Source organism: Vicia villosa, linkage group LG2 (genome assembly GCF_029867415.1).
Source record: "Vicia villosa cultivar HV-30 ecotype Madison, WI linkage group LG2, Vvil1.0, whole genome shotgun sequence".
NCBI classification, from domain to species: Eukaryota; Viridiplantae; Streptophyta; class Magnoliopsida; order Fabales; family Fabaceae; genus Vicia; species Vicia villosa.
Genome location: NC_081181.1, coordinates 129085182 through 129141502, shown reverse-complemented (window position 1 = coordinate 129141502; position 56321 = coordinate 129085182). Strand labels below are relative to the sequence as shown.

The following is a 56321-nucleotide window of genomic DNA, read 5'->3' as shown; positions in this document are numbered from 1 at the left end:
CTAAAACTAATTTTAAAAGAAATTTTTATTTATCCACCAATTTCTTAACATCCAAAATTCAACAAAAAAAATAAAATCATTACAAATTTTTTTAATTCACCATATGAGTGCGGTATAAGCTGAGCTAACAAAATTCCTTAGATAGATCCTATAGACCCATTAAGACAAGTCACACATTTATTGATTAACTTCACATATATTTGTGGAGAGGAGTCGAGTTGATGAGACGCATAAGCCACATTTTTATTCTTAAACTTTCAACCTCATTCGGAGTTTAGGGAAATTTCTTGCCCTGTTTTATACTATCCTATGTATAATAATATTGTAATAAAATGGTCTATTTCTACAAATAAGCATAAATCTCCAGGATTAAACGGTACATAATTGAGATATTATTCAAAACAAAGTTGAGAAGGATATACTATGAAAACTATAAATATATTGTTCTACAACATAAGTTTACTAGTAATTAATTAGGTCAATAAAAGGCTCATAAGTTAACACTCTTCGAACATTATCCATATAGGTAATCTGAGATATTTAAATGGAACAAATCAAACCTTATAGCTCAAGAAGCGCTCCTCCATAGCTAAAAATCCATGATTCATATCAAACCTTAGTGCACAATTTCCTTTTATTTTTTATATAGCATTAAGAGCGTGTATTGTTGCATTTTTTATTTTTAGAACTTTTCATCGATTGTTTTATGTTTTGGGATATGAGTATATTATGAAGGGCAAACTTAAGTGTATGCGTTGAAATTTATTTTTGCTTAAGTAATTATAATTTCCTATTATGAATTATATATATATATATATATATATATATATATATATATATATATATATATATATATATATATATATATATATATATATATATATATATATATATATATATATATATATATATATATATGTATGTATGTGTTTTAGATAACATTTAGATTTGTTTTTGGTGCGTCTAATTTTGGAAGATTCCATAACTTTCTATCTAACTAATCAAGTTTTGAACGTAAAAAAATAGTATATTTATACATGTTTGATTGTAATTTTTTGTCTTGTTTAGTTTTGTATGGTTGTGGTTTATAGAAGTTGACCCCTTGCAACTAACATTTTAGGGACCAATTAATTTGAAGATATGAAGTGAAAATAGCGCGAGATTGCATAAGGTTGCGAGGATCAAATTAGGTTTATACTGAATTCATTTGCTTTACTCTAAGTCATGTATAATTCCAAATTTAAAATCCGTCTTAAAATGAAGCACTTCTTGGAATTCTTAGTCAAAGAAATAATTTTGTTAACAACTACGACTCTATTTACCTATTTCCTATATATATATATATATATATATATATATATATATATATATATATATATATATATATATATGTTTGATGAAATCTTATTGGTTAGAAGAGATTATCTTATACATAAAGGACATCAACCTACATGTTAAAACCTTTACTACAAGCTTATACAAGCATCCTAGGAGAGATATAGGTCTAAAATCTCCTAGATGGATAGATGAATCAACTTTTAGGATAATAGTAGAAAATAAGAGGAAATTTTTTATAGTAACTTCACATTGATGAAGAACTAATCAAACATAATTGTAATTTTCCCCCTTAAAACGACCAAAAACACTTTATGAAAGTTAGGTTAAACAGATTTGGGTCCGAGATCTTTCTCCAACACAATCATTTACTGTTATATTTAACTCGAAAAGCAAAAATAAAACCGACATGAAAAACATGTCCTCTTGAGAAATAATAGAGAAACAAGACCATCCAAAGTAAACCGAACTTAAGTAGCTTCAGAGAAGTGATAAGAAAAATAGTCAACTACCTTAGTTCCAACATCCACTACTTCTTTGAGCGTTATATTATTCACTTTTGGTATCAAAATATTGTTCATCTTATCCCATTCTTAACACATAAATGAAAGTAGTCAGTATTGACGTCTCCGTCGTTAAGCCACATTTGCCGCGACTTCTAAATGTTTTTTCTATTCTTTAAACCCGAGGAGAGCCAAGATATCACTAAGAGCTTTGCTCCTGACACAATCTCTTCTTGACTGATAGAGTTGTTTTCCTCTTTTAGATCTAACACCTTAATCTCTTCAACAAGAATCTTGATCTTCTTCTCCAAATTTCCAAACACCTCCTTACTCCCACTCCTAAGATTACCCTTAAATACTTTGAGATTTTCTTTTAAGATGAAGGTCATCCATCCTAAAAAAATAGAAAAATTCAGATATGAATCACTATGTTAAAGAGACTTTTGTGATCCACCCTAAAATTATTTAACCTAAAATATTTTAGACCCAAATGTAGCAAAGAGTGTCTCAGTACAAAGGACGATGATAAGAGACATCTCGAGATCAGACCCTATTAGGAAGATCCTAAAGTCCCACATTAGCTAGAGATAGAGCTTTCAAAGAATTTATATATAGAGGGACACTCCTCACCTTACCAACCGGTTTTGTAAGGATGAGTTAGGTCAAACTCTAATATGGTATCAGAGCCTATCGATCGGACCATGGGCCGCCCACCATTAATATCCACGCACCAAGCCCAAAAAGAGTGCTGGGCGCGAGGGGGTGTATTAGGAAGATCCTAAAGTCCCACATTGGCTAGAGATAGAGCTTTCAAATAATTTATATATAGAGGGACACTCCTCACCTTACCAACCGGTTTTGTAAGGATGAGTTAGGTCAAACTCTAATAGACCCGCTGAGTAGCCACACCCTAACCGTCCCATCACTTTTGAGACGCTAGAGTGAAGTCTAATCGGCTCATAACACAATTATTTAGGTGGAACCAAATAAAAATTTAATGTAACGAACATGTCAATTTGGTCGATCTTTCAGAGGCCCCCCTCTCCTCATCCACCACAAGCATCAAATTAAAATCAAAGTTACACTACATTTTACTTTCAAACATTATTAAATTTAAGATGTTGATCACATATCGGGATTTAAGTGTAGGGAGAGTAAAGGAAAATGACATGAGGGAGAGTAAATGAAAATGACATGAAAAACAAACCACTACATAAAGATTTTAATATTTAAATTTAAATAGATAATTAAAATTTAAAACCAGTGCCTAATCCGCCAAACAATGCCTATACTAAATGATGTGAAAGGCTGAAAGCAGATCAAATTTTATTCTAAGTATATGTTACTCAAAAATCCAACAACTTCAAGTAGTTCACATGTTACCATCAACTTAATAAAAGTCAATGAATTCTTAGAAGTGACGAATTTGTGACATACTACAATATTGAACCAATGACCATTGACTAAGGACATTTATGTCCACCTAGGAATGATGCTGTCCTACAAATAGCACACTCAATCCCTTTATTCTCCACAACCACACCCACAATCAAGTTAATCACAAACTCACAAGTGCTTTCAATTTCTACTTCAAACTTTTAATCTTTAGTCAGGATCATGGCACAGAAGAGCAAAATCCTAGTCCTAGGAGGAACAGGTTACATAGGAAAATTCATAGTTGAGGCAAGTGCAAAAGCAGGACACCCCACGTTTGCTTTAGTTAGAGAGACCACAGTTTCTCATCCTGAAAAATCAAAGCTTATTGAAAGCTTCAAAAGCTCTGGAGTTACTTTGGTTTATGTATGTCTCTTTCAATTTTAACACCTATTAATTTCTTTTTCATATATATGTTTACATAATTATTTCAAAATTCAAGTAAATATTCTGATGTTTATTTCTGTTTTTGATTCTATAGGGTGATCTAGCTGATCATGAAAGTCTTGTTAAGGCAGTTAAGCAAGTTGATGTTGTTATTTCTACACTTGGTGGAGCACAAATCAATGATCAAGTGAAGCTCATAGCAGCCATAAAAGAAGCACGAAACATCAAGGTAAATATATATATAAGACTTGAGTTATGGTTCTCTGACACACTATTTTGATATAAATACTCACACCAAACACTGATCACCGTATAATCAGAGGTTTTACCCATCTGAATTCGGATTGGACGTTGATCGTCACCACGCCGTTGAGCCTGTGATCAGCTTCTTTGACCAAAAAGTGAAAATCCGAAGAGCCGTTGAAGCCTCCGGAATTCCTTACACATACATCAGCTCGAACGCCTTTGCCGGATACTTTCTCCCGACACTAGTACAACAAAATGTCACAGCTCCTCCCAGGGACAAAGTGGTCATTCTTGGAGACGGAAACGTCGCAGGTAAACATGATCTTTAATTAGTCTAAATTTGATTACACGTTTGCAACAGCCAGAATTGATTCTGAAAATATAATTGGCTCATGTTGTACAGGTGTATATGTGAAGGAGGAAGATATTGCAACTTTTACCATTAAAACAGTGGATGATCCAAGAACATTGAACAAAACTGTATACTTCAGACCTCGTGACAATGTTTTGACTTTCAATGAGCTTGTTTCCATATGGGAGAATAAGATTAAGAGTACCCTTGAGAAAATCTATGTTCCAGAAGATCAAATTCTTAAGAGTATTCAAGGTTTGTATCAATATTTATTTTCAATAAATTATTTAAGCTAGTATTATTTTAAATAATTCAGATACCAAAAACACGACACCAACACTCTGTCTAACCGAGACCAATAATAATTTTTAAAAATAAATAAATTAAACATAATCACAACTGTCGGGATGTCAGTTCAGACATTGATACGATTACACATTTTTTCAGAGGTGTTCATCCTACACTACAGATATAACCTAACATGAATGTTTGTTTTTTATGTGCAGAGTCTCCTTTTCCTGCGAATTTGATGTTGGCTTTAGGTCATTCATTGCTAGTAAAGGGTGATAGTACAAACTTTGAGATTGAATCTTCTTTTGGAGTGGAAGTTACTGAGCTTTATCCTGAGGTGAAATATACTACTGTCGACGAGTATTTGAATGCATTTGTTTGAGGTATAACAAACATGGTTTGCGAAAGTCAATAAAACGGAACATGTTTAGTACTGGTCAAATTTTCGTATTATGTTTTTGTGTTCGTTACTACTTGTGTTGTTTATGTTATCATCAAGAGAATCATTTCAGATTTTACTTTGTAATGTTGGTTTTGTCGTGTATTGAATGAATAATGAAGATCTGTTACAACGTGGTTAGCACTATGAAATTGTCGTGTATATTTGTGATTTTAGTTAGGTGAACACTCCGGTACCCTTGAGTTTAGATGGGTACCGGTACCCTCGACCAATCAAATGCTATAATTTTATGCCATGTCATTTATTTATTTTAATTTATTTTAAAATAAATTAATATTTAATAATAGTTTACACTAAAGGTACCGGTACCCAATTTAAATACATGGGTACCAAAGAATTTACCTTTTAGTTATTTGTTTTTTTTGTTAAATGTGTAAGTGGGCAACTTGTGCCTTTTCACTACCAAAAAAAAAAAAATCTCATGAAAATAGGTGTTGTTGAATTCCCTAAAAAAAAACACATTATAAGTTTCAGAGTAACGAGTTTTATGATTGTAAAGAAAATTAAAAGTTAGGGGTATGTATACTTACTCAAGAAATGGTTTAACTTCAACGCAGATGATTAAGACATGAACATGGGCAGATTGCATTTCTTGTTGGGTCAACTAATGCACACCCTTTTTTTCCAGATGGACGGCCTGGAAGCCCGAAGACCGATAAAGTGAATTGACTCCTTTCACTAACATTGACAGGATTTCGAATGATTCTTGGAGTTAACAACAAATGCTTGAAATAGTGACTGCAAAAATGTGATGTTTCTCGATGCAAGTAATGTGCACATATCGATCCTTCAACTCTAGCCTTATTTTTCACTGATCGTTTTGAATCACTGGCATACCCCAAAATTTGCCCATACTATTTCTCCTATTCAAATTCAAATCAAAGTACAAAGCTCAAAGACACCCTCTCCTAAATAAGGCTCAAAGATTTAGGGTTTGTTGTTCTGAAAGAAAATCAATGAACCAAAGGCTCCGAAGCATCCCATATGGGCTAAGATACTCCACATGATCTCCATGACAAATTTCAGGTCTCAATTCAAAAGATTGGTCGCTCAATTGCTCAGAAGATTCAGTAATCGACTGGTCGACCTAAAAAGTCAACTGTGGTCGAAATACAATTAAAACTTCTGATTTTTGGGTCAATATCAATATTTCGGTGTTAGACGCATCATTTGATCAAAGGTTGATCATGATCCATCAAGAAAATATCAGAAATCCACAAAAGGACAAGTCGACTCAAATTTTGAAAAAATACACAAATGTCAATTCAAAGAATTTAGAGATTATTCACTAATGGGCCTACCATTTGAATACTAAATTGACCCATGATCTTAAAGAAGGCCCATAACCCAAATATTATTTTTCTTGATTTTATTTCATTTTTATTTGCTTTTATTAATTTAAATGCAAATTAAATCAAATAATATCATAAATTGATAATACAGTTCATATATTTTATTTGATTGGTTAAGATTTAAATCAATTAAAAAATATATACAAATAAATCAATGGGAAGGAGCAGCAAAACGTGGGAAAAGAATTTTGGACCAAAATAGAAGAATTTCATATGGAAAATTTCAATCAAATAATTCATCATCAAAATATAGGATTTGATTGGATTTTCTTGAGATTATTAACCTAAGTGTGAATCATTATATATAGAAAATTTTTTCAGACTTCAAGGGAGGAGAACAAGGATTCGCAGACTAGGGGACCAACTCAAGAATTCCAAAAGTTCCATAAAATCTTGAAATCGGTTGGAGAGGTTGGGGAAGATTCAAGGCATTCTGAGGCCTCAAACGCGTTTCTTGGACGATCCTGGTGCTATACCAATCATCATACTCGGCCAGCAAGCCAAGAACAGACCCTATAACTCACGGTTTGCATCTCACTTCTTTCCAAATCGATTTTAATCCTTCACTCATGATAAATCTGTTTTGATTCCATATTTGTGTTAGTATTGACGTTTGCAACATGTCCGTATGTTTCGATTTGAGTTTTAACGCGAACATGGCAAGATGCCATTGTTAGGTTTCATAAGCTTGGAATTAGGGATTTCAGTTAGGGCAGGAATTGAGTAAAATTACGGCTACCGTTGGATTCAGGGTCGAATTTCGGTTCGACCTATGTCTTTAATATTGGTTTATGTTTAGAATTGGTAGAGTCTTGATGTTGCAGGTAGTAGCCACGATGAGGATTCGTAGCGTAATTGTAGCTAAGCCGCAGGTAAAAAACGCAGGCTCCTCACGAAGAAGATGAGCCAGCGCGCGTTTTAAAATGTTCAAATTGCTAGTTCCTTTATATATGTTGCAGCGTATTACAATGACAGCAAAGCACCACTGGCCTAGTGGTAAGAGTGAGCGGAGTTGATCTCCTTGGACAAAGGCGCAGGTTCGATCCTCACGCCAGACACTATATTTTTCATAAAATGCATGTCATGGCCTGCCAACGGATTCAGTGCATCTCTCCCACGCGCGTGCATGATGCGCCCTCTGTCCATTGGTTGTGGATCACCCCATCTTTCAATCCAACGTTTCTGGAAACGCTGGCACACCATGGAACTTCAAGACGCTCCCACACTGGATCAACAGCTAAGCATTCCCTATTTTTTTTATATATATATTTATTTATTCAAATGCCATTTTCTCATTGTTTATTTATTTGTTTTAATTCTTTTAAAATATCCTTTTTAATTCAAATTTCTTCTAAATTTTCTTTTTAAAAAAAAAAAACCTTTCTTTATTTTTAAAAAAAATATTTATTTTGTAATTAAATTGATAAATTAATATAATTGGTAATAACCAATAATTAAGTTAATTTATTGGTTTAATTGTTTAATTAATTTGGTTCAAAATATTAGGTTTAAGTAATTTAATCAAAACTTTATTTTTTTGCCGATTTAATTAATTAGATTGAAAGCCAATAATTAATTAATTTTGTTTTATTTATTCCATTAACCATGGTTAACTTGTGCCCTAATCAAGGTTTACAAAGATCATGCCCTACACTGAATATTTTCTTCTTATGCCTTTTCAGGTCTACTCTTCAAAGATCCTCCGATTATGCGCACGATCCAAAACGCGAAGTTAAGTATTTTATTTATTCTAAGTTAAATTTTATTTGTTTTCCTTTTAAAAATTAGGGTTGCTTTCGCCTTCATCTTTTTTTTTTTTTTTGCCTTTGCTCTTTTCAGGGTTAGCAACATGATTCCTCCCGATCACGCGCCTTCAAAAAACCGAAGCTACGTATTCGACTCTAAAAATTAAAAATCTATTTTATTTCCTGTTTTTAGGGTTTGTCTTTTTAAATAAACATTGCCTACACTCAATTTTTTTGCCTTCGCCTTGCCTCTTTTCAACTTTAACCTTAAAGCGTCCTCTGGCTACTAACCCTATCAGATCAAATGCGAAGCTAAGTCTTTATTCGTATTTTATTTCTTTTTGCCATTTTTCTTAAGTTAGGTTAACTCTAATTGTCAATGAATTAGCCATACACTCACTCTATTTTTGTTTGTCTGCCTTTTCAGGGTTCGTTGATCGCCAAAGCTACGAGTTTGGTAACCCTAAAACTTAACTTTAATATTTTATGCTTTAATTATTATTACTTATGTCAAACCCTATTAAGGGAGCCGCTGGTTACAATTTCCCTCCCCATATCTGTTTGATTATATTATTTAAATGCGTGGTTAGTAATCCTAGGGAGTGCAACCTTTGAATTGAACATAGAATCACTAAATTTACAAGATAATATATTTGAATATAATCACATGATTGGTGCACACACGCACACTTTTGGGTAACCTCTCTATTGCCTTGTTGCCTGTTCCTGTTGCCTTGTTGCCTTGTATTTTTTGCAGAATAGCCAGTCCCTCGAATACGAGGATACCTCAGCCATGTTGCCTCGATTAAAGGTTATGGTCCCTAATGATGCTGCCTTCGATACACTAACATGACCTTGACCCTCGAAAGTTGCCTACGGAAAAGGCTGAGGTATCTTCTGGTTTCCTACGAAAGGCTATTCTGGTCCTTCCCCTTAGACTACCTGCCTCTCTATGGCATGGGTCAGTCTCATGGCGAAGGATATTTCGATGACCCTTCTACCTCCAAACGAAAGGCTTCCTGCCCTCTTATGGCAAGGATAGACCCTTTCATTCTGAAAGGCTAAAAAGAGACCTATCATCTGAGTTTAAGGTAATTGCTCCTAATTGCCTTGCCATGCTCTATTTTCTATATTCTTTCTCAAAATTCTTCAAAAAACTGGCTACGCTCATTTACGAGCTAAAGTCCATTTTTCCTCTTTCATCTACATTTTCTGAAAACGAGCAAGCAAAGCAATTAAGAGCCCATGGCAAACCATGGATGCAAAGGGTGCCTTACACATTCCCTTTGCATAAATTACCCCCCGAACTTAGATTTCTTTAAAAGGTTTTTTTCTGTTTCTTTTAGCCTTTCTGAATTTGTTTGGATAAAATAAAAGTCGGTGGCGACTCATGCTTAACCGCGACATTTCGATCGATAAAAAGTCAGTTCACCGTATTACAATCACCCATGAACCTTTCAAACGGATACATCCACCTATATTGAACAGGTCCTCCAAGGTAAGCTTCATAGGCGAGATGCACAGGTAGATGTTCCATGGAGTCAAAAAAAACCAGGCGAAAATACTTGTTCCAACTTGCATAGAATGACTGGAATATTTCGATCCAACTTAATGACGTCATCTACTTTTAAAGCTGAAGCACAAATATCTCTGAAAAATTGACTAATTTCAGTCAGTGGATTAAGCACATGTTTAGGCAGAGAACCAAACGCAATTGGTAGCAATTGTTCCATAAAAACATGGCAATCATGACTTTTCATACCATGCAACTTCCCAATGTTGGCGTCAGCACACCTTGCTAAATTTGAAGAATAGCCGTCGGGCATTCTCAATTCTTTTAACCATCGACAAACCGCTTTACCTTCTTGGGAGGTCAGACTGAAACAAGCCTTGGGTTTCAATAATTTCCCATTTGGTTGAGGCTTCAACTCCAACTCTTTTCTATTGCACCATTTTTCCATGTCATGTCTAGCCTTCTCATTATCTTTCGTCTTGTCTTTAACATCCATCACGGTGTTAAATACATTATCAAAAAAATTCTTCTCAATATGCATAACATCTAGATTATGGCACAACAAATTATCTTTCCAATATGGAAGGTATCAAAATATACTTCTCTTTGTCCAATTGTGATCGACCCCATATCCTTCAATTTTACATGCCTTTCCAGTATCTGTAATTTTTGGTAGCCCACAAACTTTGTCCCATACAGCACCTGGGGACAATCGGGGCGGAGGCATATCTGTTACCTGTTTGTCTTTTATGAAATTTGTCTAGTTCTTTCTATACAGATGATTTTTTGGTAGAAATCTGCGGTGACAGTCAAACCACGAGCTTTTCCCCCCTTTATCCAACGTAAACGCCTTGGTCTCTTTCATACAATGCGGACAACCCATTCTGCCATGTGTACCCCAACCAGACAACATGCCATATCCTGGAAAGTCGTTGATGGTCCACATCAAGGCAGCTCGCATAGTAAAATTTTGTTTACGTGATATATCATAAGTCCATTCTCCCCCAATCCACAACCTCTTCAAATCATCAATTAAAGGTTGTAAATACACATCAATTCCGGCTTTTGGACTCGAAGGTCCTGGAATGACGCACGTCAAAAACATATATGGTTTTGTCATGCACATCTCGGGAGGGAGGTTGTAAGGGGTTACAATAACTGGCCAACAAGAATACGCACTTCCCGGCGCTTGAACATAAGGAGCAAAACCATCTGAGCATAATCCAAGCCTGACATTTCCAGGTTCTGCGGCAAAATCAGGATGTATTCGATCAAAGTGTTTCCATGCCTCGCCATCAGATGGATGCCGCATAGTGCCTGGACTTGTTTTGTTTGTATGATGCCATGTCATTTGACTTGTACTGTGCATTGAAGCAAACATTCTTTTTAACCTTGGAATTATCGGAAGATAAAACATGGACTTTTCTGCTACACGGTCTTGATTAGTGTTAATGGCTCTACTGCGAACTTTATATCTTGGACTCATACAAAATTTGCATTCCTCCAACAATCCATCTTGAGTACCAAACTCATTGTCATACAACAACATACAACCATTAATGCAACAATCAATCTTTCTTACTCTTAAGCCCAACTTCGACACCAACTTCTTTGCTTCATAAAATGTTGTAGGTAAGTTGTCTTTTATTGCAGTTGAGTCCAACATCATTTTTACAAAGAATTCCAAACACTGATCAGGAACATTCCGATTGACTTGGCGGACAATAATCTCACAGACATTGATAACTTGGAGTCAGACGAACCGTCAAACAACGGCGTATTCATCTCATTCAACAACTGATAAAATCTCTCCGCTTCTTCGCTCGACATCTCTTCCCTATCACAATCTTCAAGTTGATCATAGGTCACGTTCACACCAAAAGCATCCTCAACCATGTCACCGATCTGATTAAAGTTTTCCTCATATTCAATAGGCGGTCTTTCCTCATATTCCATTGACGGACGACTACTTGAAGCATGCGTACTGCTAGTCTCTGGTACGTTACTCGGCAATTTTTCACCATTAAACGTCCAAACCCAATAATTTTCCATGAAACCCCTTCTATACAAATGCCTGACCACTTCATCTGGGTCACTAATTATAGGTCTACATTCACATTTATGACAGGGACACCTAACTCCTCTTTCGCTTCGACAACATTCTTGAGCAAACGCCCACGTGATAAACCCGTTAACGCCTTCTATAAAATTGGGTTTAAGTGCACGTCTTCCTGATTCCACTCTATCGTACATCCAACTACGATAATACAAATAATATTCCATACTGCACATATATCCAATCATTCTCTTTTTAGTAACAATAATTAAACATTTACTTATATCAACTATAAGTAAATAATTAAACATTTACTTGTATAAACTATAAACAAAATATTATTATATTATTTTTTAAAACAAAATAATATACTTCACACTATAATAAATATTTTTAAAACAAAATAATATATTATTTTTTAATAACTATGTAGTAACCTTCTTTTAAAATGTTGTTTAAAAAATACTAATTCTATTTTGTTCTTAACAAACTTATTATTCGTTTTAAGAAATATAAAATATAATTCTACTCCATTGTATTTTATTTTAAATATATACCTAATATATTTCATTTCTAATAACATTTCATTTCTATTTTGTTCATCAATTTTTATGATCTCTAATCATCAAAATTCAATTATACCAAATATACAAACTTATTATACCTAATATATTTCATCAATTTTTCATCATCTCTAATCATCAAATTAAATTCAATATTCAATCTATTTTAACAATCTACTTTCAACTCTAATCATCAATTTTTTTACTCTAATTTACAATCTAATTTCTAACTCTAATTTTCTACAAACCTAATTTACTACAAAACTAACATTCATCAATTTTAACTTTCAATCTAATTTTCTACAAACCTAATTTTCTACAATCTAATTCATCAATAAAAAAAAACCTAAAAAAAATAAAATGCAAAAATTACCTCTATCTTCCTCTATCAATCTTCAAATGTCTTCTTGAAATGCTCCTTCAATCACAAATATTACACCTAAAAAAAATTTATAACACAAACAAATAAATTATACAAAATCAAAACGAAAATAATAAATAAAATACAGAAAATTAAAAATGATTTGATACATACCTTGAATATTTTGCAATTGGAAGGAATAGAATGAATTTTGAGAGAATGGGTGAAGAAAAATTTGGGAGAAAATGGGGAAGAAGAAGGGTTGAGAGGAAGAAGAGATGGGGAAAGAAGAAGAAAATATTCTTCTGGAACGAGAGAGAGAGGAAGAAGCGTTTTGGGAAAAGTTAATAAGACTTTAGCGACGTGATTTTCACATCGCCACGTTGCGAAATGAAATTCACGTCGCAACCAACGCACATTCCCAACCCACGTGCTCCTTGTCAGTCAACTCTGCCATTAAAGTTTTTGGGTTTTGTAATTTTTAGTTGCGACGTGATTTACACGTCACAACTGAATTTTTAAAAAATTCAAACTTCCCCCATGTGCATTTCTGACTCCAATTGGTTTTCAATTTTTTTATTTTAAGTTGCGACGTGATTTACACGTCACAACATTTTTTTTATAAACTTTCTGACTCTCCCCCTTGATTAACGTTACTTTTTATTTTTAAATATTATAAATATGTTGCGACGTGATTTTCACGTCACAACTGGTGTATTTTACACACGTGAAAATCACGTCACTATTTCACGTGGCTAGAAAGCACATTTTTTATAGTGCTTTATTTTATTTTATACTAAAAACTCAGTTGTCTTTTTATCAATGCTAAATACAACAACCTCCTATCATAGGATATATCAACAAACAAGAACTGACACAACCAAATCCAAAACATCTAAAAAGTTGTTATAGTATTGTCTTTTTAACAAGAACAATCAGAAATCGAATTCGGTATTTTTCAATTATCGTCCTTTGCAGAGACTCGTTTGTCACTCAAGTGTGCTTGGTTATTTTGTTCTCATCCTATTCTTTAAGGAAATGATCTTTTTTAACAATTTTATTAATGTGAAGTGTTCATCAATTTTATTAATCTCTTTTAAAAGAATTAGTTGACTATTTTTTGTAGAATCATTCATCCCAACCGTGTTTTTTTATTTACAAAATTCAACTACATGACATTGCATAAGGGAAGGAGTCAATATCCAATTAAATCACAATTTTTTTTAAATAAATTTCACAATTGAAAACGATGGGGATTGAAATTTATACGGTATTAGTTTCATTAAAAAAATTCGGACAAATAACTCAATTTTTTTTTTTAACAATATAGCATATACAGTATTTATTTTTGATCGAATAAGCATATACATGTAGTAGGATATGACGATAAAAATTAAGAGAACTGCATGTATTATTTTTCATTTGAATATATTTACGTAAAATTTAGTTGAACAAATTATTTTAATATAAAAACTATTTTTAAACATATAAGTTACAAATTTTAAGTTTGTTTATTATAAAATAAATTTTATATTATTAAAAATATTACATAATTCTTTAAAAAAAATTCAAAAAAAATTGATTGAAATAGTTAAAATTTTTAAATAGATGTTAAATATCTCAAAAATTAACTTTATAAAACTATAAAATAGTTTTTAATTTAATATTTTAAAAATGTCATAGCAAAATGTTAAAATATTTATAAATTTTTTTAATGAGTATTTTAATATTTTACTATGACATTTTAAAGATATTTAAATTTAAAACTATTTTATATAATTTTTAGGCTTAATTGTAATTTTGGTCCTCCTATTTTATCTTTTTTTCGATTTTAGTCTCCCATTTTTAAAACGTCGATTTTGGTCCCTTTTAAGTTTTCTATTGAAAAATGGACAAAAATAGGGACTAATTTTGTCGAAAAAAGCAAAATAGGAGGACGAAAATTGCACAGAAAATTTAAAAAGGGGACTAAAATAATAATTTTTAAAATAGAGGAACCAAAATCAAGGAAAAGACAAAATATGAGGACTAAAGTTGCAATTAAGCCTAGTTTTTATAAAATTTATTTTTGAGATATTAAATATCTATTTAAAAAGTAGGTAATTTTAATAATGTTAAAAAATTAATAATAAATATTTAAATTATTAAATATTAACAACATTAAATATTAAAAATATTTTTTAATTTATAAAATTAAATTTTAATATTTAGGATTTTTTTAATTCTTATACTTTAGTGGTCAGAATAAATAAGTAGGTTGTTGCAATCAAACATATCAATATTAATTTTCCTTCCTAAAAAAAACTAATTTTATACACCTATCTAAAATTAATTACTATAAATGTTCCAAAGATAAAATCAAACATAAACTTTCTATGCCAGGTCTTTGTCAGAGCCCATGAATGCTTCCATTTCCATTTTCCAATACCATGACGCATGAGCTTTTACTTTTCTTTGCTTTCTTTTTTCCTTCAAAAGAGCCATTTTCATGCACCAAAAACAAGGCACTTCTTGAAAGTCATAGTATTATACACTTTTCTCCAGATTCAATGCATCGCTATTTGATTTTTCTATGTTTTTATTATGATAGGATTGGACCACTCACATTATTTATCAAATAATATAAGAAGTACTAGACTTAAATATATATAAAAACTATGTACAGGGTCCAAATGTAGACCAAGATACAATTATTATTAGCCAATAACAATTACAATATACAATCAAGACAAACTAAACTAACATAAAACAACTAAACAAATCTGGAGAAAGTGACACAAAGCGATGCAATCACAATAACAAACACAAATCAAGCAACACCACAATAGCTCAAACACAAGAGTGATCTCATCACCCACGCATAAAGTATAAAAGAGGGATGCAAGGTTGTATGTACAAACTAATTTTTAAAACCAACTTCTTATCATCCAAATTCAACTACAAAAATAAAATCATTACGAAATTTTTAAATAGATTATATAAGTGTGTGTAAGCCAAACTAACAAAATAAATTTTATTACGACTATACACATAACACAAAGTGTCCTCAATCCTTAGCTGAGTCATATAGATCCCATTAAGACAAGTCACGATTTTATTAATTAACTTCACCTATATTTATCGAGAGGAGTTGAGTTGATGAGACGCATAAGCCCGTTTTTATTCTTAAACTTTAAGACCTCATACCACCGAGCTTAGGAATTTTCTTGTCCCATTTTATATTATCCTATAAAAAATAATATTGCAGTAAGATGATTTGTTTATACAAATAAGCATAAATTTTTAGAATCAAACAATAGATAATCGAGATACTATTTACGACATAGTTGAGAAGGACAACTATAATACAAAAACTATAAATATATTGTTTTACAAAACAAGTCTACTAGTAATTAGGTCAATAAGAGACTCATAAGTTAACACCATCTGAGCATTACCCCCTATAGGTAATCCAAGGTACTTAAATGGAACGAATCAAACCTTTTAGTTCAAGAAGCTCTCCTTCATAGCTAAAAATCTATTGTTCACAATGACCCTGTAGACTATTTTTAGAAAAGTTAACTTGAAGGCCAAAGACATACTCGAACAAACGAAGGATGATCTTAATAGTAAAAAATGTTTTCCACATTCACTTCTCTTATGAAGAGAGTATCATTCCCATTTTTCAGACATGAGATCGCAAACTCGGAGTTCCCATATAGAATCTCAAGAAAACATTCATAGATTCAACATGTTTAACCAAAACACTCACGCACAATGATAAATAAGAAGGGAGTTAAAGGATCACCTTGTTTACACCCTTTTGATCTTAACCTCTCTAAAGTGAAACACACGTTAACAAGGACAAAAGAAATTCTTAAGAAAAATACACAAACACATATCCAAAACTTTCACCTGTTGTGAGAGTTAAACATCCCCGTCATATAATCCAAAAAAACGCCACTGGTGGAGTTATATGCCTTCTCAAAAGTCGCCATAAAATGAAGCACTTTTTCTTAGAAGTTTTAGTCAAAGAAATGATTTTGTTAACATTTACAACTATATTTACCTATTTTCTATGTATATTTGATGAAATCATATATGTCGGGGGAGATTATCGTATACATGAAGGACATCAACCTACACATTAGAATTTATATTACAAGCTTATAGAAGCATCCTAGGAGAGATATAGGTCTAAAATCTCCTATCTGGAGAGAAGAATCAACTTGTAGGATAAAGGTAGACAATAAGAAGAAAATCTTTGCAGTAACTTCACATTATTGAATAACTCATCAAACATAGTTGTAACTTTTTCCCTTAAAACGACCAAAAACACTTAATGAAAGTCAGGTTAAACACATTTGGGTCCAAGATCTTTCTCCAACAAAATCATTTACTGTTACATTTAACTCAGAAAGCAAGAATAAAGCCGACATGAAAGACATATCTCCTTGATAACTAATATGGAAAACAAGACCATTTAAAGTAAGTCAGACTTAAGTAGCTTCAGAGAAGTGATCAAAAAAATAGCCAACTACCTTAGTTCCAACTTCCACTACTTCTTTGAGCGATATATCATTCACTCTTAGTATCAAAATATTGTTCATCTCATCTCATTCTTAACACATGAGAGAAAGTAGTCAGTATTGACGTCTCCTTCGTTAAGCCACCTTTGCGGCGACCTCTAGATTTTTTCTATTCTTTAAACTCGAGGGCACCAAGATATCAATGAGAGCTTTGCTCCTAACACAAATCTCCTCTTGACAGATGGAGTTTTCTTCGCTTTTTATATCTAACACCTTACTCTCTTCAACAAGAACCTCGATTTTCTGCTCCAAATTTCCAAACACCTCCTTACTCAAACTCTTGAGTACCCTTAAATACTTTGAGATTTTCCTTTAAGATGAAGGTCATCCATCTTAGAAAACAAAAAACTCCCAACTATAAATCACCACGTTAAAGAGACCTTTATGGTTCACCGTAAAACTATTTAACCTAAAACATTTTAGACTCAAATGTAACTAAGATTGTCTTAGTATAAAAAACAATGGTTAGAGACATTTTGAGATCGGGTCCATTGAGTAACCACACTCCAATTGTCCCACCATTTTTGAGACGCTAGGGTGTGGTTTAATCGACTCATAACACAATTATTTAGTTGGTACAAAATAAAAGTTTAATCTAATTAGGACATGCCAAATTGGTCGATTTGAAACAAAAATATCAAACTTTTGAATCTCATTGATCTCTCCATTTCCACGATTTTCAGAAGCCCTCTCTCCTCCTCCACCTCCACTGCAAGCATCAAATTAAAATCATGTAGGTTACACTACATTTTACCCCCAAACATCAAATTAAATTTTAGATGTTCATGTTTTTATTTTTTTTTATTTTTTTTTTATATTTAAGAGGGATAGTAAATTAAAATGGCATGACTACACGAGGGAGAGTGAATGCAAATGACATGAAATACAAACCACTACATATTGATATTCATATTTAAATAGATAATTTAAATTTTAAACCAATGCCTCATCCCTCAAACAATGCCTATACTAAAGGATGAGAAATGCTGAAAGCAGATCAAATTTTATTCAAGTATATGTTACTCAAAAACCCAACTACTTCAAGGACTTCACATGTTACATACCATCAACTTAATAAAAGTCAACGAATTCTTAGAAGTGACAAATTTGTGGCATAAAATATTGAACCAATGACCATTGACTAAGAACATTATGTCCACTTAGGAATGATGCTGTCCTACAAATAGCACACACAATCCCTTTGTTCTCCACAGCCACAGCCACATCCACAATCAAGTTAATTACAAACTCACAAGTTCTTTCAATTTCTATTTCAAACTTTTAATCTTTAATCAGGATCATGGCACAGAAGAGCAAAATCCTAGTCCTAGGAGGAACAGGTTACATAGGAAAATTCATAGTTGAAGCAAGTGCAAAAGCAGGACACCCCACTTTTGCTTTAGTTAGAGAGACCACAGTTTCTCATCCTGAAAAATCAAAGCTCATTGAGAGCTTCAAAAGCTCTGGAGTTACTTTGGTCTATGTATGTCTCTTTCAATTTCAGTCCCTATTAATTTTTTTCCATATATGTTTACAAACCTATTTCAAAATTCAAGAAAATATTCTTATGACTATTTCTGTTTTTGATTCTATAGGGTGATCTAGCTGATCATGAAAGTCTTGTTAAGGCAATTAAGCAAGTTGATGTTGTTATTTCTGCACTTGGTGGAGCACAAATAAATGATCAAGTTAAGCTCATAGCAGCCATAAAAGAAGCAGGAAACATCAAGGTACAACGGGACTTGGAAGATAACAAACTTTCGTAACTAATTTGTAACTAATTTATAATTAAGATATTACAGAAATAGCAGATAAACAGACAATAAACTATAAGCTACATGTTTTCTAAATTAATAACTAACTTTTGCCTAATGTAACTAATTTGTAACTAACTTGCAACTAATTTATAACTGACTTAATATCTCTAACAAATTCATCTTGATTTTACCATAGAGGTTTTTCCCATCTGAATTTGGGATCGACGTTGATCGTCACCACGCCGTTGAGCCTGTAACTAGCTTCTTTGACCAAAAGGTGAAAATCCGAAGAGCCGTTGAAGCAGCCGGAATTCCTTACACTTATGTCGTTTCGAACGCCTTCGCCGGATACTTCCTCCCAACATTAGCACAACAAAATGTCACCGCTATTCCCAGAGACAAAGTGATCATTCTTGGGGACGGAAACGTCGCAGGTAATCATAATCTTTAGTCTATGTTTGATTACACGTTTGTAGCATCCAAAATTGATTCTGAATATATAATTGGCTGATGTTGTACAGGAGTGTATGTGAAAGAGGAAGACATTGCAACTTTTACCATTAAAACAGTGGATGATCCAAGAACTTTGAACAAAAATGTATACTTTAGACCTCGCGGTAACGTTGTGACTTTCAACGAACTTGTCTCCATATGGGAGAATAAGATTAAGAGTACCCTTGAGAAAATCTATGTTCCAGAAGATCAAATTCTTAAGAATATTCAAGGTTTGTATGAATTTCCATTTTCAATAAATTATTTAAGCTAAGTATTGTTTTAAACAAGCCGGACACCGAAAACATGACATCCACAAAAACAGATTGACACCAGTAATAATTTGAAAAAATGAATGAATTAAAAGTCAGAAGTGTTGATGTCAACTTCGGACATACACACGGACATACATACATGCATAACATGAATGTTTATTCTTTGTGCAGAATCTCCTTTTCCTGCAAATTTGATGTTGGCTTTAGGTCATTCGAAGCTAGTAAAGGGTGATTGTACAAATTTTGAGATTGAATCTTCTTTTGGAGTGGAAGTTACTGAGCTTTATCCTGAGGTGAAATATACTACTGTCGACGAGTATTTGAATGCATTTGTTTGAGGTATAACAAACATGGTTTTTGCCAAAGTCAATAAAACCAGAACATGTTTAGTACTGGTTAAAATTTGGTATTATGCTTGTATTGTTTATGTTATTATCTATTACAACCTATATAGTATTTGGGGTTTAAATTTTTTTGTCAAATGTGTTAATGGGGACTTGCACCTTTTTATTTTATTTTATACTAAAAACTCAATTGTCTCTTTTACAAAGTTAAATAAATGTGTATTTCACTCAACAACTTACTTCTCTTAGTTAAAGATTATTGTATTAGTTGTATAGTTAGTTAAAGATTACTTCTCTAAGTTGGTTATATAGGTGTATTTTCTAACTTTAATAATATAAAGTTCATTTTAAGATGGCCATTTATTAACATATTTGTAGATCAAATAACAACTTTTCACATACTTCATCTCCCTTACATACACTTTTATCTTTTATCGTCTCACCACAAAATACCTCTACCAATGTCAATCCAGCAAATCCCATCGTAACTAGATATATGTTTGAAGAACAAATTAACGTTTCGTGGCGGAACCTTAATTTGCCAAGAAACCTAGAATCAAATTTCAACAGTATGAGATTGCTGCAATACTATGGTCATGGCATCGATGACTAACTCCATTGATGCGGAAATCATTGAAAGTGTTCTTTGGATGGACAATCCTCTTGAAATTGAGGTTCCTCTACCGCCAAGGAGACATCTTCCACATCTTTGACCTTTAAGAAAAAATCTATTTCCTAAAACAAGGCACTAATCCATCACTCAATTCTACACCTATCTCAAGAAATTATGCCAAGCGTTAAATAATTTTCGCCCCATTCTTATATGATCTTGTGTTGAAAAATGCTCTTGCACTTAAATGTTTGAACGGAAAATACACACCTGTTCGTTCACAAATTATTCATATATATGAACCCTCTACCCCACATCAATAAAAGAAATTCTACATTAATCAAGCAAGAACGAAAATACATCATCCATATTGAAGAGAGGATAAACTAATTGTCAATCTTAATAAACCCTTCAACCACGGTTGTCCCAATTATTACACTGCTAGGGAAAATTCTAATGGTTGTGACAAAAACATCAAGATTTGAAGTTATTGCCACAAACAAGGAAGCACAATTGAGGTGTTTCAAGAAACACAACCTTTTCCCTTATCTCGAAAAGACCGTTCTTGCTTATTTCTCCGATCCCAAATATATGGGTGAAAAATTCAACGTGAAAATAATTTATCACATGCATGAATATACTAGTACATATTTGATCACATATTCACATATATGAAAATACTAGTACATATTTTTAAATAACATTGAAAATAAATTAATCATACAATAATTTATTTAAAATTTATTTACCCCACATGTCAATATTTCTAATTTCATCATTGGATTTGGAGTTATATCCTACAATTCTTCGGACTATCAGCTTATATCCCAATGCATCAATGTTATGCATACTCTTTAATTTTATAGAGTTGTTTTTTAGAAGGAAATTCGGATGTTTTCCAATCCTCTAATGGACATAGGGAGAGAGATCTATCTGCCACCTCTAAAATTAAACACGTCACCCTCAAAGTTATGCTTTTACCATTATACCCTTATTTAAAGTCATTAATTTTTCAAAAAAAAAAACATTTTATCGGAAATTTCAAAAAAATACCGGATTTTTTAAAATTTTCTGTGAATTTTTACCGGAAATTTTGAAAAAATTAGTAGATTTTTTGAAATTTCCGATATTTAAAAAAAAAAATTGTGATACCATAAATTTGAAATTTCAGTTATATCAGAAATTTCAAATTAACTAAAATTTCCGGTATGATGTACCGGAAATTTTCTTATAACTGAAATTTTTGATATTTTTTGTAAAAAAAAACTGTGATACAATAAATTTAAAATTTTCAGTATACCAAAAATTCTTTGTATTTCAATATTTTTGAACAAAAGGTAAAATTAGATTAAAAAAAAAAGAAGAGGTGTCCGGTATAAAAAAGAGGGTGGCAGGTAGATTTGCTATGTGAGTTACTCGAAAGAAAATCAATTTGCATACTTTTGGTGACAAAGAGTCAAGGCCTTTATAGTTACTAGGTTGATAAGTTTAAAATTCTTTTTTTTATAATTGTGGCCGAAGGTAAAAAATCCATGTGTTCTTTTCAGGGTCGGCCCTGGCCAGGGCAAACAGGCCCACAGCCCAGGGCCTCAAGAAAATGTGGCCTCAATTTAGGAGGTATATATAAAAAACTATAATACAGAAGTAAAAAATTAATATATTTATTACCGAAATTGACAAACAAATCAGGAATTGTGGTCCAGCGGTTGTTCTTTTGAATCCCAGCAGATATTCATTTGTATTGAATGCTCTCTGTCAAAATAAGTGGAGGTAACCTAATTAGATAGATTCTCAAATTTTAATTATAGTTATTCTTATACAATCAATTAAAATTGATATTTTAATCAAATTTTATTTTCAAATATTTATTATAAACCTTATAATTTTATTTCAATTTATTTTAGTATAAATTTATTTATATGTTATGATTAAATATTTAAAAGTTTATAATATAATTAACTTATTTTTTTTTATGATGAAATCAAATTCCCTATTATTTATTTATGCTTTGATTTATTATTTTTATGACCATAAAAATAATTTTTTTACTAGTCAGGTAAACCTACGTATTATGATCAAGACGTTGTTTAGACTTACTCCTATATTTCTTTAGTCATATGACGGTTTTTCGCAACTGAAGTAAGAGAAAACAATACATTCATTCCTTTGAGACGATGTTTGTTGCCTAGAAATTAGAGCAATTAAGGTCCTTAAAAGATTTTTATTCTTAATTCAGTTAATCATATTGCGATTTTGAATTCTTTAACAATTTGCAGATGATTTTCTTGTCCGTATTGAATTTCTTTTTCATATTTTTGATCTTATCTTCGAGATTCTTTTTCATTTCGAAGGCGAGTAAAAAATTAATTTTTTATCAAGGGTCCATTTTTTTGTTTGCCCTGGGCCTCTAAAAACTCGGGACCGGCCCTGTTTCTTTTAAGTTGCGTTTGATTGGTTAAAAAAACAAGGTAAAGGATATGAGAATTTTCTTTATCCTATTTAATACAAAAAATAATCGTGACTAAATCATGTGATAATTTTTATCTCAAACACAAATTATAAAAAAAAAAAAATCAATTATCATTTTTACTTTCTGTTTCTTAATATTTAATATCTTAATTCATAAATATAATATAATATTAATATTTTATATATCAATAAAAAATACTACAATAAAAATTAGATTATTTTGTTTACATAAAAATATTAAAAAAGAGTAGAGCAAAATATCTATTTCTTCATCTTTTTTCCTCCTTATTATTTAATATTTTGATTCATAAATAATAATATTTTATATACCAATCATGGTTTTAAATTGCGGTCCGCAACCGCAATTGCAGCCGCAATATTGCTGATGTGGTAGCCTCCTCCGCATCCGCATCAGGCCGCAATTGCGGTGTGATTTGTAATCACACGTCCCACAACACTATAATTCACATCAAACACCTTCAACCTTATTTCTTCACATATTTTCATCGTAACTAACATTTGAGAACCCACAAACTCAATTTACATGTGATTTGTAATGTAAAATATTGATTTTAAGAGTTTTATAATGATGTTTTTCAAATATCTCGGGTTCAAAATTCACGCCGCAACGGCCGCAAAACGCATCGAAGCAACCGCATTGCCCGCAATCGCGATTTAAAACCATGATACCAATTAAAAGTATATTATTTTGTTGGGATAAATAACTGTTACTCCCCTGCCATTTAGGCGAGTTTTGGATTTCCCCCCTATTAAAATTTTTTTAAAGCTTGCCCCCTTATAAAACTCAGATTACAAACCCAGTAACCCCTACACTCATGTTACGCTGACTTGGCCAAGTATGATCCTTGTTGGCATTTTATTATTTGCTGACATGGAAATAATTTGTATAACTTTGTTGCCAAGTCATACAGAAATCAAATTTTCCAATATACATTCACATTTCCCCCCGTGAATGTTAGGGTTACTATTTAGGGTTCCTATTTCGTGGAAGAAGGCGATTTGGGGCGGCGGCGATTTGGGTTCCGGTTAGCTGAATACGAAGAGGAAGACGATGCAGAAGAAGACGAAGACAATGTAGAAGAAGACGTAGACAATGCAGAAGAAGACGAAGACGACGCAGAAGAAGAAAATGAAGTCATCTTAGAAGACGGAAGTGAAGACGACGGTTGAGAACGGCGGTGACGATGAGGAACACAGTCAGGTTAGTTTCAATTTCTTGTTATACTGGATATTGATTATTTTTGCATGTACAATATTTAGTAGTTGCGCATTTTATTTTAGAATTTGCCAATGTTTAACGTTGTATTCCACCATGGAGGAGAGTTTGTAAGAATGAGTGATGGTGAAATCGTATACAGGGGTGGTTCCTCGACAACAGTTTATAGGCAAGACATGGAAACGTGGAACATGAGTCAAATTCGTAATCTGGTTAATGGGTTGGGATACTTAGATGGGTCCTACAAGTTGTGGACTAGAATCACTGCTATTGATAAAGATTTTTTTCAAATCAAGAGTGACGATGATGCCTATGATTTGTCTGTTTATTGGATAAATATTGATAAAGATTTATTGGATACTGAAGTGGCTATGAGCGGGCATTGGTTACCTACTTGGGCTATGGATGAAAAATTTCAAGTCACACACTCCTATAACAAACAACAATTTATTGTAGATATAGCTAGAAAGTCTTGTACTTGTAATTTCTGGGAGTTAGTAGGCATACCTTGTAGGCATGTTGTTGCAGCACTAAGCTTTAGACAACAGAATCCAGAATTGTTTGTAGATGAATGCTACTCCAGGGATAAATATGCTCAATGTTATGGAGTTATACAAATTATTTCCATGTCAGCAAATAATAAAATGCCAACAGGGAACATACTTGGCCAAGTCAGCGTAACATGAGTATAGGGGTTAGTGGATTTGTAATATGAGTTTTATAAGGGGGCAAGCTTTAAAAAAAATTTAATAGGGGGGAAACCCAAAACTCGTCCAAATGGCAGGGGGTGACAGTTATTTATCCCTATTTTGTTTGGTGCATAGACATATCAAGCAAAATTGTAAAAACAAAATTAATGCATTAATCATCAAACATCATACAATACAAAAAAAAAAAATTGTACTGTATTGTCTAATACTGTTCTGTCCTTCTTATTTGAGAAATCAAACACACCCATAGCCTCTTGTTGGACTTAGTCAACCACTAATAATAAAGTATTTCATTGTTTAAATAAGTTTTCTTATGTTTGTTTTCCTTTGTCTGTGACCTTAATGAACTTATATTTTAAGGTATAGTTTGGTGACTCAGTAATAAAGATAAAGAGTGAGGTAATATTTCCTTTTCAAACTCAAAAAAAAAAATTGAAATAATAGAAATAGTATCGTGTTGAATTCTCCTTTCCAACAGATAATAATACATTAACATTCTTAATACATCAACAAGGGCTTGTCACTAATTCCACAAAAAATGAATATTCAATTTGATCACTAAACATATTGAGACTTAAGTAGTAGTTAGAGTGAAGTTGGTGACAATTCAATTAGTCCTATAAATAACCAAACAAAATATTGATATTCAACACACACTTGTTGTTTTTTTACTATAATTTATTTTTTCCAATGGCCTCAGAAAACAAAATCCTGATCCTTGGACCAACAGGAGCTATTGGAAGACACATAGTTTGGGCAAGTATTAAAGCTGGAAATCCAACATATGCTTTGGTTAGGAAAACATCTGTCAATGTTAACAAACCAAAACTACTCACAGCTGCTAATCCTGAAACCAAGGAAGAGCTTCTTCAAAATTTTCATGCTTCTGGAGTTATTCTACTTGAAGTAACTCACTTCAATTCAATTTTGGAAATAAGCTTATGTTTTACTAATTAATAAACTATTCTAACCTATATGTTAATGTGTTTGACTTTGCAGGGTGATATAAATGATCATGAAACTCTTGTTAACGCAATCAAGCAAGTTGATACTGTGATATGTGCTGCTGGTAGACAACAAATTGAAGATCAAGTTAAGATTATTAAAGCAATTAAAGAAGCCGGAAACGTAAAGGTGAACAAATAATTTGCTTGATGCTTGAATTTGGACTAGTTATATTAAGTGTTTGATCACAATTTCTTGTTTCAACAGAGATTCTTCCCATCTGAGTTTGGACTAGATGTGGATCGTCAGCATGCGGTTGAGCCCGTGAGACAAGTTTTTGAAGAAAAAGCGAGTATAAGAAGAGTAATCGAATCTGAAGGAGTTCCTTACACTTATCTTTGTTGTCATGCCTTTACCGGTTACTTCTTACGTAACTTGGCTCAACTCGACGCCATTATTCCTCCTCGCGATAAAGTTGTCATTCTAGGAGACGGAAACGTGAAAGGTAGAAACCTAGTTCGCTAGTCATAAAATAGTTAATTGAATGTAAATGTATCAGACACTTAACACGTTTTCAATATGAAATATCGGTGCTATAGAGTTCAACACTAGTATTGAACAAAAACATGTGCAATTCAGTTGTTTAGATTTTTCCTTACTCATTTCAGGAGCATATGTGACTGAGGCTGATGTTGGGACATATACCATCAGAGCAGCAAATGATCCCAACACATTGAACAAAGCTGTCCACATAAGACTCCCTAACAATTATTTGACAACAAATGAGGTCATTGCTCTATGGGAGAAAAAAATCGGAAAAACTCTTGAGAAAACATATGTTTCAGAGGAGCAAGTTCTTAAAGACATTCAAGGTTAGTAAGTAAAATAAACACTTACACAAATATCGTTAAGGATTTCTCAGTGTAAAGATATTAAACATGTTGCTTGTTTTGTTGCAGAATCTCCATTCCCTAATAACTATTTTTTGGCATTGAACCATTCACAACAAATAAAGGGAGATGCAGTGTATGAGATTGACCCTGCCAAAGATATTGAAGCTTATGATGCTTATCCTGATGTGAAATACACTACTGCTGATGAATATTTGAACCAATTTGTCTGAGGAATCTTCAATGAGACAGAAAGAATAGTTTCACAGGCTTTGTGCCATATCCATTGTACTATGCTACTTGTGTTTGTTTTGTCTTGTTCTCAATATTGTATTTTGTTCTATTGTTTGCAAAAGACAACAATTGAATAAAACGTTCATAACTAAGCTTGTTTTTGCATACTTTAGCAGCATAATACGTTAATAACAAGTTGGAAGTTTCGTCACGAAATGCTGTCATCTTACAAGATGATTCAAAATTCCTATGTAATCCACACTGTCCGGAATCAGAAAGGAAAAGGACAATAACATATACTAATGCCAGAATATGAATGAACAAAAGACACATTTTTTTCATCATCCATTGTTGTTTTTATTATCATCACCAATGTATCTCTTTTCGATAGCATCGCGTGTCTTTTCTTGACATCCTCTTTTTATTTAGCATTGTCACAAACTCAGTTTTTTTCTCAGTAACAATGTTACTACCTCTCTGCTGAAAAATCATTCTCAAAACAACTCTCTCTATTTCGTGCTGCGACAAAGGTTAATGGAGAAGACACGACTAGATGAATTATTTCCTCTGACTCCAAGTTCAATATTCTCGACCAAGAAGGGACGCAGTGGATACGAACCATCAGACACAGAGACGGAGTGGCAAGACACTCCACGTCACGAACGAGGTAGAAAGAACATGACCTTAGTCTCGTCGTCACCTTCGATAGCAGGTTCGGTTCTTAACCAACCAAGAAGACGATATCTCAGCAAATCACCCTATAAGCTACGCATAGCACGCGAGGAGGGTAATGATGATGAAGACGCTTCGTTATCATACATGTCTGGTTTGAACTCAAGTAGAAATATTAGTCCTTTGCCAAGACCCGACTTTGGAAGAACTGTGTCTCCTTATAGCAGAAATCATCTGCAAAAAACACCTTCTAATGAAAACAGAAAAGCGAATTCAGGACTTCTGGAAGTGGATAGAGCGAGTACGAAACCAAACTACAGGAGAGCAGTAACTGCTCCAAGATTGAGAGACCAACAGCAAACACTGCAAAACACAGCGAGAATTCTGAAACAAAGGGAAAAATCTCCCTTCAAAACAGGTTCAATTAGAGAAAGAGAAGTCAATGAAACGAAAGCACAAGTGAAGCTATCGAAAAATAATCCTACGGATGATTATTCATCAGCACTGGAAAGTACAGACTCAATTCAACCTGGTGACCTTTTCTTTTCCCGCGAATGCAATGCCTTGCAAGCGAAGAATCCTTCATTGCCTAAAAAAGTTGAACAATACGGTTATTTTAGTCCAAGACCGGTGATCACCACCATTAACAACGCACCTGAAAGTGGTAAATTCAATACGAATATGAATAAGCCGAGAACCTCTTCCAGTAATACGTTGCTGTCTCGAACAACGATGGGACCATCAATCAGAAAGGGAAGTGGAAGTGGAAACTCGAGCACTAAATCTAGCGTAAAAAGTGACGCTAGCACAAAGACAACCGAAAGCATGAGGAAATTCACATCCAACAGAAAAAAGAACCAGAAAGATGCATGGTTTTCCTGCATGATGAGAACAGGGAACTGTAGAACTTCAAGAAAATCACCTGAACGTAGACCAATCGACGAAGCTTCCTTGATCGAGAGGACAACAATTGTGGAAAGCATTCCACAACTTTGGGCCGATAAACATCAACCAGCTTCACTCAATGGCTTCATTTGCAACAAACAAGAAGCTCAACTTCTCAAGGAACTAGTAGTATGTTTGGCAAAGTTTTCTCAAATTTAAGGCAAATTTAGTATTAATCCTAAATTTTTTACCTTGTTTTTCAGGTGTCACGGAGCTCTTGTCCTCACATTTTGCTCAAAGGACCCTCTGGCTCCGGGAAAAGAGATCTAGCAATGGCTTTTCTTAGAGAAGCATACGGCGATTCATGTTGTAAAGTATGTTTCTTCTCATAATTTTCCTTCTTCACGTGTTCGCTATTCTTAAGCTGGCCTTATTAAACTTTTTTTGCAGCTGTCACATGATCTAAGACATTTCCCTATTCAGGTAAAGATTTCCTGTTTTCTTATAGTTGCATCTCCAATCCATTGCCAAATATTATAGTATTTATTTTCCTACAATGGCAGGACAAAAGGACTGTGAAAGTATCGGTTCCAATCACGTCAAGTCCTCATCACATGGAGCTCAATGCAAATTCAGAACCAAATGCTAAATATGCTTTGATGGGACTAATCAAAGAAATCAGCAATATATATGCAATTGCCCCTGAAGTAAGCAATGTGAATTTCAAGTCAGATTATAAAGGTTAGCTTTCTAAACACATTTTTTATCTTTTCGAACAGATTTATCCTTTCATGTGAGCCTATTTAATGCGGTTGGATTCCCTTGATTTCAGTAATAATTCTTTACGAGGTCGACAAAGCGGTAGAGAACATTCAACACTTGATCAAATGGATCATAGACCGTTATTCAGATATATGCAAATTAGTTCTATGCTGTGAAGATGATGAAAATATTATTGCACCCGTGAAAAACCGGTTCAAAGTTATCAATGTTGATGCACCTCAAACTCATGAAGTAAGCATAAATAGTTTTCTAATAACTAATTAACACTTCCACACAGAAAAAAAAAAGGTTATTAACTCACATCAACCCTCTACTCTCCAGATTATTGAGGCTCTTACGCAGATAGCGAATAAAGAGGAAATTGATCTATCCATGAGTTTTGCCATGAAGATTGCTACAAAATCTAAGCAGAACCTCAGGGAAGCAATACTGGCCCTTGAAGCCTGCAAAGCACATAAGTAAGAATTCTTAAAACAAGTAAACATTTATCTTTTTGACGCGTCTATAAAGACTAACTCATGCATTATATGATGAACAGCTATCCATTTTCAGAAGAGCAACCAATTCCAGTTGGATGGGAGAAGATTGTAATAGAACTTGCTGTAGAGATCCTAACTGATCCATCATTTTCGCGGCAAGAAACTTCTCTTCCTATCTTATTTTCTATAAAGAGATATTACTGGTGTTCTTTTAGAACTGGCTTTTTTTCAAAACTTGTATAATAAGTAACATCATTTTGTAGCTTGGAAATTGTCAATTGCCAATATGATTGTGTTTTCATTTTAAATATTCTTATGGTTTTATCAGCTTGCTCTCAATAAGAGGGAAATTTCAAATGCTTCTCCTGGATTTTGTCCACCCGAAATTGATTCTCCTGGTAATAAATCAGTGCATGTTTCAAAGAAACCATGAATAGATATTTTATTCAACTTATCCAACACTTTTCTCTAATCGAGTTTTGTTCAAACATTCAGAAACTTGTGGAAGAGCTCTTAAGAAGAGTTGAGACCGGCTTAAAACGGGAGCTCTACTACTGGCATGCTTATTATGTGAGTAACGAGTAATGACTTCCCTTTCTACAACTTTCCTTAAGGTGATGGTAAGTTATAAAAGAGAAATTTTTCTGATAAATTAGTAACTAATTGCGCTATGCTTAACAGGATAGAAGACTTCCACCAGGAACAACAGCTTTACTAAAATTAGAAGGTAAGACACCAACCATAAGAATTACGTTTAAACTAACGAATTTTTCTGATTTTGACACGATATTGACTAATAGGTTCTTGTATGCAGAATTTGTGGCCAAGTTCATGAGCATGTGCAGAAAAAGCTCAGGCAGTAGACAATATGTGTAGAATAACATGGATGTTATGTCTCTATAAAATGTTGATATCATGGGAGCAATACTAATTGATGATTCTGTGGAAGAACATGATTTCGTATCCTCCTATCTAAAGGAAGAATAATTTAATAGAAATTATCAGAAAGAGAAGTACTGAAATCAGTTTCTTCTTCTTCTTATAAGATACTTGTGTAGGTAATAATATATGTAAGTTGCACCAAGCGTCTTTGTGTGTAAAATGGATCATAGAATATGTAATATGTTGAATGGAAGCATCAATATTGTCTTATTGTAGATTGTGCCCTTTCACAAGGAGTCTGATTTTAACCCTAAAACGCTCTCTTCTCTTTCCTCTTAAGAAAATTTTCCATCGCCCTTACACTCTTCCTCTCTCAAAAATTCAAAGTTTCTGCTTCATCATGTGGCTAAATTGCTTGGTGGTGTGATGTCTCTTCTCCGCACCACCATTTTAACCTTGGGGCTGTTCTGTCGACGTGGTTTCTCGGGCCTTTTCTCCGGCATTTTCCGGTGACAGTTGATTTGAATTTATTGGCGATTGGTCTCTTAAATTGCAGTCTGACATCTTCTTCTCCGGGTTGCATCAGGGGTCTTTAGAAACTCCCCTATGTTCTGACGGATTGGTCCTCTGTTTCCGGCAGTTGGGTTCCGGCAGTTTGGTTTTGGTGCCTCTATATATCTCTCTTAACCACCATTCTCTCTGTTACTCGTCATCTTCAAATATACACTAAAGCTACGAAGGGATGAAAGTGAACCGAACCCACATAAAACACATAAAATACAACAATAACATTGAAATTTTTCATCAATTTTTCTACAACTTAAATATATTTATGGATACTTTTGTAATTTCAGGTCTAAGCGGATGTGATTTTGGATTTCACGTGTGAGTTTCACACTACTCAAATTCTGGCACCCGAATCCGAACTCAAACCCTGTCAACTCGAGTTTTCATCCGTTGACTCAGGTTCGGGTGTGGATGAACCCCGCGGATTTAGGTCTCTCTACCATCCCTAGTCACCAAATAGTAAAAGTAGCAAATTCATTTCTGTTTCGGCTTATGTTCACCGCAAACATATTGGCTTGCGTCGATTAAGGACTTGCTTGGTCTTTCTCTGATACTTTCTATTTTTTCTAATAAGTTTTTATTTTCTATTTCAAGGAAAGAAATAGTCGTTTTAGAGATAGAGGCAAGACATTTTAATTTACTTGATTCTTTGTTTAATTTTTACATATGTGAATTAAGTCATTATACGAGAAGTATGAAGTTACCTCGTATTTTTAATTATTTGACATGAGCCGAGATGCTTTCTTCTTCCCCGTTTTAGGATTGCATGTCATTGTCATCCCGAACGATGTAGGCTTTCTTAACTTCTTTTTGAGGTTTCTTGAACTTTCTTTGATTCTAACTTTGGTTTCTTCCTTGGTTCTGGTTCTGGAGAAAGTTTGATTTTATGTATCATTTATTTCCACATAGATATCATGTAGGAAAAAAAAAGTATATTCAAACTTTGTTGTGATCTTCTTGTTGTCTTTCATGATTCATAAATATTTTGAAGTTTTGAACAATCAACATTATTTCTTCATCAGAGTGGGAATCTTTTTCTTTATCGAACTTGAGAGCTAGACTTTTTCTCTTCTTCTCACCTTCTTCATCTTCATCTAGTCTTTCCAGCTTTGTCTCATGATTATGCAATTTACTAAATAAAGTAGTCAAATTCATAGATGACAAGTCCCTAGATTTAGAAATTACAGCGACTTTAGGTTGCAAACTATGGTTTAAGCAACTAAGAACTTTTACAACCAAATCCTAATTTAAAAAAAAAAAAATCCTTATAGTTCTCGTGTGAATCACAATGTGAGTGAATCGTTTTTGCATATCATAAATCTTTTCTGCAAGTTTCATTATAAGAGTTCGTACTCAAGGGTTATTGTGTTTATTCAAGTCCTTTTTACCTCAGATGTTCCTTCATGGGTAATTTGAAGGGTGTCCCACATTTTTTTGTTGTCTCATGATTAGAAACATGCAAGACTCATCAAAACCAAGAGTGATAGTGATGATAGTTTTAACTTTCAAACTGCAATGTATTTTTTCTTTTCCTTCTTTGGTCCAATAATTTGTATCTTTGTTTACCATTTCACCATTAACTTAATGTGTAAGAACAAACAAGCCACTTTTACAGCTTTCTAAATATCATAATTCATCCCATCTATGAAAAATATCATATTCTCTTTCAATAAAGCATACCTTTTTTTTTTGGGTGATTAGTCTTATAACATGAGTTAGACTCTGATGCCACTTTTTGATCAAGTGACTTCAAATACAAAAAAGGAGTGAGAGTGAATTGTGATACTTAAAACTCATGATTAATTTCTAAAATTGTTTAACTTTTTTAAATTTTTATGTTAGAGTTTAAGAATAAGATAGAAGAGTGAAATAAATGAAAAGAAAAACACAACACAAATAAAATAATTAATAGAAATTAAAGAAAACAGAGTTTAGAAATAGTGCACCAAAGATTTATACAACTTTAACCTAACTACTTGTCATACTGCTATTCTTAAATGTGTCTTTTTTAGAGTTCCACTAAGATCATATTTGAGCTTTTGTAAGATCATTCCTCAAATCTTCAACAATCAAACAAAGCTTTTAACATAGGCTGAGCTCAAGAACTTTCACTTAAGATTTTTTTCAAGGTTAGATTGGGACCATTAAGCCTTTTAAAAATACAATTCATAAGAGAACCACACTGTTGAATAAAGCTAATAAAGCACAACACCGATTGCAACAAAATTCTCACAAGAGCTTTTCGGTATTTCGACGCCGCGACAATCTTCATGGAAATCAAATATAAACTAGAGTGAGTAGAAGAAAGATAACATGTTTTCTAATCAGAACTCATGGTAAAATTAAATGAGGAGAAGCCTCCTTTATATAGAAACAAAATTTGGCTCAAAATATAAATAATCCATGGGCCAATTTAATGACTTAATTGATTAACCCTAGCTAGTAATCGATTAAGGGCTTTCAAAATAGGACAACCCTAATACAAAAAGGAAACCCTAAAAAACCTAGATAATTTAATCAATTAAAAGCTTTTCTAATTAATTAAAAGGTCATTTACCTTGCTCTAGTACCAACGTGTGAAAACTTTGATAGATTTTCAAGAAGTTTTATGAAATAGGATAGGCTTTAAAAAAATTTATGCGTGTGCATGTGTGATTGCCTCAGTACTTCAAGAATTACTCCTTAACGTTTACATTTTAAGTCATCACTTTAAGAAGCAAATTGTAGGATCAAACGAGCTTTCACACATTCACAACTTTAGATATCAAAGTTCCCTTGATTATTACAACAACGACTAAAACTTCAATTGAAACTTGAATCTTTTGACTAATGTGGCTTGAGATATCTTCTTGAATTGGTATCATAATCAAAAGCTTTATTTTGACAATTGAAATTAACTCCTCCTGTGACAACTAACTAATAACATCCAAAAGTCGATTGACTTATGGAGTTGTTATCTTCAAAATTGCTTCACTAGTAATCATCATCAAAACCAACTAATGGTCAGACATGCAAGCATGTAGATCTACAACTTAATCTTGATGATGAACTTGTCAGTTATAATCAAGCTAGAACTCAAGAATGTTGGGTTCAGACAATAAATTCGAAGCTTCAAGCCTTGCAACAGAACAAAACATGGATTTGTGTAAACACTCCTTAATATATTAAACCTATAGGAATCATGTGGGTATATAAGTTGAAGGGTGAAGCAGATGACACAATTGAGAGGTATAAGGCAAGATTAGTTGCAAAGAGGTACAATTAAGTTAAGTAGGAGAAATCTATTTCTTTGAGATTTTTTCACATATTTTCAAAATCACTACTATAAGATTTCTTCTTGCATTGGCAGCCATAAAGGCTTAGTATTTCCATCAATTAGATGTAAACAGTGCCTTATTACATGGTGACTTGCAATAGAAGGTTTTTATGACAGTCCCACAAGATGTCACTAGCCCTAAGACTAATGAAGTATGCAAGCTACCTAAGTTTCTATGTGGTTTAGGCTATAAACAAGTAATCAAAAAATGGTATGAAAAGTTGACAAGTTTCTTACGTGATCAAGGCTATAAACAACCTACATCATATCCCTCTCATTTCACCCTCCATAAAAACTCATCATTCCTAGTCTTCCTTGTCTATGTGGATGATGTGAATCTGCTACGACCTCATTCATTCATAAGAAAGGACTAGGATAAATCACTCTTAATGGGTCAGACGAGAAGGTTGGCCCAAGATTGAATGTAACTCATTTCAAATGAGTACACATTGTACTTGCATACAACATTTAAGCCATTGAATAATTTTAAAAAGCCAGTCTCAGACAAGGGAATAAAAGACTTAATTCCATTTGTTGCTTAGCTAGGCAAGAAGACATGTATCACATGACAAATAAATCATCATAATTTCATAAAAGACTCGTTGGTAAGAGGATGAGTTACTTGTTTATATGAAAGACATTTGGATAGTGTGACTCCAATTAACCAACATTTGTAGTGTTACCAATTAAGGTACTCAACATGTACACAAAATTTATAATGAATTTTTTTAAAAATACAAATTGTATTTTTTTATTGTAAATAATCTTGTAAACAAAGTTAAAATTAATACTATAATTCTACAAAGTCTTTTAAATTTTTTAATATTTTAAAAGAAATAACTACTTAAAATATTCATACAAAACACTTCTTTAAATTAGAAAAATTCAAAACAAAAAAAAAGGAAAAAATATATATTTTGGGATGGACACGGAATAAAATGGAGAAAGAAATTTTTTTACTCCATACCTTATTATTTATTTTCTTATTTCTACATTAACTTTTTATTAAAATGCTCTCAATATAAATAATTTATTAATTAAAAATTTTCACTTTTTTTCACTGTTTTAATTCAAAAAAATTATTTTTTATTCAAAACTCTTTTGCAATTCACAAAATAAAAGTTAAAAAATATTTTAAAATTAATTACCAATATTTTTTGCAAAATCTTTCGGTACACAAAATAAAAATTAAAAAATATTAAAAAACTGACTATTGCTTACAAAGTTTTTTCGCTACAAAAAATATAAGTAAAAAAATGTTAAAAAACTGACTATCTGAAATCTTTTCTTGAAGTCTTCCGATACATAAAATAAAAGTTAAAAAATTTTAAAAAAACTTACTACTGAAACTCTTTAAAGTCTTCGAGTACACAAAATAAAAGTTAAAAAATCTTAAAAACTGACTACCAAAACTCTTTTTTTGAAGTCTTTCGTTACACAAAGAAATGACCACCGAAAATCTTACACAGTGTTCCGAAATACAACAAAATTCATATTAGAAAATATTTTTGATGTGTTTCGATACATTAAAAGTTTAAATCTATATGAGAACTCTTTTTTCAACTTCAAAAAAATATACACCGAAATTCATTTTGAATGTTATCCGATACACATAGGAATACAAATTTTTGAAAATTTTAAATAAATAGTAAAATGTAAAATAATAAATTAATTAAAAATAAAGATAAAGTTGATATTTTTTATAAAATGTAAGTGTCCTGGACTGGGCATAGAACTGACCCATCATCGACAGAGCCCAATCCCCGTGTGAACGTGGAAATCTTGACAGTCATCTATTGTAGGTTTGGACTTTCAATTTATAATAGAGACCATTGGCTTACGCTTAGGACTTACTATAAACATTCACACTTTCCAACCCTAATTCTTATGGCTCTACAACCAATTCTAATTTTGACATTTGAGTGTTTGGAGGTACATCCTCCTTCTTTATCGATTGCACCAAGTCCACACATATGCCGACCCCATAAATGTAAAGATATGAGATAAAATTTTGAGAAAAAAAACAAAACACTCTTCCATATCTGAAAGAGAGAGAAAATTAAAATAAAAAGGGGCAATGAATGAAGACTGTGCAATTCAAGTTTTTTTATTGGGAAAAGGTGCTATTAATTTTGCCTCATAGGTTAGACGTAGATAAGCATCGCTAGTTTTTTTTCTGTATGACTAAATTTTATTATTCTCAAAACTAAATTAATATAGACCTAACATGTCACTAAAGCGGCATAAATTAGCGCAATATTTAATTTCTAGTGGAAGTCAGACGACATTTGTCCGATATATCCGAATATTTGGTATACCTACAAATCCATCCCATCTCCATTCCCAACCGTCCGATATTCAAATCACACGACTCATATTCAATTCAACCTTTCGCCGCTAACTTAAAAACTTTTTTGACACCCAACCAACCCCAGTCTTTGTTTCTTCTTCCCAAACTCCCCTATCACCCTCTCTCATTCACTACCTTTCTGTAAGTCATTTCCTCACTCATGCTTTTCATCATTGGAATTATCGCACTTCAATTTTAACTGATTCTGGTTTTTTTTTCCTCTTTCATTCTCTCGATTTATTTCTACTTTGTTAGTTACGCCTCAACGAAATCGCATTATTTTTTATATTATCATTTCTGAATTGAATTAATTATTATCTTGCCCTTTGTTGTTCATGTTCGGATGTTCCTGATTTTACTTTATTTATATGACGATCTGTGGTGTGTATCTCAAAGTTGTTACTAATTCTACCGCTAATTAAACCATATGCATCGTACTGGCAGATTCATTGCTTTCCGAATTAGTTATTCAAAGAAAATAAAATTAAGTGGATTCTTCTGACTGTTATTGTTTTAACTGCAGTAAATCCGTGTGATTTTTATTGTTTGCGAAGCTAATATGGCTAACCATGAAGAGGCAAAGTCTCACCCTAAGCTCAATGAAAGAATACTTTCTTCCATGTCCAGGAGAACTGTTGCTGCTCACCCCTGGCATGATGTAGAGATAGGTACAAAACTAGCCTTCTGGATTTTTTTGGGTCACTTTTAGTTATAATGAATTCGTGTCGTTTTGGTGAAAACTCATAAATGGATTTATAAATGCAGGACCAGGAGCTCCTGCAGTTTTCAATTGTGTAAGTTTTTGTTTGCTGTTTTATAACTTGTATTCAGAAAGGTTAAAAAATTTCCAGCTATAAAAGTGATTAAGCTTGTGTGGACCCTAAACATGGCCATCCCTCTAGCAATTCGGAATTTCAGATCTTACGTTTTGCCTAGTTAGATTGTTCCAATGAACTTGTGTTTCGTATTCATGTTTTGTTAGTGAAGTAAATGTATTTCCATGGCAGGTGATTGAAATTGGCAAAGGTGGTAAGGTTAAGTATGAGCTGGACAAGAAAAGTGGACTTATAAAGGTTTCATTCCCTATTCTCTATTTCAATTTGCTTTATTCCATTCCGTTAGCTTGATTTAATAGCAAGATGTGTAGTTCTTTCTTGCAAAGGGATATTATTGTCAATTTGATTTTCTTTGCTTACTCTTTTTCAACTTTGAAGCTGAAATGTGTAAAACTTCCACATGTTCCTTACAAAAAATCGCCTTACTATGAAGGGTCAATTGCCTTTGCAGGCTCCACGACTTAACATGTTGAGATTCTTAGGAGTGAGCTTTTTTTATAATAACTGTTAGTTTTGGCCTATTGGGAAAATTCCAAGTTCCACATTGGCTAGAGATAAGAGTCCGAGATAGAGTTTATAGAACTTATGTAATCCATATCTAACCTACCTGTTTTGTGGAGTTGTGTTAGGTACACAACCTTAGTTGATAAATATAAAAACCTATCTCTGATCCGTTGTTCAACCAGTACCATTGCATTGTCCCTGCACAAGCCCAATAGTTAGACGCAATTTGGAATTTTCGATTTTATATTCAAGTAGAATCACACATGATCCAACCCTAGTTAGTGGGATAAGGCTTAGTTGTTGTAGCTGTAGAATCACACATGGTAGGCGACAATTCAAACTTCAAAATGCATTTCAGGTGATGAGTGTCATAATTGTTTCCAAATAAGTGTTATTTAGTATTGGACGCTTTTAACTGTAGCATCCTTGAATATTGGATGATAGATTATATTGCATGTTATTGTACTGAAGGATTTAATTTGAATAATTTTCTGTCTGGTTATACATAGATAATAATCCAATGGTTTCTAGTTGAGTCTTTTATGTGTATTTGAAATATAACTAACTCAAGCTAAATACCCTAGGTTGATCGTGTTCTTTACTCATCTGTTGTCTACCCACACAACTATGGTTTCATCCCACGAACCATCTGTGAAGACAGTGATCCTTTGGATGTTCTGGTTCTGATGCAGGTAGCAACACTTAAAACTTATTATCTGTGATATTTAGCCGAATTGCGTGTCTACACTTTTAGTCAAAATTTTAATTTAATTAAAAATCAAAATATTATGTTCTGAGCAGGAACCTGTGCTACCTGGTACCTTCCTCCGTGCTCGTGCTATTGGATTAATGCCCATGATTGACCAGGTAGAAGTTGCTTCCTCCCTCCCTGCCTTTGGTTTTTATTCTGTCTGGGAAAATGAAAAAGAACTCTGTATGAGGTTGTTTGGGAATTGGTGAGGTGTGAGGCTACCCCTTAACCTTTTTAATCATTTATTGAATTGAAAATCAAGGCTAAGTGGTTGTCCCATGACTGAAATGACAAAACATTGCTCTACATGGTGAAATTTATCACCATTAACTTTTCCGACCATAGTTATATTTTCACTGGGGTGGTGTTATGAATATGAATGACTAAGTGTTCATTTTCTTGGAGCAACAAAATGAAAATTGAAGGGCTCAAGGAAAATTATTATGTATGCTCTAACACCATTAGAAGGATCACATAATACTATCATCAGGACTGTAACTTTTTCTCCTTTTATTACTTGTTATTTGGTTTTCGACATGGTACAACTTGGTAGTCAGAGTAAACATATAGAAGAAAACTATTTATAATGAATTATGGTGCAGGGTGAGAAGGATGACAAGATCATAGCAGTTTGTGCTGATGACCCAGAGTTCCGCCATTACACAGACATCAAAGAGCTTCCTCCACATCGACTGGCTGAAATAAGAAGATTCTTTGAGGACTGTATCCTGCTATTTTGCATTTAGTTTATGGATCCTGCTAAGAAATGTTTGGTTAAATTTAAAGAAAAATAAATTGTTTATTTAAAACATGGCATTTTTTATTGATTATTTAAAAAGTTACATGTAGTACAAAAAATAATTATTTTTGAAATTTTAATCAATGCCTTTTGCCACGAGGGAACCAGTTAACATCTGGCTTAGTACATATACATATATGCATGCCAGAACATTGTTGTTGACAATTTTATTCGTAAGTGATTAGTTTTTAAGATTTCGAACAGTCATGTCTCCTCTATGTTTTAATGACAATTTTAATATTTGTTTTATAATATGACTTTCAAATACTTGAAACTTTTTTCTTGTCAATGCTCTCATTACCAGAACCCCTAGTTGATGCACATATCCTTAGCCAGCCAATCTAGACAAGAAGAATGAGAACAAAAAAGTTGATGTTGATGATTTTCTACCAGCTGAGTCTGCCATTGATTCCATCAAGTACTCCATGTAAGCTATTTTTCTTTGACGTCATCTCCACCTTTTTCATAATCTGAATCTAGTTTTGGATTATCGGCCCTAATTGTCAATGATTTTACTCTCCCCTTGGGGATGGAATGATTTTAGTATTATTTTTCTTACATGAATATTTTCTTTTGCAGGGACCTCTATGCTTCTTACATAGTTGAGAGCTTAAGGAAGTAACTTTAGATTATCCAATTGCAATGATCTCTAAATTTTCATACAAATATTAATAAAATTCCATACTCAATGTCATTTCTGTGTCATTGTGTCGTGGCAATTGTGCTGCTCTGCCTCTGGCACAAGCACAACCATAACAATCAGTAGAAAATCTTCTGGTTAGAAGTTGCAGTTAACTGCCATTGAATACTGAGCTCGTTTCTAGTATTTTGAAGCACTGATTTATAAAAGTCATAATTATGTTCTTGTTGGTACTATTATTGCTATTAGATCAATGATATTCTCACACTTTCCCAGTTAATCTTTCTTTTCTTTCTCTATCTTTTCTCGTGAGTAAACGTAGCTGCTGGTTTGACAGTGCATGTTTATGGCAAGACTATTGAAGGCTTTACAACAAATTCTACCTAGGTGACCATAACATCACACACATGCAGCACATATTAAGTGGAGTTTCTTGCTGTTAAAATTTGTTAAGCAATTGAAATGGATAAGATGAGAGAAATATTCATAGTATTTCTTGATTAGAGTGATACAGGAAACTTGCTATATAAAGGCAAGCAAAAGGTAAGCAAATACTGACAAAGGTACTAACAGCTAGGGCCAGCTCAGCAGTAGTAGTGGAACATGTCCTCCACTACTTTGCCCACTATTCTATTGACACACATAATAGAACATTATGTAACCACTACTCTATTAGTCCCCCTTAGAAGCTGCAGGGGGTTGCTTTAAAGTGATTTTATCTAACACACATAACTTAGAACGAAGAGGTACAAACTTAGCAGCAGATAAGGGCTTGGTAAGGATGTCAGCCCACTGGTCTTGAGCTGGAACATGAGCAACAGAAAGATGTTTACTGAGAACTTTCTCCCTTAGAAAAAATATATCTAGCTCCATATGTTTGGTTCTGTTGTGGAGAATGGGGTTATGAGCAAGTGTGACTGTGCTCAAGTTGTCACATAGAATCTTAGGCACCTGAATAGGACAGTGAAGTTTCTGAAGTAGAGACTGTATCCAAATAAGTTCAGCAGCCAATTGAGCCATACTGCGGTATTCTGCTTCAGCACTAGACCTGGCAACAAGCTGCTGCTTCTTGGACCACCATGATACAACATTAGGACCAAGATAGATGCATGCCCCTGAAGTAGACCTTCTGTCATCAGGATCTGATGCCCAATCTGCATCACAAAATCCTAAAAGCTGCATAGGCTGATGAACAGGGGCAGGCTGAATGAGTAAGCCATGACACAGTGTACCACTCAAATACCTTAAAATCCTTTTGACTGCCTTCCAGTGATCTTCTAAGGGATTTGATAAAAACTGACACACCTTGTTAACAGAGAAGGAAATTTCAGGTCTAGTTATGGTTGCATATTGCAATGCATCAACAACAGATCTAAAATGAGTGGGATCTTCAACATTTGCTGAGCCAACTTTAGATAGTTTGCTGCTGGAAATCATGGGAGTGGGCATTCCATTGGCATTGAGCATGTTCAGTTTGGTTAGGAGGTCAGAAATGTACTTGGTTTGGGACAGAAGTAAAGAACCATTTTAAAGATGGGAGACTTCAATACCAAGGAAATAGTCAAGCTGTCCCAATTGTTTTAAAGAGAATTTATTGTTAAGATGGTTGATGAGAGAGTTGATGAAGGGAGCAGAGCTGCCTGTGATGATGATGTCATCAACATAGACCAAGATCATGACTTGAAGCTTGCCTTGATGCAATAGAAAGAGACTAGGGTCACACTTGCTTGCTTGAAAACCAAGATGAACAAGAGCACTCTTCAGTTTGTCAAACCAGGCCCTTGGGGCCTGTTTTAAACCATAAATGGCCTTGTTTAGTTTACACACTAGGGACTTGTCAGCAGCTTCAAAGCCAGGAGGCTGCTGCATAAACACCTCTTCCTCAAGTGTGCCATTGAGGAAAGCATTATTAATATCTATCTGCTGGATAGGCCACTTGTTGCTAACAGCAATGGTTAAAACAATTCTAACAGTCACAGGTTTGATAACAGGGGAGAAAGTCTCCTGAAAATCACTGCCAGCTCTTTGATGAAACCCCTTTGCCACCAATCTGGCCTTGTATTTATTGATAGATCCATCAGGGTTTTCCTTGGTTCTGAAAACCCACTTACAGCCAATAGGTCTCCTGGAAATAGGAGCCTTTACCAATGTCCAGGTCTGATTTCTTATCAGTGCCTTGTATTCTTCTTGCATTGCCTGAAACCAATGAGGAGATGACAAAGCTTGACTAACAGAACTTGGTTCCATGTGGGTTAAAAGGAGAGTAAGATGTAATCTAGGTTGAATGATACCTCTTTTGGCTCTGGTTTGCATAGGATGGATATTGTCAGGGTGAATGAAAGGTAAAGGTGAACCAGGAGGGCTGGGATTTGAGTGTGAGCTAGACTGTTCAGAAGGATCATTGGAGGAAGTAGGGGAAATGGTGCTAGTTTCAGCAGGATCATGGAGGATAAGAGCAGGAGAGATAGAGGGAGAGGAGGTAGGTATAGCAGTGAGAGGCTGTGGGATAGAATGTGACACCTGCTGACTTGCAGAAGTGGAAAGTTCAGGGGAGGGAACAACCATATGAGGGGAAGAGGAAGAACTAGAAGGAGAGCTGTGAATGGCATCAGGATTATAGGAAGAGAGAGAGGGAGCATTGGATGGAGAGAGAGGAGGTGAAAACTGGCTAGCAGTAGCAGGAAAGGGAGGAATAGAAGAAGGGCAAGGAGGAATTGGTGAGGGAACAGAAGAGGTAGAAGAGACTGAAAATAAAGAGGAATAGGGAAACAGAGATTCATGAAAAATAACATCCTTAAAGATGTAGATATGACCATTGGAAGCTAAACATTTATAACCTTTATGAGAAGATGAATATCCTAGAAAAATACATTGTTGAGATCTATAATCAAGCTTATGGGAATTGTAGGGACGCAGGAAAGGATAGCAAGCACAACCAAAAACTTTGAGAGTGGAATAGTCAGGAGGTTTGTTGAGTAGTTTAAAGTAGGGAGAGTTATTGTTAAGGGTAGGGCTGGGAATTCTGTTGATAAGGTAGGCTGCAGTAACAAAAGCATGGTCCCAATATTTTAAGGGAAGAGTGGACTGAGCTAAGAGAGTGAGACCAGTCTCAACAATGTGTCTATGTTTGCGTTCAACAAGACCATTTTGATGATGTGTATGAGGACATGTGAATCTATGACCAATTCCTAAATCTGTTAGATATTTGGTGAGGGGTCTAAATTCCCCTCCTCCATCAGTTTGAACACACTTGATGGAACAATTAAACTGCAGCTTAACCATTTTCTTAAATTGAATAAACTGAAGCATAGTGTCAGACTTCAGTTTGAGAGGAAAGACCCAAACAAACCTAGAGAAAGCATCCACACATGTAAGAAAATAGGTGTAGCCACTTGAGGATATCATAGGAGCTGGACCCTAGAGATCACAAACAACCAGTTCAAAGGGATGAGTATAGACAGTGGTGGATAAAGAGGAAGGCAATCTGTGAGATTTGTCAACACAGCAGGCATGACACATATCTGTAGGAGGTTTTGAAGGGACAGTAAGATTGCAAAGTTTCAGGATTTGAACAAGGGCATGATGATTAGGATGACCTAATCTGGTATGCCACAGAACATAAGGATTTGTTGCTATAGCAGTAGGACTATTAGAATGAGATAAAGATAAATTAGTGCTAGCATTGGCAGAATTAAGAGAAGAGTTGAAAAAGAGACTTGTAGTTTTATTAATAGAAGGATCATTACAAAGAAGTGTAGCATTAGGCATATACTTTGAAGGATTACAACTGCTTATAGCAGGAGAGCACATAAACCTATTGCTAGTACTACAAGAGTGAAGACTAGGACAAGGCTTTGACACTGGAGATGCAGCAGGATTAGGAAACTTATAGAGGCCATCATCTCCAACATGACCACTGAGCAGAACTTCAGAAGTAGCCTGAGATTTAACAACACAGAATTTAGAATGAAATTCAAAAAATACATTATTGTCTTGAGCAAATTTGCTCACACTCATGAGATTTTTGGTAATCTGTGGTACATGTAAGAGGTTCCTAAGGGTGAGAGACAAGTGAGGTTTGTGTGGTAGAGGAAAAGACATGGAACCAACAGAATTGATAGACAAACCTTGGCCATTTCCTATGAAGACTTGCTCGGATCTAGGCACAGAAGAAGAATCAGACACATTTGAGGCTTCAGGAGTAACATGGTGAGAGGCCCCTGAGTCAGGATACCACCACTGATTGCTGTTGCTTGCTTCAGTACCTGCAAAGAAAGCCTGTGGTGCTGTGGATCTAGGAGAAGCAGCTCTGAGAGAACCATGAGCAAATTGAGCAGGAAGCATAGCACGGGAAGCCACATGAAATGGATTGAATGGAGCTCTTTGCTGAGGATAACCAGCACCACTTGAGTAACGATAATAACATACTGAAGCATCATGTCCAGACCTGTGACAAATTTGACAAGATTGTTTGGCAAAACGTCCTCCACCACGACCAAAACGCCCACTGCTGCGACCAAAACGACCTCCACGAGAGCTATAGTTGTGATTATCAACATTGGCAGTGACGTGACTCGTTCCCTGAGGAAAACCTTCAGTAGAAGTTTGACCAGTAGTAACAGGTGAAGGAGACGACGTTGATTGAGTGAGATTCACAGTCACTGGCTCCGCAACAGCAGCTTTGCGATGTTTCTCAAGTCGCGACTCATGAGCAAGTAAAGACGACTCAAGTTCATCCAAGGAACTTAGCTCATCCTTACTGTTGATGGCGGCGACAATGGAGTCGTATTCCTCAGGAAGGGAATCAAGAACTATTTCGATTAGGTTACGAAGAGGGACAGGATCCCCAATCGAAACAAGAGACTCGCTAATCTCACGAGTACGCTTCAGAAGCTCCTCAATCGTGAGCGAACCTTTGGTGAGGCGACGAAGCTCAGAACGCAGCTGACGAGCTCTGGTGGAAAGAAGGGTGTCAAAGTAGCGGTGCACCTCTGTCCAGACTTGCCACGCGTGTTTACACTCAACAAGTTTAGGAAGAAGAGAATCAGAGATGGTGGAAAGAAGCCAGGTGCATATGAGAGCATCCTGTTGTTCCCACTCCAGAAATGCACTATGAGATGCGGGATCTGAAGGAGAGGGAGAAGGAATCACCGGAACAGTGACGAACCTTTGGAGACGATGACCACGAACAACTCCATCAATTTGTTGTTTCCATTGTTTGAAGTTTTTGTCATCAAGTTTGACAGATATAAGGTGAGAAAGTTTCACCTGAGAGGAAAGAAAAATGGACTCCATGGATCGAAAAGAAGCTCTGATACCATGTTAGAATTTGTTAAGCAATTGAAATGGATAAGATGAGAGAAATATTCATAGTATTTCATGATTAGAGTGATACAGGAAACTTGCTATATAAAGGCAAGCAAAAGGTAAACAAATACTGACAAAGGTACTAACAGCTAGGGCCAGCTCAGCAGTAGTAGTGGAACATGTCCTCCACTACTCTGCCCACTATTCTATTGACACACATAGTAGAACATTATGTAACCACTACTCTATTACTTGCCTCCATCAAGCCATTCCTTTTCTACCACTTGTTGAGTCATAACAAATGCCAACTCTTGCCAATCGTCATTGTCCATCATTTAGGGTATTAGGGTACTTTGATCTGTCATAACTTGCCTAGCCTCACCGCGTAGGTAACTGTAACGATAACGAAAAGGAAACTTTCATCATGGTTTGCTATGTGCTACCGAGAAGGAAACTTTTGTCGTAGTTTTCTAGGTGCAGTCTAAGTTTACAGTTAGTGTATGATCTACTTTAGCATATTAGCTAGGAGATACAAACTCTTGACTTCACTTTCTAAGTGCTTAGTAATGATAAAATATCATCTAGAGACATCGGCAATATCTCTGTGTCTTGGGGTTGATTGAACTTTACCAAGTAAAAGCAATAGTCTACATCCATAACACAAAACCCTCCAACTAGGATCCATATTTCTGAGCCTTTCCTTCATAGCATTATAACTAAATGTTATTCTCAATCAGAGCCGATTGAACTAATATTTTGATAGAAGCGATGTTACCGGTCCAGGAACTTTAATGAATAAAGTGTTAGAAAATGAAGGCAGTAAGTAAAAGACAAAAGAATTGTCGTGGTTCCTTTGCTAACTTAAATGTACATTTAGTCCCCCTATCTCTTTAGAGGAATTTTCACTATGAACAAATGCTCTTTATAAGTTTCACACCAAACACTTTAAAGAGTATCTATCTCTCAGTTAAGAAAGTACACCACTTCCTTGTTTACACAATAAATACTAAACACAATGGTAAACTCTGAATCACCCACACTAAAAGAATTTTTTCACAATCAAAAACTATGATGATCTTCATAAAACCAGAAAGTAAACAACTTTCTATTTACAAACACTTTTTACAAACATTATGCTGAAAAATAGAAACACTCAAACTTTGTTAATTAATGAAGATAGAGTGTTGAATGTCAAATCAAATCATAAGATTATAGACTTTATTTTCTCAATATCACAATTTTAAGTATATCACTTAATTGTTCATAATCTGTTTTACTCTGAAAAATAGAAACACTCAAACTTTGTTAATTAATGAAGATAGAGTGTTGAATGTCAAATCAAATCATAAGATTATAGATTTTATTTTCTCAATATCACAATTTTAAGTATATCACTTAATTGTTCATAATCTGTTTTACTTTTGAAAATTTTCTAGTTTATGAAAGTTTACAAAGTTTCGAACCATTTTGAAAAATGAAGCACACTTGATAAATGATATTGTGTAAATCTGAATCTTAAAATTGATAATTCGTTTTTAGACTTAAAATAGTTTATATAAACTCATAGAAGCCTTTGTGACTGAAGGCAACACTTTAAAAAGGTTCCATCTAGCATTGTCATGGCTTACAAAAATATTGTTTGGTTAAAAGCTGCATTTTACATTTAGTTATCGGTTGTCATGGGTGTGTAATTGATTACCACCAAGGTAAATAGAGAAATTTTGAAAATTTTAAACTTGTAATTTTAAACTCGTAACGAAAATGGATTCAGTGACTTTCCGGCGGGAAAGTCATGGTAACTTTAGCACAAATTTTACTGTTTTTGGCAACAAAAAAAATTAATAATATATAAAATAAATAAAAAAGTAAATTAAGAGATAAAATGGGGTAAAGTCATGGTGACTTTACTATTCCAAAGTCACTGAAACCATAACCAATTACTATTCCTTTTCTTTTGAAAAATATCTCTTTTGACAGCTTTGCTTCAATTGGTTTCTTTGATCAATTATTGCAAATATTTAAGGAGTTTGAGTGAAATTTTATAATCTTTTAGGTGATATAAGAGATGAATCATGATATTTTAAAGATCAAGATATTTAACATAAATTTTGAAGATCTTTGTTAATTGTTTTTTTATTAGTCATTGTCTTCATCTTTATGTTTGTTTTTGTCATTGTTGTCATTATTTATTTCTTCTTTTGTTGATGTATTTGTCTTCATCAGAATCTTAGCCAAGGTCAAGGAAATTTTTTTTCTTCACAATCTCCCACTTTTTGATGAAAAAACCCTCATTTAAAATTTTCTTATTCATGAACGAATTGTTTTAATATTTATGAATCTTGCAATTTGCACAACAACTAAAAACTCCCCTAACTTGTATTTGTCCCCTTGTCTTTTACAATTTAAGACTTTCCTCCCTTATAAAAATCATGAACATAACAAGAACAATACCATATCATTTCTCTCCCTTTGGAAATAATGAAAAAGAAGAAAAAGTAGAATAACCAAGAGAATATAATGGAAAGAAAAATAATACAATCCATAAAATTTAATCCAAGAGTAAAGTACACACTTTGTTGAATAGCGACTAAGGATATGACAATCAAACAGATATATTTTGAATCATAAACTCTTCTCCATAATGTTGATTGAAAGTATCAAATATTTTAATTTATCTTTAACATATATGAATACATAGGCGGATAATATATAAAAAAAATCAAAAAAATTGAATCCGTAATTGATTATCACTCGGGTGTGATCGATTATCAAATGGTTGTATACAAAAATTTAACGAACTGTTGAAAATTTTGCATGGGTAATCGATTACCATGCCTGTGTTATTGGTTGCCACCTTAAAGATTTTGGAAAATATTTCATTTTACCACAAATTCAAGTAGGAGCGGCAAAACGGGGCGTGGCCGGTCCGCGCACCTGCCAAAATTCGCCGTCCGTTAAAGCTCGCACCTCCAAAGCCCGCCTCCTGCCAAAATCCGCCTCACCTATTCATTCTTTCCGTCTCACCTTAAGTCTGCCTTTTTTTAGTTAATTCTAGTAATTTTAATTCTGATGATTTTATTTTATACATTAGTTTGTAAATATATGTAATATTTTTAAAAGTAAAATTTGTTAAAAAGATGCTCTTAAAAAATAAGTGAAGAATTTAATTAAAAGACAAAAAAAACTATTAATCTATTAAAAAAATGAAAATCATATAAATAAAAAATAGGCGGGTAAGCCCGCCGCCCGCCATCTTGACGGGGCGGACATGATTTTTATGCCTATTTCACTTGGCGGATTTGCCCTCCTCGTTTTTTTTTACGGGCTTAAAGCGGGACAGGCGCGTCGCGTGGGAGGGGAAGGGGAGTCTATTTTGCGACCCTTAAATTCAAGTAGTTGTTAGGAGTGAATTAGTAGTATTTTCATGTGTTAAATTAACTACCTTTTGATCTGAAGTTAAACATATCTTATGATTTTTAAGGATTTTATGGTTAGAATTGAACTCTAGAGGTTCGATGCTAATTGTAGAGCGACTTGCATCACTTTGGGTGTTATTTATGCAGATTTTAAAGTTGAAACGTAAAGACGAAGAAACACAAAGGCATGGAGATTCTGGAGAAGAGAAATCACAAAGAAGGAGGATGAAGCAGAGGCCGAGCCGCTGTGATAAGGGGCGAGACGCGCCATCACTTCTGACTTTGGCTCGCGCCTCGCCAATCCGTGCCGAGCCGCGGTAAATTCGTAAAAAAGGAAAATTGTTATAAATAGAAGCCCTAATCCTCATAAGAGGGAGATCTTTGGTGAGCGAAATTCTGAGAGCAATCCTATTCCAGAGCAGAAAACAACATCCGACGGAGAATTCAACATCAATTGAAGACATTCCCTTGATGAAGATGAATCCCTCTATGGAGTCTTGTGTGTTCTTCATGTCTATGGAAAGCTAAACCCCATTGTGTTGAGTTTAAGGTAGTAGTTAACCTATGAAGATGCAATTACTTTGATTAATTCCTGTGAACAATTGTTTAAGTTTTATTATCAATAAAGAACCTTGCTTTTATTTTTTATCATCGTTAAACTATCAATCGAGATATAGGGTTTATACTTTTGCCCTAGGTTCTTATATTGACTTGTTGATTAATCCTCAGAGATGAGACTTTGAAGAAGTTTTCATAAATCATCGTGTTTAATTCCCTTTATCTTTATAGTTATTCTGAGAGATCAAATATCATACCGGTAGAGGTGGCTCTAAATTGATCTTAGACATGATATCTCTTTTGAGGATGAATGTGTTGGTTGCTGATCTGCAACCAAGGAACAGCTGTGCAGCCTTTAATAAGGGACAGCAATACAAATTTCATAGCTGTACATTTATTCTTATTTGCACAGCCATATAGAATATTTTCTTTCTTGTAAATAGAAATTAATTTGAGATGATTAGGATTTAATTAGTTTCTTCAATTACTTGTACTCCCTAGGCTATTTATATCCTGGTATATTTTGTATACATTCAATGAGAAATACAAAATTCTACATGGTATCAGAGCTACCGTTCTGATCCGAAAGAAAAAAAATTAGGGTTTTCCCATGGAGGAAAAACAAAACAACTCAAGCATCTCAGATGCTGATCCAAAGGCAGCGACTGGAAACACCACCAGTCCTAATGAGACAATTCTCATTACTTGTTACAAGCTTAATGGACAGAACTATACACAGTGGTCCAGATCTGTCCGACTCTTCCTCCAAGGAAAGGGAAAGGAAGACTACATCACCGACAACGCTAAGCAGCCAGCAAAGACTGATTCAAACCATGCAAAGTGGAAACTTGAAAACAGTCTTGTGATGTCATGGTTACTCAACTCCATGAAAAATGAGTGTGGTGAAAATTTTATGTATTATGACACTGCTGCAAAAATCTGGAATGCAGCCAAGGAGACCTACTCAAATGTGGATAACACTTCAGCCATATTTGAGATCAAAAGTCTCTTACATAACCTTCAGCAAGGAGATTCTCTAGTCACGGAGTACTATCATACTCTCACAAAGTACTGGCAGCAACTCGACATCTATGTCGACACGGAGTGGAAGTGCCTAGAGGATGAAAAGATTTACAAAAAATTGATAGAGAAAGACAGAATCTATCAGTTTTTATTGGGACTGAATAAAAATTTGGATGAAGTAAGGGGAAGGGTTCTTGGAACTAAACCTCTCCCCAACATTCGTGAAGCATTTGCAGAAGTCATAAGGGAAGAAAGTAGAAGGAAAGTTATGTTAGGAAGTCAAAGTGCAAATGTTAAAGGTTCTGCCCTTGTAGCAAGAGGCCCTCCAAAGAAAGGTAAAGGATGGTGTGATCACTGCAAGCGGCCCGGACATACAAAGGAAACATGTTGGGTGCTTCATGGGAAATCCATGGATTTGAAACCACGATTCAAAGATACACGCGCATATGCTGCTGCTGCTGCTGATGAAAGCAAATCCAAAAGTAATGCAGAGACAAGCCCTTTCAATAAAGAGCAAATAGAGATGCTGCAGAAAATGATGCAACAAGCACTACAAAACACTAGTACTTCTTCTTCCACTGCTACTCTGGCCCAAAAAGGTAATTTTTCTGCTGCCCTTCATGTTAATCACCAGAAAACAAACCATTGGATTGTTGATTCTGGGGCATCGGATCACATGACTGGGGACATCAATGTATTTACCAAATACACTCCCTGTCAGGATGGATCTTTTGTCAAAATAGCAGATGGTACTACCTCTAAAGTGGCCGGTAAAGGTTCGGTGATTATCTCCAAAGATATTACTCTTGATTCGGTTTTACATGTCCCAAAATTAAATTGCAGTTTGTTGTCTATCTATAATTAACAAAAAATTTGGGACGTATTGCTAAGTTTTTACCACATTTGTGCGAATTTCAGGATATGGATTCGGGGAAGACGATTGGCAATGCTGAGGAGAGTGCAGGCCTTTACTACCTAAGAGTTGAAGAACAAAATAAGAGATCATACAAGGCTGCCCTTACGTGTTCATCAAAGAATGAGAATGATGTAATGTTACGGCATTAACGCCTAGGACACCCAAATTTTATATATTTGAAAAAGATGTTTCCATCATTATTTAATAAAGATTCTGGTTTTTTCAAATGTGAAGTGTGCGAACTAGCCAAACACACCAAGTCTCATTATTCCATTCAACCTTATAAGCCATCTAAACCTTTCACCCTTATTCATAGTGATGTGTGGGGACCTTCACGAGTGAGCAATATTACCGGATCAAGGTGGTTTGTCACCTTTATTGATGACCATACAAGAGTCACTTGGATCTTTCTCATGAAAGAAAAGTCAGAGGTAGGGAGTATATTTGAGAACTTCCATAAAATGGTTCAAACCCAATTTCAAAGCAACATTCAAATCATAAGAACGGATAATGGGGGGGAGTACTTCCACCACACCCTTGGTACATACCTTACCAAAAATGGCATCGTACACCAAACTTCATGCCCAAATTCTCCCCAACAAAATGGAACAGCAGAGAGGAAAAATAGACATCTATTGGAAGTCACTCGAGCCCTCATGTTGTCCATGAATGTACCTAGCCATTTTTGGGGTGAAGCGGTTCTTTCTTCATCATACCTAATAAATACAATGCCCTCCAAAACACTCAACCTAAACACACCTCACCAAACCCTCTTGTGCTTTTATCCTTCGACCAAACTTCTCACAAATCTTCCACCAAAGATTTTTGGATGTACTGCATTTGTACATGATCAAAAGCCAAATCCCAACAAGCTGGACCCAAAAGCCATAAAATGTATATTCTTGGGATATTCTCCTACCATGAAAGGATATAAATGTTATTGTCCTCAGAAAAGACGGATCTATCACACTATGGATGTCACATTTTATGAAGGCAGTGCCTTTTATTCCAAGGTTGCCATTCAGGGGGAGAAAGTGACAATTGATGAACACCAACCTTGGGAAATTACTATACCAAACTTTGTCACAGAAACTGCTCCAGAATCTGCTCCAGAACCTGTCTCAGAATCTGCTACAGCAGCTGTACCAAAATCTGTCCCAGAAAAATCTGTCCCAAATTCTGTCCCATTGGAACCTGGCTCAACCACTGAAAATTCAGAATCTGCCCAAATAGTACTTGAATCTGAATTGGACCAGCAAACAACCACTCCTAAGGATACCAAATCAGCAAATGGAGGAAAAGAGGTACAGGTATACACAAGGAAGAAAAACAAGCATCAAACTCTTAAGGAAGTAGAAACTTGCACTCTTCCGAAGCAGAGCCAAGACTCTGCCCAGAATTCAGATTCTGAACCTACTCACAAAGGTAAATTACCATGCATTGAATCATCTTCAAATTTATTGGATAATGACACTTATGACCAAAGCTTAAACTTACCTATTTCCCTAAGAAAGGGAGTGAGGTCTTGTACCAAACACCCAATTGGGAACCATGTTTCTAGTGAAAATTTGTCGTAGGAGTACAAGAATTTCATCAACTCAGTGGACAACACCCACATTCCTCAAAACTTCCACGAGGCTATCCTAATTCTAGAGTGGAAGGGCGCAATTATGGAAGAAATCAAGGCACTAGAGAAGAATGGTACATGGCAGCTATGTCACCTACCAAAGGGAAAGAAGTCAGTTGGATGCAAATGGATATTCTCAGTGAAATATAATATGGACGGGAGTGTGAACAGGTATAAAGCTCGATTGGTGGCAAAGGGGTTCACTCAGTCCTATGGGGTGGATTATGAAGAAACCTTTGCCCCTGTAGCAAAATTAAACTCAGTGCGTGTTCTCCTTTCATTGGCGGTAAATTTGGATTGGTCACTTCACCAACTAGATATAAAAAATGATTTCCTAAATGGTGAACTTGAAGAAGATGTTTACATGAGAATACCACCTGGACTTGAGACATCAGAAAACTCAGGCAAGGTATGTAAGCTCAAAAGATCACTCTACGGACTCAAGCAATCCCCACGGGCTTGGTTTGATAGGCTTACGTGAGTGGTTAGGATACAAGGGTTCTCTCAATGCCAAACAGACCACACAATGTTCTTAAAGCACTCAAGAGAAGGCAAGGTAACCATCTTCATTATTTACGTAAATGATATTATTATTACAGGTGATGACTATACAGGAATTGAAGGGCTAAAATTGTTACTAGCTAAGGAATTTGAAGTCAAAGACCTTGGTCAATTACGTTATTTTCTAGGAATGGAAGTGGCACGATCAAAATTAGAAATTTATGTGTCTCAAAGGAAATATACTCTTGACTTACTTCAAGAAACAGGGATGTTAGGATGCCGGCCAGCAGACACTCCTATGGAATCGAATGTGAAAATAGGAGAGGAAAAAGAGAGTCCACCAACTGATAAAGAGATGTATCAAAGGTTGGTTGGGAGACTTATCTACCTAACTCATACACGACCAGATATTGGTTTTTCTGTCAACATGGTTAGCCGCTACATGAACGACCCCAAAGAGGCTCACATGAAAGCAGTTAACCGTATTCTGCAGTATCTAAAAAAGTCACCAGGGAAGGGGCTGCATTTCAAAAAGGACACAAACAGGAAAATAGAAATATTCATGGATGCAGATTGGGCTGGCTCAGTAACTGATAGAAGATCAACTAGTGGGTATTGCTCATTTGTATGGGGAAACTTAGTGACGTGGAGAAGCAAAAAGCAATCTGTGGTTGCAAGAAGCAGTGCTGAAGCAGAATTTAGGTCAATGGCTCATGGGATTTGCGAAGGGATGTGGCTCCAAAGGATGCTTGCGGAACTACAAGTTCATACTTACCATGAAGTAAGCCTATTGTGTGACAACAAAGCTGCCATAAGTATTGCTAAAAATCCTGTGCAACATGACAGGACAAAACACGTAGAAATCGATAGACATTTCATCAAGGAGAAGATTGACAATGGATTAATTTCTCTTCAGCATACACCCTCAAGTCATCAAACGGCTGATATCTTGACCAAGGCACTTCCTAGAGCAAATTATGAAAACTTAAGATTCAAGTTGGGCATGATAGACATCTATGACCCAACTTGAGGGGGAGTGTTGGTTGCTGATCTGCAGCCAAGGAACAGCTGTGCAGCCTTTAATAAGGGACAGCAATACAAATTTCATAGCTGTACATTTATTCTTATTTGCACAGCCATATAGAATATTTCCTTTCTTGTAAATAGAAATTAATTTGAGATGATTAGGATTTAATTAGTTTCTTCAATTACTTGTACTCCCTAGGCTATTTATATCCTGGTATATTTTGTATACATTCAATGAGAAATACAGAATTCTACAGAATGAAGATAATAACTTATACAATGTTCACTTGTGGATTAGTTTATTATTGCATATGAATAGGTTGATGAACCCTAGAACTCAACATATTCATCACCATTGTTATTCATTCTTAAGCTTTAAGTCATTTAATTCTTATTCTATTATTTACATGTTTGGATTAAAACAATCAAAATCAATACTTTTCACTACTCATCATAATTTGACTATAGAACGACAGTACTATTGACTCAGTCTCTGTGGATATGATATATTAGAAAATATTTACCCAAAGTACTTTCAACAAATTGGCGTCGTTGCCGGGGACTGTGTCAATATTGCACGCATTGCAATAGTCTGTTAATTTTGATTTTTTATTATTTTTATTATTTTTTATCTTGTTATTTCACTTGTTTGCTAGTTTTGTAGATTTTTGTTTGTCGGAATGTTGGACCCAAATATAAATGCTGCGATTCATGCTCAAAAACGAGATCCTAACTCAACAAATGGAGTATCTCCTTCAAAGTGTGTCACAGTTCACACCTCAAGTTAATGAGTTTCATGATCTCAGATGGTGCACACCGGAAGATGCGATGGAGTATCATATGGCTAACCATGAATATCAACAACAAAGGCTTTCATACTATAATCAAGGTTATCATTGAGGACCCTCTGAGTTAGAGGAAACCATGAATCAATTCATGCAATTCTCTTTAGCCATTCAACAAAACCGGGAAACTCAAGATGTTCAACTTATCAAATTCTTAACCGAGCAAAACGTAAGTCAAATCTCAACTTTTCAAAACCCTGCGACTTGTGTAGAAACTTGCAATACTACTTCTATAAGGAATGTAAAAGTTATTGGTGAGGATGTTGGAAAGAAGAGAGTGGAGGAGGAAGTTGATGACAAGGAAGATGTTGTTGAAAAGGATAATATAGAGTATGTAAACGTCAAGAAAAATATAGAAGTTGAGTATGAGCCCTCAATGAAGCTACCTTATCCAAGACCTCCTAAAAAAGTAGATGATGTGTTAGTCGAAGGAACAAAAAAAGAGGATATAATCAAAGGAGTCGTGAATGAGTTAGAAACTTCAAAAGTTGAAACTTTTTCAAAAGAGA

At 34.3% G+C, this 56321-nt stretch overlaps 5 protein-coding genes across 7 annotated transcripts; all 5 read left to right on the top strand.

Annotated features, from left to right (window-relative positions):
• Positions 1 to 3356: 3356 nt before the first annotated feature.
• LOC131652079 (phenylcoumaran benzylic ether reductase Betv6-like) lies at positions 3357 to 5252 on the top strand. The gene is made up of 5 exons (XM_058921856.1): positions 3357 to 3638; positions 3754 to 3888; positions 3980 to 4217; positions 4309 to 4512; positions 4764 to 5252. The coding sequence occupies exons 1-5, from the start codon at positions 3456 to 3458 to the stop codon at positions 4928 to 4930; spliced, it is 927 nt and encodes a 308-aa protein (XP_058777839.1). The 5' UTR covers positions 3357 to 3455; the 3' UTR covers positions 4931 to 5252.
• Positions 5253 to 18353: 13101 nt separating this feature from the next.
• Positions 18354 to 20328, top strand: LOC131646779 (phenylcoumaran benzylic ether reductase Betv6-like). Its single transcript, XM_058916743.1, has 5 exons — positions 18354 to 18649; positions 18762 to 18896; positions 19120 to 19357; positions 19445 to 19648; positions 19862 to 20328. The coding sequence occupies exons 1-5, from the start codon at positions 18467 to 18469 to the stop codon at positions 20026 to 20028; spliced, it is 927 nt and encodes a 308-aa protein (XP_058772726.1). The 5' UTR covers positions 18354 to 18466; the 3' UTR covers positions 20029 to 20328.
• A 5277-nt stretch (positions 20329 to 25605) lies between these two features.
• On the top strand, positions 25606 to 27281 carry LOC131652077 (isoflavone reductase). The gene is made up of 5 exons (XM_058921853.1): positions 25606 to 25966; positions 26060 to 26194; positions 26273 to 26510; positions 26674 to 26877; positions 26965 to 27281. Exons 1-5 carry the CDS (start codon positions 25751 to 25753, stop codon positions 27126 to 27128), a joined length of 957 nt encoding a protein of 318 aa, XP_058777836.1. The 5' UTR covers positions 25606 to 25750; the 3' UTR covers positions 27129 to 27281.
• Positions 27282 to 27422: 141 nt separating this feature from the next.
• On the top strand, positions 27423 to 31529 carry LOC131652076 (uncharacterized). Of its 2 annotated transcripts, XR_009298567.1 has the most exons (10): positions 27423 to 28875; positions 28950 to 29060; positions 29137 to 29169; positions 29250 to 29427; positions 29519 to 29700; positions 29791 to 29927; positions 30008 to 30346; positions 30444 to 30518; positions 30630 to 30675; positions 30763 to 31529. XR_009298567.1 is itself a non-coding variant. In XM_058921852.1 (9 exons), the coding sequence occupies exons 1-9, from the start codon at positions 27664 to 27666 to the stop codon at positions 30531 to 30533; spliced, it is 2109 nt and encodes a 702-aa protein (XP_058777835.1). In that variant the 5' UTR covers positions 27423 to 27663. The 2 variants fall into 2 exon arrangements, 1 of the variants encoding a protein (XP_058777835.1); XM_058921852.1 differs by lacking the exons at positions 30630 to 30675; positions 30763 to 31529 and having other exon boundaries at positions 30008 to 30103; positions 30277 to 30346; positions 30444 to 30533.
• Positions 31530 to 37043: 5514 nt separating this feature from the next.
• On the top strand, positions 37044 to 40873 carry LOC131652078 (soluble inorganic pyrophosphatase 1-like). Of its 2 annotated transcripts, none has more exons than XM_058921854.1 (9): positions 37044 to 37204; positions 37587 to 37731; positions 37829 to 37857; positions 38071 to 38136; positions 38988 to 39095; positions 39205 to 39270; positions 39757 to 39877; positions 40299 to 40380; positions 40533 to 40873. In XM_058921854.1, exons 2-9 carry the CDS (start codon positions 37623 to 37625, stop codon positions 40573 to 40575), a joined length of 624 nt encoding a protein of 207 aa, XP_058777837.1. In that variant the 5' UTR covers positions 37044 to 37204; positions 37587 to 37622; the 3' UTR covers positions 40576 to 40873. The 2 variants fall into 2 exon arrangements, with proteins under 2 accessions (XP_058777837.1, XP_058777838.1); XM_058921855.1 differs by having other exon boundaries at positions 37135 to 37271.
• Positions 40874 to 56321: the final 15448 nt, after the last annotated feature.

What these genes read in the sequence shown, in the direction of transcription:
- LOC131652078 (XM_058921854.1), top strand. Translation starts at nt 37,623, where the DNA reads ATGGCTAACCATGAAGAGGCAAAGTCTCACCCTAAGCTCAATGAAAGA. An exon ending in CTCCTGCAGTTTTCAATTGT is followed by an intron (nt 37,858 to 38,070) that starts GTAAGTTTTTGT and finishes TTTCCATGGCAG; the next exon opens with GTGATTGAAATTGGCAAAGG. An exon ending in AAGAAGATTCTTTGAGGACT is followed by an intron (nt 39,878 to 40,298) that starts GTATCCTGCTAT and finishes CAGCCAATCTAG; the next exon opens with ACAAGAAGAATGAGAACAAA.
- LOC131652077 (XM_058921853.1), top strand. Translation starts at nt 25,751, where the DNA reads ATGGCCTCAGAAAACAAAATCCTGATCCTTGGACCAACAGGAGCTATT. An exon ending in AAGAAGCCGGAAACGTAAAG is followed by an intron (nt 26,195 to 26,272) that starts GTGAACAAATAA and finishes TTGTTTCAACAG; the next exon opens with AGATTCTTCCCATCTGAGTT. An exon ending in AGTTCTTAAAGACATTCAAG is followed by an intron (nt 26,878 to 26,964) that starts GTTAGTAAGTAA and finishes GTTTTGTTGCAG; the next exon opens with AATCTCCATTCCCTAATAAC.
- LOC131646779 (XM_058916743.1), top strand. Translation starts at nt 18,467, where the DNA reads ATGGCACAGAAGAGCAAAATCCTAGTCCTAGGAGGAACAGGTTACATA. An exon ending in AAGAAGCAGGAAACATCAAG is followed by an intron (nt 18,897 to 19,119) that starts GTACAACGGGAC and finishes ATTTTACCATAG; the next exon opens with AGGTTTTTCCCATCTGAATT. An exon ending in AATTCTTAAGAATATTCAAG is followed by an intron (nt 19,649 to 19,861) that starts GTTTGTATGAAT and finishes TTCTTTGTGCAG; the next exon opens with AATCTCCTTTTCCTGCAAAT.
- LOC131652076 (XM_058921852.1), top strand. Translation starts at nt 27,664, where the DNA reads ATGGAGAAGACACGACTAGATGAATTATTTCCTCTGACTCCAAGTTCA. An exon ending in ACGGCGATTCATGTTGTAAA is followed by an intron (nt 29,061 to 29,136) that starts GTATGTTTCTTC and finishes CTTTTTTTGCAG; the next exon opens with CTGTCACATGATCTAAGACA. An exon ending in GAAGCCTGCAAAGCACATAA is followed by an intron (nt 29,928 to 30,007) that starts GTAAGAATTCTT and finishes TATGATGAACAG; the next exon opens with CTATCCATTTTCAGAAGAGC.
- LOC131652079 (XM_058921856.1), top strand. Translation starts at nt 3,456, where the DNA reads ATGGCACAGAAGAGCAAAATCCTAGTCCTAGGAGGAACAGGTTACATA. An exon ending in AAGAAGCACGAAACATCAAG is followed by an intron (nt 3,889 to 3,979) that starts GTAAATATATAT and finishes CCGTATAATCAG; the next exon opens with AGGTTTTACCCATCTGAATT. An exon ending in AATTCTTAAGAGTATTCAAG is followed by an intron (nt 4,513 to 4,763) that starts GTTTGTATCAAT and finishes TTTTATGTGCAG; the next exon opens with AGTCTCCTTTTCCTGCGAAT.